Source organism: Haliaeetus leucocephalus, unplaced genomic scaffold (genome assembly GCF_000737465.1).
Source record: "Haliaeetus leucocephalus isolate CR32 unplaced genomic scaffold, Haliaeetus_leucocephalus-4.0 Scaffold944, whole genome shotgun sequence".
In the NCBI taxonomy this organism is placed as follows: domain Eukaryota; kingdom Metazoa; phylum Chordata; class Aves; order Accipitriformes; family Accipitridae; genus Haliaeetus; species Haliaeetus leucocephalus.
Window position 1 is genome coordinate 2098708 of NW_010973380.1, and position 72089 is coordinate 2170796.

Consider the following 72089-nt stretch of genomic DNA (forward strand, 5'->3'; position numbering starts at 1 on the left):
CCCTTGAACAGCTGCGTGCCTGAACTGCTTCTTTGCCTCACTGCAGGAGGTGGACTAGCAACCTCTTGAACCATCTCTCTCAATCACGTCTATGATCTCATGCTAAACTAAAAGGAGGCTAATCTTAGCATAAATTTACACTTATCCCATCTTTCATAAGCATAAAATGAAGGTGGAACGCAGAGCGCTTGCAGGAAAGCAGTGTAGCAGGGAAGATTAAATGTAGGAACTGACAGCAGACTTGGCAGCATCAGCTCTGGCAACCTGCTTCAAGGGAAGGCTTGGCCGAGGTGCCGCAGGTGCAGAGGCACTGTCAGCCCGGCACGGGGTCTGGGGCAGCGGCTGGGGAACACCCCTTCGGACCTCCTGCAAGTGGCCTGTGTGTGCTCTGGCAAACCTGGCTGCCAATAATGCCTCAGCTGAATACCATCGAAAAGAAAATTTTAGGAGGCTGTGAATGCATCTCAAATGCTCTTACGATGGTTTAAGCTGTTCCGTCTGCTTCTGTGACAACCGGGTAATTTTTATATAATTATTCTCCCCTCCTGAATAACTTGAGAGATATAGATCTCTCTCTCTACACACCCCCCCCGCCATATATATACACAGTATCTGTGTACTACAGATGAGCCCTTACATTGGTGCACACCTACATCCCGATTCTCCCAGTTCTCACCAAAATTGGAATGTTTTTAGATTCAGTTCTGATGCAAGCAGATGGGCCTTGCAAGTCTTAGTTCAGATCTTTTGCAGTCAACTGCAAGTATCTCTCACTCATGGAATAATTCAGGTAGTTTATTTTCTATAGATGACACACATCATCTAGGAAAGAAAACAAGATTAAACGCGCACACACACAGTGGTGCATTGCAGGCAACTTATTACTGCAATAATCACTCCTACTTGTCAATACAAGGACTGCTGCTGTGTACAGTTAATCACAGAAATAAGTTCTACTTCAGTAATCTCAGTGCATACATTAAAATCCAAAAAGCACTTAAGTATTTACCAGTTTTACTTGTATTAGTTAAAAAATTGGCAGCAACAATACTTCTATGTTACAAAGTGATTTTTAGCCTGCTGACAAAACCTGCTACAAGTGACTTCATCACTACTCGCGTTGTCTCTGTTCACCAGTTAGCTACCTTAGGAAACGAGGCTCGTCAACAGTGTAACTGTACTTATTGTTGAGCATAAAACAGTTCAAAAGACACATTTGGTAGAAGCCACAGATATGGGCCAAAGATCCAGTCCCTACAGATCTGATATCCAGAAGTTCAGTTTCCATGAACAGTAGAGTACGGTAGTCACAGCTAGGCTTTCTAAAAGGGAAATTTGACGTGGCTCAGGTGCCTGCAGGAAAAATTCACAGCAGAAGCCAGGGTAAGCACTTCTGGAGAGAGATGAGAAGCAAAGGAGTTTCCTCCTTGCTCCCTCTTTTAAATTACATTGATGCAGTTTCAGAGCACAGCGGTTTCTCCCATAGTGCGAGAAGTGGAATACAGAATTCAGTATGGCAAATAGGAATAAGTAGTGTACAAGACTTTCAAAGATAATATATGCTACAAAAACCCTATGGTTAAGACAATTAAGTCCCAAGACTGTTTCAAACAGCTCCAGCTTTAGGATTTTTAATTATTAAAATCACATCACTGAATTAAAAGAGGTCACTAAACCCACTGCATTCTGCTTCAGCTACAGTTACGAAGTAGGAGGTTTGTAGAGGAAATATGCTTTAGACGCTTAGTGTCAACTAGCTTAGAACACAGCAGTTTAAAAATTATTACAGATTAAAAGTGGTTGATTCTTTAGCACTCCTTCTTCCAGTCACTTCTTGCACTATATTCTCAGTCATATCTTGTTTTGACTTAAAAAAAAACCAGGCCATAGTTCCGTTTACATGACTCATCAGGTGTTCTTCTGGGAGCTAAAAAGAAAAATAAATTTAATTACTATTATGTAGTACTGCAGGCAACTTTCAGGCTGAATTATAATCAAATGTCATTTGGAAACATATGGCATAATATGAGATTGGCTTAACTCCATTATCTCAAGATGAGAAAAAGCCCAAATACTGAAAGCCTTCAAGAAGGCACCTACCTTTGGTTAATAATTCCTTTCAAAAGAGCCCATTTACTTCTCCTGACACTGGGTCCAAGTCTATATCATAGAAACAGGGTCTTGTAGGAAGTCCTGGCATAGTGGTCATCTGGACAACAAAAGATAAAACGTTAAAGTGGAAGCAGCATAGTTTTGTGCAGAAGATAGAATACTAAATCACTGCTGAAGACTATGATGGCAACAGCCGATGCAGCTCCTTGCACACATACACACTAGTTGGATGACAGTCAGATACCGTTTTGAAGCATACTGTGAGAACCAGGAACTCCTGTCTCAGTAGACAGGTCTAGGTTTTTTGTTTTTCACAATGAGGATTTAGTTTGGCTTCTACCTCTGCCAGTGACTGAGCCCAAGATTTGGCAAAGTACTTAGATATCCAGCTGACCAGTTAACTGTTAGAGGAGTGTTCATGGACTTTGCTGTGGTGAGACAATAATTACTTGTGGCAGTTTCCTGGTTATTAAAATGAGGATACATGTTTTAATAGAACTTTGCCAACTCTAAAGTCTCAGCTGATTACAATTCTTTAAGAGTCTAGAACTAGAAGTGTTAAATAATTAGGAATAATTATTGTTGAGAAGAGAGTTCAATATTTTTTTTTTTTAACTGAGATAAAGCTTCAATAGAGATGAAGAGGTCAGTTCTCCTGACTGGAATATTTCTGAGGCATTCAAGTCAGAAGGGCTGTGCAGTGGCAGAACTGAAGCTAGCAAAACAGCTGCCAGCACTACACCTGCCTCAGGCCAGTCCTCTCCGGTCGTCCCACTGCCGAGTACCCAGCTTCAGAGCCGCAGAATGCAAGGCCAGCAGGGACTACAGTTGGCCTGATTTACTAATGCAGACAACAGGATTTCCCCTTTCCTAACTCAGCATTTAGCCCAGCAGCATGTGTAGGATAACATGGATGCTTTACAAAGGTGGGCAACTCGTGACCATGCTTGGTAGTTTGTGCCAGTGGTCATTCACCCCTTTAATAAAAAATTCAAGGTCTCATTTTCTATCTGCATCACTCAGCCTCAGCTTTCACGATCAGTATTGTTATGCCTGTCTCCATTAGACTAAAGATCTCTTTGGCAACCTGGTATTTTCTCCCTGAGCAAGTATTTTGCACACTAATCAAACTACCTCCCAATCTTCCTTTTGATAATAAGCTAAGCAGCAAGGAGGCAAAGCTGTATTGGTTAGGTGTTTTCTGCAGTTCTCAAAACTGTTTGGGAAGCTTTTGGAGTCCCACTCCATTTTCCTAAGCCGTTTGCAAGTGCTAACACCAGTCCCATATGTAACATATCACTGCAGGTCTTGCATGGCTTACGCAGAGGTAAAAATCACTTCCAAGTCTACTCTTTGTAGTGAATCTGGGACTGCACTAGCTTTTTGTCAGAGCTGCTGCTTTCCCAGACAGACAACAGGGGGGCTATGGAGAATACAGGGGCTAGAGAGAAGACCGTCATTCCTTGTCTTTGTGTTTAGTTGTATGAATATTTTGCTCTCAAAGAGCTAAGGTATCAAGAGATCCAAAGTGCCTGGAGGGGTTTTCCTGTTCTCACCATAGTCACTGCCAGTCTCTGGTCAAGCAGAGCAAGAAACTTCCTATTTATTTCTGTATCACTGAAGAATCATAGAGCTTTGCAGATCTCCACCTACAGATTCAGAGGGCCACAGCAGGAGCTGAGACAGTGACATTCAATAGAGTAGGAGGTGTCATATTGCTGAAGATGGGCCTGACTTCACTGTTTCTTGCACTTTCTGTTTTGAAAGGAATGGTCAATTTTCCTCCTTTCCTATCCATAGGGCAACCCACAGTGCCTACTCGGCTATCTGTTACTTAAAGGCAGTATGCTTAAACTCTGAATTTCTATGCAGTACAGGATAATTTCCAACCAGACTACTAATTTTCTGTACAAATGTCCACAATGCTTAATGCCCTCAGTTATTTTCAGAGCTGAAGAAATGAATTTTTCCTCCATTATCCTCCACCCCTTCAATACCACATGTGCTGAAAAAGAACACAGGGCAATTCCCACTATTTATGTGAAGAATTAGACCACATGGATATCATCACTCCCCTTGCAAGATTTCAAATAAAACCAATACCAACTAAGAATGTATTATTTATTGCACTTGTGGAACTTCCAAAAAAATGCCATTTAGGAACTAAAAAAAGAGCTGAATAAGCAATTTGTTTTCAATTCATCAGCAGCACCAGAAAAGAAACCCAACCAATTTGAGCCCAACGATTTATTTCGCTTTCATTACCTTTCATGCTCAAAGTTAAATCTAGATAATATTTGAAATTATATTTCCTTTAAAACCTCAAAGTATTTCATTAAAGTACAACTGCTTCAACTTTGAGCCAGAAAGGGAAAAACCCAGAACTCAGAAGCTGAGAAAAAATAAAATGTGACATACCTTTGTGATTAACTTCAGATAACAAGAATACGCATGCACCGGTGATTAATTTCACCTCAAATCTCTCATAAAAGCTTCTGCATAGAGCTACATATTTGCTGTATTTTCAGCTCACAGTTCAATGGTGGCTGCCAAAAATTTATTCTGAGGCTAAGACACCTCCTGCTGAATGGGTTTAAAATAGCGATCTGATTCAAAATGCCCTGGATTGCTTCTCAGAAGGACATCCCTTCCCTGGCTTTGTAGACACCACAGAAGAGTGATCTTCATGTCCCTAACCAGAAGACTTACTGTTAATTCTGGCAGAATTAACACCATGATTTACTACATGTCCAAGAAAACATTAGGAATCTGGGAAGGGAGCAGAAGGGAAAGAGTCCAACTTCATAGAAGCTGAAGACATCAGAAAAAGAGCCAAAATGTTAGTTTTAGATGTCTGAAAATATCTTTCTCTTGTGTAGCTCATTAATGCTGTGTACCTTTTCCTTCTCCAGTGCTTATAAAAAAATATAAAATAAATCGTTGTTTGGATTAAATCTTGGCCCGCAGAAACTGCCGTTAATAACAGGAACAAGCATGCTATCTTTCATTTTATCCCAAAACACACATTACTCTTTAAAAAGATGGATGAGCCAGACTTTAATCAGGATGTGGTTATTTTATTTGTGTTGGGTGATCTGGAAACCCTTTCCTTCCTTTTTTTTTTTTTTTTTTTTTAAGAATTAAAAGATATCCAATATTTGGCTTTATCTAGCATTTGAAGGAAGAAGGGATCCAACTCTTAAATCAGCAAATTTCATCATCTGAGCAATGCACCCCTAATGCTTTTGAAAGCTTATTAAAACAAACATGTTGCCATGAAGACTTCAGAAAAAGGTTCAGGCCCAAAAACCAAGAGAGAGACAGAGCTGCTCACTCCAACTGCTCCATCCCCTAAAATAACCTAACGTAACTTAACATTTGCTCAGAAGAGACTCCTCAGGTAAGATTTCCAGTGGATCCTTTCACCCCAACATTCTTTCTTTGGATGCAAACCTGAACGTTAGCTCATTTTGCAGGTAGCCTCTCTTTCTGCCAAGCAATTAATATCAAAGCTATTCCAGGATCCTGTTTCCATTGTAGCTACTCTCTCTCCTCTCAGCTGATGTTATGCCAATCTTGTCAAAGAACAGAAACTAAAAACTCAAGGGCATAGTGAAATGAATTGTTGGAACTGATGCAGGCTGAATAGCAAACAGATGGTCAGCAAAACCATGAGAACCAAATGGGAGGGGAGACTGATAAATGATTAATAATACAGGTCAGCTTCACTTTGGAGGTGTCTCATCAAAAGTTGTTTGCCTTGTAAGCTTTGGAGGAATTGTCTTGTTCTACCCTGGCCTGCAGGTGTACACAGACTTCACCTGCAATACTGCAAAGTGCTTTCATCAGGAACGCAAAGTCACAATGGCAATTAGGTGGGCCAAGGATTTCTCCCATACTCTCTACCAGACTGCCACTCCCAGAACTGACTAGCTACAGAGCTCACCCTTTCCTCAAAATCCAGGAAGACAGAGATGTGGGGACCTGAGGAGTACACGGGGGGCTTGCTAAGTATTCAAATGGTCAGATGGTCTATTTTAGCTTTCCTGTACCCTGGAGAAAAAACTTTTAAGGGCATCTAATATACTGGACTGTTAAAACACCAACTGTCAATGACAAAGACTCTCCTAATTTAAGATACCTTTTGTAACTGCTTACTGGAATGCACATGAAGTTTTTTTACCTCACCCCACAGCTGAGGGTTTCACTCAATCACATACCGTTCCTACTAGTGGATACAGGAATCCAGCACCAACACTGGCCCGAATGTCTCGGATTGGCAGAATAAAACCCATAGGTGCTCCTTTTTTTTCAGGGTCATGAGACAAGGATAAGTGAGTTTTAGCCATGCAGATTGGCAGGTTTCCAAATCCCTGGGAAAGGCCGTGAAAAGCAAGAGAAAGGGGAGAGAAATAAGTGAAAAATCAGTAACTCTTCCTGTACACAAATGTAATGGCTCTATTCTGCCATTCTCTGCAGATCAGACATTTTATTAGGACATTTCATTCCTCATCAACTGCTTCATACACAGCCTGTCAGATCTGTCGACCATTCTGCATTCCCATTCCTCGTCTCTCAAACTCTCTCCCTGCCCCCCTCTAAGTATTAAAGAAAGAACCACCATGGCCCCCAGCACATCCAACTGAGTAAAAAATTAAAGGTATGGAAGTGTTATATACACAACCTTGATAGCTAACTTACTGTCTACTCTCTTCCCAAAGCATTTATTTAAATAGCTCAGAGCTAAAGTTCTTGTTCAGCTGAGGTCAGCTAATTAGAAATGTTTGATCAATATAATTGCAGGTCGTAAGGAAGTGGCAATTACGTGCCTATGGTATTTTGATGGACTTGTAAAGGAATATACAAGAAACATTAAAAGCTAGAAACTATATATGCCAGTAGTAAATAGACTGCAAAAGCAAAATTATTCAAGCACACTGCAAACAAAGAATGGCTAATTCTCACATTGCTCTTCCCTTCAAAGCTCTTTACAGACCTTCATTAATGCAGAAGCAGGTAAATTCACAAGAATGTCATGCTTGAGAAGAGTAAAAGCAACACAACCAGAAAGCATCTAATTCAACAACCAGGTGTCAGGTTCAAAACTTATAAAAGTACATGTGTTTTCCACAAGAAGTATTGTATCACCTGTGGAACTCTTTCCCCAACATAATTGTGACTGGCAAAAATCCATATGGGTTCAAAAACTGATTATACAACTCAGTGGAACAAGATAAAAAAAAAACAAAACAAAACAACAAAAACAGAGACTATTTAGCACCAATGTGACCACTTGTAGTTCCCCAATTCCCAAACTGCTGAAGGATTGGAGAGTACCGTAGAGAAAGATCACTGAATCCTCCTGGCCTTCTCTCCCCACACACTATCACATGTGCTACTGGGCCAGATGAGTTCTGTCTTCTCCACTAGAAGCCAGGGCCAGTTTCTCCCCCCCCATACCACCTCCTCTTCCTCCTCTGCCATAGCAGCATCTAACAAGTCCTGGACAAGGACATGATTTGAGTGACGATTCCCTTCACACACAGTTTGAAGACCACTGTTCAATATGAACGTTTTAAATGAAAAGCACCACTGGTATCAGGTGACGTGGAACACTCACTTGCTTAGTGTACAAGGCGACTTTCTTCTGTGCTTCTGGAAGTAGCTCAATGTCACTTGCCCCATAGATCTGCTGTGCAATAAGCCTGATCTTATCTATAACAGGGAGCTAGGGGGGAAAAAAAAAAAAAAAAAAAAGACAGGCAAGTCAGTGTGGCCAAACTACAAAGAGCCATAACATCACAGCAGCTTCACAGTCCTTCATACGTGTCGTGCAATGCCCATCTGCAGATACAAGAGCTTTTCCCATTCGCTGTACAACAAAGCTATACAGTAATTTGGGGGTTTTCAAAACACATTTATCTTGTTGCAGTTGTTTCTCGTGGTAAGAGGGCAAAACTAGTTTACTACAGTCAGAAACAAAAAGGTACACAACAGTATTTCTTATAAGCTGTGCTTATATATTAATTACCCCCACTGCAAAATATGCATCTTTATTCTCTCTCAAGTTTAAGTCAAAAAGCAGACAAAAATAATTTGAGGGTATACAAGTTAATGGTTAAATAAAAGCACAAATAAAACAGGTTAAAGAAGAAAAATTGAAGGCATCTGTTAAGGAGCTAAAACAGGTATGACGACATAGCTCTGCACCTCATTAGGTTCTTGAATAGGTGCTTGCTATTAAAGGAGGATTCAGGCCATAACCTGGGAACTAACAGTGACTTCACTACCTCCAAATCAATTGTCAAATATGCTTAATGTACAAAGTCATTAGAAACACACACACATGCTCTCTTCCACCCCAACCTGTAGTATGACTCTATAAGCCTCACTTGTAGAGGAAAAAAAAGTTAAAAATGGACAAATTCCGTTCCATAGCCTGGTGTATAGATTCCCATCCTGAGCAACCAGTGCACCCAGAAGCTCTGCAGTAAGGTAACAGGTTTGGTCAAGCTTGTTCCAGTCCATGCTCTGACAGGAATGCATGTCTCAAGTTCAAGAACTAAACTTCCCCTTAGCCTGGAACATGGCTGCCACGGAAGAAACCTGTTTGTCATCTCTAGCAGAGGCACAGCAGCAGCTTTCAGTGTCAAAAGTAAGCAATGTTTCACTGGGTAGTCAAAACGACAAGAACTGACTAACTAGGTCTTTGAGACTGGTGGAATAAATGTTATGCTCTAAAATAAAATGTCTTCTCAGTTTCTCAGAGCAGCCTGTCAGTCAGCCTTCAAGTCAACTTAAGTCAACTTAAGCTAGTGAAACCAGCTAATCTCCACCTTATAAACAAAGCACCTCTGTAATACTGTGAGTTCTTACCTCCACATTATAGAGGAATGTGAAGTTGCTGGGTGTCTGCGATGCTCTCTGAACAGCTTGGGCCAGTGCAACCGCTCCTTTACCTCCCTCTGCCCAGTGAGTGCACTCCACAGCATCAAACGCTCCTGCCTCCTTTGCCAGCTGTACTACAAGGGCCAGTTCAGCCTTTGTATCTGTTCTGTAAGGAGAAAAGTTCACACATTTGTACCAGAGCGTGCACACAGTAAATTATCTGTTGGTTCTAACCATTCCTCTCTTGACAAGATCCAAAAGCTGTCCAAAGAAATCAGTATCCAGCCATCAGGAAGCTGCTGAGGGGCTATCCACCACAGCCTTCTCCACCTTGGTGAAGGAAGCTACTCCACAGAGGAACAGACAGCAACAGATAGCTCTGGAACTACATGCAGAAACCCATGACTACTGACAGAGCAGCGTTCCAGACTTTCTGCCGTTTCTGTCCTGTATTGGCAATGCAAATCCTCTTTCCATGAGCAAACTCAAAAAGGCGTTAGTATTGCTGATTTAGAGATGCTAAGGTGTGCTATATCATGTGCACACAACAAGCTAAAAACCATAATTTCTCTACATCAGCCAATATGCATTTACTTCAGATGAGGAATCCTTAGCTGGCTACTCTGCTTCAACTAGCATCAGCTTTAACACACCAGTTCAAAGCACTTCTGCTTGCATAAAAAGACGACACACAGATTCTATTTCCTGTGCAGTACAACGTGCAGAGCCCGAAATGCTTCTTAGCGGGGCATAATTATTCCACACAGCAGACTACTGAACACAGTGTCGTCGACAGCACAGGCACCTCACCATCTATTGTGAGCTTAGATTTCACATCATCACAGGCACCTTTTGTCCTCAGTAATCTGGCCAGTCACGGTGTAAGTGATGGAAGATAATAGTCATAAAATCCTAAGCTAATTTAAACTCAGGAATACATTTGAAATGACTATGCAGAGCTCCCCTATTTATTCAGCATCTTCCAACAATGCAAAATGCTGCAAACAATACATTGACAGTACTGAAAACCAGAGGTTCTGTTAAACATAGCAGATAAAGCGACACAATTTTATACCCATGCATCACTTCCATGTCCCAGCTCACTCACCTGAAAGCATTGACAGCCACTACTACTGGGACACCAAACATCCGTGCATTTTGGATTTGCTTGTTTAGGTTGCTACAGCCTTTTGCCAACAGTTGAAGATTCTGTAAAGAAGACAGCAAGCAGAAAACACGTTTTATCAGGGGCAGTGAAACTTTTGTTCCAAATCCCCTACGTCCACAGCTAATGATAAAAATGTCAAAATGGGAATGAAACCACAAAGGCAAATCCCCAGTGCTACTTTCTGAGCAGTCCAGACCAAGTGCATGCTCTTTGATGGAAGAAAAGGAATGACTACTTCTAATGATCGCTGGTTTCAGCTGCCAAGCCAAGGCAAGAGAAATCACTTTTTATCATTTTTTTTCTGTTATTCTTAGTAAGTTAATGCCCATGCTCATTAACTCCCCACAGTAAAGCCTCATTTTACTCTGACACATTCCTCTTTATGTATTAAATATCATTAGCAGTGAATTTCCAGACAGTTGTTTGAAGTCTGTGGCAACAGCTTTCGGTTTACACATATTTACATTTTGCAGCATCAGAGACTATTCATGGAAATCCAGACATTTCATTCCTTCCTATGCAAAGAATAATCCACACAGAAGCTCCACAAGTGAAAAAGCTGCAGCAATGTAAAGACAGCCAGACCAATTATCCAAGTGTACACAACCATTCAAGGCACAAGGACAGAAGCTGAGACTTTGGTTCACCTTCCTCTCTGCTTGCAAATGGTGGGGGGAAATAAAACCAGAAACTGCTGCTGCTAAGAAGAGAGTAATTAGAGAGGCACTGTGAATATTTTCAGAAACAATATTTCAGCCAAGCAATTACTCTATACTGAGAGGGTCAGGGGACAAGGAGTAGATATTACTATGAAAAATTGAGTGCACAGGCAATTGCATGAGCTCAGGAGAAACGAAAAGACTAGGTCAAGTACAATAAATGCTTCAGAGAGCAAAGCCAAAGTAACATCGTAAAAAAAACCAAACCCCAAACCACCCCCACCCCCCAAAATTACAGCTTGTGTGAGGAAGCATTTCCCTGGCAGCTGAAGAAATGACACACTAGCTATCCAGGCGTGTACTGCATGACAACATCGTGTCATGACTGTAGTTAGTTGGTCAATTGTCACAAAAGGTAAAGGAGGTTACCTCTTCCATGTACTCCTTTGGTAAAGGTACCCCAGCAGTGACCTGGGAAAAAAAGGAAAAGAAGAAAAACATGGAACCCCATAAGATTTTTATCCATGACAGCAATTCTTGCTTCATTCTTATTAAATGGCATCAAGATACAACATTCTACTCCAGGCTGATTGTTTTTTCTAAGAAAAAACATAAAAGGAAGAATAAAAGACTGCACATGCACTCACAGTACAACAAATGACTGACTGTGGCAGTATCACAAGTGCCCCAGCATACAAGCACTTCATTAGAACAATAAAACAAGCAGGTATGTACCTGTAACATACTACAATGAAGCAGGTTACTAGCAACAGGGACATATGGATTCCTTTTACTACTGCAAACCTCAAGACAATTACAAGTAGATCAAACCCTACAGGGCTTTAAGTGACTGGATCAGAACAGCAACAGCCCCTCACGCCTAAAGAAAACCTTTCCTAGTACTTACTGCAGGCCCTCCTCCATGCATTTTCAGAGCTCGGACAGTAGCAACCAACACCACCACATGAGGCCGGAGACCAGAATAGCGGCACTTAATATTAAAGAATTTCTCCATGCCTATGTCTGCACCAAATCCTGCTTCTGTAACTAGAGTAGGAATTAAAAGAAAAGAAGCTTGTGAGAGGTTGCTGGGTAGAGAAATCATGCTCTGATTATATATATCAGAAGCTTCTTCCAAGACAAAAAAACTCCAAAGACAGTCACAGTAAAAAAAAAACAAACAAACAACCAGGCAGATCCCTCCCTGCAAACAAAAAACCAAAAAGCAAACAAAAAACACGCTCCACACACTTACCAACAAAACCCTCTTCACCCACAAGCTTCAGTGCTATTTTGTCTGCCAACACTGAAGAATTCCCATGTGCAATATTGGCAAAAGGTCCAGCATGAACAAACACCGGTGTTCCCTAGAAAAGGGGGGTTGTGGGAGAGAGACAGAAAGAAAATCAGAGGGTACAATTCAGCAAACCTGCAGCATTTCAGGAACTAAGTACTATGGTACCTGAAGGTGAAGAAAAATGCTTTTAGAAGACAGATCTTAAAGCCTTCTCATCAAACATTTGTTATCAGTCATAAGGACTACAGGGCAAACAGGATTATAATAATCTGCACAAGTGGAGATATTAATCCGCTTAGGAAAAGGATGGCTAAATTCCAGCAACTCTTTGCTGTTCTCCTGCATCCACAACATTTAGATTCCCAAAACACCTCCTGGCATTAAAGACAACAGAACAGAGACACAGCAAAGTTTCATGCATTTCCTCCGGGTCATCCCACATGTCAATGGCAGACCTAGAAAGAAGCTAGCCTTCTCCCGTAGCTGAACCTTAGGTAGGAAACCACAATAAACCTCTAACTCTAAGCTGAGTAAGCCCACGCTGATTTTGATGAATGAACTAAACTGGTTGCTTCTTGGCTCTGAAAATGCACATATAGCAAATCATCTGTGCTCACCTCTAGTGTCTGCATGAGGTTTGGTTTAACAGCATCTTTCATCAAGACAGCCAGAGCACCAGTCACACCCTAAAGGAAAAAAAGGGCAATCAGTTTCCAGGTGTACTGAGACTTTGAGACAGTTCCTATGCAGTGTCAAGGCTCTGCTTTTATCCTGGTGAGCTTTAAGGACCAGAACCAGCAGTTGCTCTAGATATAACCAATTCTACTCAGGGCAAGGCAGAATAATGACCTCTACATTCTTGTAAGAGGATCTGTGATTTCTGCTGGGGGCAACCTCTTGGTCATGACCACGCTTGGCCATCACTTTGTAGTGAAAGCATAAAGAACAATTGCTGCTTCAATGCTATAGCAAGGTTAGTAAACAATAGCAGCGAGAGGCAACCCTTAGGTACGTATGGCTTACTGTAGCCCATTCAGTGGCACAAAGCAATGTGCTTAGGTTTTGCAGATAGATTTGTCTTAGACTTTTTTCCTTCCTCATTTCAGCAACTAGGCTCTACATACTGGCCTTTAAATGTCCTAAAATGCTGCTACATCCTGCCTGAGTCTCTTGTGCAGAAATAACTTTTAAAGTGAACCTCTGTGCTCATGAGAAAGACCAGGCTGACATCATGAAAGGCAAACACTGGAGCCCATGTTTCCTCTGAGGTGCAGCAGTACATCCTGCTGCAATTCAGCTTCCTGCAAAGTAAAAGCTTGTGATTTCATCCACATCTGCTTTGGGAGAGAAAATGAGGGTTTGGTCATCCTTGTGACTAATACAGTTCAGAAGAAACTGAACCGACTGTCACCCAGCACTTGCAAAAGTAACTAGAATTGCCATCATGGGTATTGAGCCAAATGTTCACAGTTATGAAGTTATGAAAACCTTGAACCATGATTTCTTTTTCTTCCCCTTTAATTTTAATTGGATTGCAGCACTTAATTATATGAAAGATTTTTTTTTAAAAGACATTCACTGCCTTGTTTCAATCTTGCCACATGAAAGCTTATTTAACATTTAATGGATAAGCTTTAAACTTCAGTCATCTCCAGAATAATGAAAACTACAGAGCGAGATTTCCATGGCGACATTTCAGACCTGTGTCACTCAGTGGCACTTCAATACATCCCATCTCTAAAAACCTGTAGTCAGTTTTTGATTCTGCATTTATTCCCAGTTTCTTTGCACTTCCTGGTAGCACACTCGCAACATTGGTTGTATCACAGCAGAAGGACTCAGACATCCTATCGTGCCAGTCTGGTCTCTGCAATCACTGTTTCTGCCAGCATAAGGAGTACGTTAACAGTCCTAACATGCAAGCCAATGGCTGCCATCAGTGCAAACATATAACATTCAAGAGAACCTGTTGGACAGGTCTGATAACCATCCTCCATTCCACAGCTACAATGGACAAAGTTAAATATAATTAGATTTAAAAGTAAAAAAAAAAATTAAAAAAAAATCTTGAGACAAAAGACTTCTATCATCTGGACTCTACATAAAACTCAAAGCAATTCCCTATCCAAACACCATCTGCCTCCACTGCTGATGGGCAGCAGGAGAGACTCCTGTTTTCCAGAACAGGGTTTAACCCAGGTACTTAAGGTTAAACTGGCAGCATGCTAGCAGTAGGAACTAAGATCTCAAAGCTGCCTACAGAACTTTGGCACATGCCCTCCCTCATTTCCAACAAATGTCTCTCATAAGGACATTTACAGTTAAACAGTTCCCAGCCTAGCCCTTTTCCTACAAGGCCAGAGTCAGGCCATGTTGCTAATCTACTGTTTCTTAGGCTTATCCTGGAAGGAAGCAAAACAAACAAACAAACCCCCCAAACACAAGAAAACAAAAAAACCCACAGCAAGATAGCAAGAGCTGGGTAAGCCTTAGTCCTGTGTCCCACCTTATTGGAAACAGAGGTCAGGATACCCACCCTGTGGATTCTTCTGTCCCATTGGAAATGTTCATTCAGAAAATGCAAGACAAACCTCATTAACACCACATCATGCAAATTTGTAATACTCTTGTCTTTTGCAAAGCAGGCTGTGAAATACCTACTATACAGGACAGCAGTAAGCACCAGTATCATGTCTCTATTGACTAGTACAAAAGCCCTGAGCCTGTTCTCTGTCTTGAGGCCAAGTGGCAGGGCACAGTTCACATACAGGGCTCAATTCCCCTTCCCTTATCCAAACAGGGTTGCCATCTTCAAAACATTTATTGGAAGAAGTGTCTGGGACACAGGCTATTCCCCTGAAACCACGCTGAAGCACCACTGGGGAGAGTGCTAGTTGACACACTCCACAAACATGCCAAGAACTGTACTAATAATTATTGTATGACAGCTGCAAGACAGTGTTGCAGCTTGCAACTGCTGGTTAGGACTGCTTTATGTACTGGTAATAAGACAGCACCAGTGCTACTACATACAGTATTTCACACAGTGGAAATAAAGGATTTGTGTCCCTCATCAAAGGCTGCCTTACGGAGACCTTGCAAAATTTGCAAAGGGTTTGGCTTTTATAGCATTCACAGTCTCCCAGAATAAGGTATTTCATCATCTGTAATTAAATTTGCATGAGCCTTTTCTCCTGCTCAATGTCTTCCTCACTCCAGGGAACCTGAGAAACAAGATGGCCAGCAGGATGCATTTTGAGTTCTTCCGATTCATAAATATGCTTTTTATCTAGAAGCCACCATGTATTTCCCCATTAATTCCTATGCTGCTAGCTTCAACTTGACACATAGCACATTGCAGAGGACCGTTTGTCCCTGCCCAGATCACATGCACACACACACTCTCTAGGTAAGGTGCTAGCCACACTGAAGTAAAAAAACCTTTGTTAACTCCCAGGGCTAAGATTTTTGTCTTTGATCTTGCATATGCTAAGGGATTTTCTGTACAGAAATGTCTCTATGCTTTTCAATCCATGGACTTCTGGAAGTACTAGGAAAAAGCATTTGAGAACTGAATGACTCTCTTACAAGGTCATCTGTTGTAACTGGTTCTCCTCTCCTGCTGGAAGCTACCACCATTCTGCCCAGTCGCTTTTTCATATCATCCAACCCATCCGACAGTGCTAAAACTGCCATGATTTCACTGCTGACTGTGATGTCAAACTGAGCCTGCAAGAGATGAATAAAGAATGTGAACTCATCAAGATTCCCTAGCAGCAATCCTTACCTCTGCTAAATTCTTGAAACAAAGCCAATCATCACCATCATAAAAAAAACAAACCCAAACCCAAAAAAACCCAGACGTACAAATATAAAAGAAATTCAAAGCATTACTCTCAGAACATACTTCATTTAATTTGACCATTTTAAACTGGATTTTTTTCTGCAAAAATAAGTAAAACCTACTTATTCCATTGCTATTACATGACTCTCTCCTGGCACATACATTAGTGATTCATGTAAGAACGCTTAATGCTAACAAATTATATTTTTGAAGACTGAGCTTACTAACTCATCTGACTATCACTAAACAGTACAGTAAATGAAAAAAAAAAAATCAGATTCTATAGGAAATGAAGGGTAGAATTCATCAAACATAACACTGACACCTCCATTGAAGCTAAGCACCCTAGGGACATTTCCAGTTAACAGAAAGAGGCTTTTCTGAGCACAATTCATTTGAACAATTAATTTGACAGTTACTTAAGGGATGCGAGGAGTCACAGCCCAGATTGCCTATTTTACTCTATTGATTATATAATGAATCCAGACAACAAGCTCAGATACCATGTCTAATTTTGGCCAGATACATTCCACCCAAAGCATGTCCAGTGGTGAACATTAGCCATTGCCATGCATTGTATTTACAGAGGGCAGTTGTGTACAACTGTTATTATGCCACAGTCATCCCAGTTTGGGAACCCAACATTCAGGAGAGAACAGGAAAGGAGGGAACAGACAACAAAACTAAGCACTGCACTGGTAGCATATTTAACTGCTTGGTTGAAGGGACTTTTTGCTTTCTCTTTAACAAGGTACTGGTAAAAGATGGAAACATCTGGCATTACAGGAACTTGCTTTAGGACCACGTGCTTCAAAGCACTTTTTAAAACATGCAAGAAAAGGGAACAATTACCGTTCGTGAGAAGCCTTTTTCTGTTGGAGACTGTCCAATAGTGATTTTCCTAAGGAACCTGTCATTTGTATCCAGTACTGCAAGGAACGCAGAAAGAAAGATGAAAAATCACATTGCAAGTCATAAGTCACATCTATGCCCTATTACAAACACTCAACTAGATCACCTATGAAGGGAGGATGGCAGTTTGAGATACCATCCTCTCCTAAAGAATGGCAAGTGCTACTCAACATGATTCTTCCCCAAAACTGAACTGCAACAAAGTTAAGATAACCAGAGTCACATGCAGACCCTGTACTGCATCCAGAGGAAGTCTACCTCCCTTTGTGTGCATTAACCACAAGTCCAAAGCCTCTCTAAAAAGCAGAGCTGCTAGTATTATTCCATTTGCTTTTTCACGATCATTAGTCAATGTGAAATCAGGAAATTATGACAGCCAAAAAAGAAATAACATGATCATTTTATAAGCTAAGTGATAAAATGGTCAGATTCTACTATTTCGTGAGAATAGTTTCACACAGCCCCATTAACTCAAATTACCTTGGAAACACAAACTATCAAATACTGCCTTAAATTTGCTGTTTCTTACTATCCACTTGAAAAATCCCAAGTATTTAATAAAATACTTCCCATGTGGCAGACTACTTTAGCCCCTTACAGGTTATCAAGCAAATTTTGGAGAATACATTTCACAGTGTATTTTAATAAAAAGAAGAAAAAGCAATATTCTTGGGGTCTAAATCAGAAAAAAAAAGTCCGTATTTTAAATTTCTTTTGCTAGTGAAATATTAAATCTGCCAGACCAGAGATTGATCTTACCTTCAGGTATCTTTAAAAATATTTTTAAAATCTGGCCTTTATTTGCTGTCAGTCCCCAAGAGAGCAAGTGGGCAGATTAAAATGGAGTTTAATCCCAGAGCAGAACCCTCTCGCTGCTCGTGGAGCTTTCTCAGTCAGGTAAAAAGGCTGTTGGCTACAGTTCCCACTCAACTCTCTCAGTGACTGACAAATCCAGAAACACAAACCTCCACCAATTAGTGAAGTCTTAATCTTTGTGAATTCAGAGCAGATTCAAGCCCCTGTGTCAGACCCTTTAGGAAAAGGATCCCAGCTGCAGGCATCTATCCCACCAAACACTCAGGAGAGGCCAGTCCTGCCCTCTTTCCCATTTTCCCAGGAAACAGTTCCTGCTGCGCTTGCAAACCTCTCTTTTGACACACATTTTGTTTCTTAATAATTCTTTCATTTAATAGCTCTTGTACCTCTTTGCCATGTTATGGTGCCTGGGTCAATGTCCAATCTCACAAATAAGCTTACTTCTTCCTTTGTCAAAGCCATAGGATCAGTTTTGTTAATGCCCAATTTCTATGGGAGGAAAGGACAATAAAAGAAAAAAAAGGTATAACGAGCAGATTCACAGAAATGAACCTTTCACTAGAGAGCAATGAGCCTTCAGCAGCAGCATCTGCACATTCAAAAATAAGCAGGGGATGCCTTTTTGGTGCCCCTTCTCCTAGACCCCACAACAATGTAAGATGATCGATATCAGTGCATATCTGGAAGCAGAGCTTGCTGCTGACCAGCTAGTAGAGGGCAAGGCAGACAATAGGGCTCATTAGAGCAGGTTGTCACCAAGCTTTGTGCAAGGCATCTACAGAAAGAGTAAGAGAGAGCGCTCTGCAGTTCCTTACGCACCTTGTTCTAATCATTAGCCTCACATGCTTACATCCATTTCTCATTAGTTTGCCTAGGGTCACTGCACACAGGCATGCGTACTTAAAGACACTGCTTTCAGCATGCTGGTTAAGCAGCACAAAGGAGGAATTAAACATTTCAGTCACAAGGCTGTCAGCATCCCAGAAAGCTGATCTTGAACATACTGAGAGGATGGGCAGTTTGCCAAGTTGCTTAATTGAGAGAAGAATTATCTCAAGAAGCCTGATACAACTGCAAGCTTAGGAATGAGCAAAACGATTGAGTTGATTTATGAACGAGCAAGCTTTTTTTAATTAACTAGACAGCTAAGTTGTATTTTTCTCCTGAAGAACAGCAAGGAAGAAGAAAGTCTGTTCTCTTCCTCTTCAAGCACATCGTTTAGAAAGAGAAATAAACAACAACAAAAAAAGATATCATCTTTCTGGAATATTAGCATCCCATTCACATCTCAACATTTAATAACCAGAAGAGTGGTTAGGGTAGAGTTCCCTCAGCAGTCCATCAGGAACACCAAGCAGTATGACATACCTTCTTTGCTCAGCAGTGGAAGCAAACCACACAGTCTCTAATGGTTGAGAAATTATAGCCAATTAATAAATCAGAGTTTTAGCTTCCTAAGTAGTCTGACTACTGCTCCTGACTTCCAAATGGGCAACTGATCCAGCGTGAACACTGTACAAACAGGACTGTACTTTGAATGAACTTAGCAGGCCCCAGACTGTCCTTCTAGCCAGAAGGTTCAAGCCCAGTGCAAAACTATTCCGCTGTTAATCCTCATTTTTGCAGAAGTCAGGGACACATGCTGGCCCACATTAATTTCTGAGGATCAGAGGAGCCTGTAGTCTGCCCAGGGATTGCCACTCAATGACAGGGCTACTCATCTAAGTGGGAATTCTTTTTTGGGGAGAGGAGGAGTGGGCAATGTAGGGGACAGGTATTTTTTTCTGTTTTTCCCTGCTTTCTTAATCTGGATAGGACAAAAAATTCTCTATGTTCTCTTTTTGCTGAACTTTATAAATTGCCTTTCTTTGTGCTGCATTATCTATATAGCTGTCACAAACGAACTATTCAACTCTAGCTGTAACCGGGTGTAAGGTACAGGGGCTGATTCTGGTCCTTTCTTAAAGTGCCTTGCAGACACTAAATTGACACTATTAATAAAGGGCACTAACCCCTTTGCCTCTTCCCACTGCATTACTCATACAGCATATGATAAAGAGTTACATCAATGACTCTTCCCCTTGGGGCTGCATCTCACTGTTTTCTGTGCTGTAGGAAGGGCTACCATACTTCTGCACACCTTATGTAAAAATTAAATGCCAGCAGAATGACCTAGAGGACAACAGGAGGGTTTCTGTAACTTAGCTCTGCCTACGTAAAGGATGAGTAAATGCAACAGAACCAGAAACCAATGCAAAACCAGTGAACTTACCTGTAATCTTCGGATCTGAATGCCCGAGAACTTCCTAACACCATTGACAGAAGGCACCAAACGGTCGTAGAGAGCCTTGCAGAATGAAACAGGTAGTTAATTAGCACTGCTGGCACACCTAAAACAACTTGGCCAAATACATCATAAGAAAGGATCGTACCTGGTCAGTCTGAGTTAGCTCATGGAATATACGTGTGTCGATAGCAGCAGCGACCAGGTTGTTGGCTGCAGTGATAGCATGGATGTCACCAGTGAGGTGAAGGTTAAACTAGAGGAGATAAAACATATCAGTTACCTCATCCTGCTGCAATTTTCATTTATTTCAATTCATCGTAGACAGATGGAAAGAAAAGTATTAATAGCAATGTTAAAGTGGGTGAGGGTGGAGGGGGAGAGATTGCTCAGTGCAGTATGTGGAAGAGAGGAAAGAATTTCTCTAAAACAGAAAAATGCCTCCCCCACATTTATGTCATTTTACAAACTTCCAGAACGAAGCTTCCAAATAAAAAGGTTTTTTTTTCCCCATGAGAAGAGTTCTCACAGGCTCCTTGACACCTGAGAAGACCATGGTATAGCACACCTGCATTGCTCCTCCTTCACCCTCCTTCTGACCCACTCTCATTATTTGCACAATAGGTTTCACACATCCATTAGCTAAAGCTGCTGCTGCTCCCACAAAGGTATCCGAGCTAAATTGAAACTAGCAACCTTGTGCAGTGCTAGCAGTAGAGCTGTGGTTGCACAGAGCTCTGCATAAGCTAACCACTCAAACACACGTTATCGTAGGCAGAACTTGTAGACCATGTACTACACAGTGACACTGCTAGTAGTTTTCTTGGTTCTATCTCATTAAAAGATAGTTTGAGTGGGTTTGTCTGCATGAGTTATCTGGCTGCATTGTAGCTATACTGACAAATGGCTTGGGATACATAGCTTACGTGAAAAACTTGCATTATGGCAGGGGAGTAAGAGGTGTGGTTTAAACAATCCTTTTCCTCTGCACCAGAGCCACAAAGGAGGAAGATGAAAAGGGGACATTAGAAAAGGTGATATGACAGAAGACCTTACAGTACCATTTCATTGAAGCCTTGCTACTGTGATCTTAAAAAAGACAGCTAAAGGCAGAATGCAGCTAGTCACACACTGATTATAAATCCTCATTAGTAAATGCTAATTGTTGTCTTATTCTACACACATGTGACAAGAAGCAATTATTACTACCTTGGTCCTGCAGTATGAGCTCAAAAGTTTTTCACTTGCTATCTTTTCCTAGGATGAAAGCTACATGCAGAAATATCAAATGATGTATCAAGGTCATTACTGTAACTAGTGACTCCACATACTTCAATTTTACAAGACACGCATCAATTAAAACACCCCCACAAAACTATGCGTATTTATACCATATGGGTCATACTTAAAGAATGTCCTTTCAGCCAGTTTGGTTCCAAGAGTGGGGCTGTTTCCCACTGCTGCACACAGTCAAGTATTTGGCTCCTCTTATTAATGCTCCCAAAGAGGAGGAGATTATTTTTCCTGTCACATCTGTCATTCACACGTGTTCTTGGCACCTGACTAAATCAATATTCTGCCTCCCTAACATTTTTATTTTTTACGGACTTGCTGCATCAATTGGAACAAACAGCCCTTTTGATCATTTCTGCTTTTCTTCCTAAAATTGCCCTGTGTCAATCTATAGTGCACAAGACAAAGGTAGAATTCTACAGGCAATTACTTTGAGAGTTGAGAGAAGCACGAGAGCACGTGCTACACGTGCATTTCAATTCCCTGCCCCCAGACACGGGATTTTACTTGTTGCCAAGTCACGTCAGAAATATGCTGCAGTGCCAGTCCCCCACAGGCTGAGGTCTTGGCATTACTGATTCCCAACTTCCCTTTTCCCGCTTCATGGTAGTGATCTAAAACACAAGTATACCAAAATAGCTCACAGAAAGAGCTGGTGACCACTGCTGCTGACAGAGCTACTTAATATGCTTCCAAAATATATTAAGTCATTATCATCTTTATTTCAGTGCTGGGAAAAAGAGGCACAGGATGTACTTTGCTCAAAGGTATACAGCAATTCAAGGCAGAGAAGGAGAGGGAACAGAGGAACTGGGAATTCCCAGTTCTATGAAGTTCCCTGACCATGCAGGCACCCTTCTGAAACAACCAAAGACTTAAACAAAAAAAACCCAACCAACCAACCAAAAAAAAGCTTTGCTGAAATCAAGCATCCAGTTCTTAGGAATGCTACATTGGGCTATAAATAAAAAAGATTTTCTAAGTTATCTGACTGCAGTATCTCTTCCAAGGTCTGTGAACCACATGTGCAATGAGGCTTTGTATAAAGAATTACCTCTTCCATGGGGATAACTTGACAATAGCCACCACCTGCAGCTCCACCTACAGAGAGACAATAATCAAATCATGCAAATAAAGGTCTCTCTAGCCCAGAGTAGTATTACATGTGTTTGCTTAATGGCTTTAAGAAGGCAGCTACTGTTGAGCAGCTTAGTTTAAATCCCAGCACAGCACTTGAAGACAACACTGAAAAACTTACCCAAGGTTTTTCTTTCTTAAAAGAAATGCAATTGTAACTGGGAATTATGTAAAACTACAATGCAGCAGAATAAAACCTCTGAATGCCATCTTTCCCCATTTAGTCCAACTGCAACCAACAGAACAGCTCATACCTTTTATACCAAAGGTTGGCCCCTGAGAAGGCTGCCGAACACAGGCAAAGACATTCTGGTGAAGGTGGGCTCCTAAGGCTTGAACAAGACCAACAGTGGTGGTGCTCTTCCCCTCTCCCAGGGGAGTAGGAGTTATCCTTCAGTGAAAAAGCAGAATAGACACAAATTAAACCCTTCTAGTGGGTGAGATTCAAAATACAGGGATAAAACAGTCACCCAGTGATTGCAGTTAGTATCAATTCAAATTCTGGATTGGGTCAGACTTCACCTAATCTTCATCAGTTTGAAACTGGAATGAGATCGGCAAATCAGCACATAATTGCCAAAAAACTTCATCTGAAACAACTTGCTAGTTACTGTGGAAGGCAAGCTACTAGACTAGAACTTTGACTACAGTCCAGTCTGCCCTTCATAACCCTGACCTGCAGACTGCAGCAATTCATCTCCTAGAGAGAAATGTTAAACTACATTCCCACTATTTGCCACAAGAGATAAATCTATTTCCCAAACCACTAGATCTTCAGTGTAATTTACTAAAACCCAGAGCACCCCATGCAGCCACCTTACCAAAAGACAAGACAACGACAAGCCATGCTAATAAAATTTTTTTTCACCTTGACATCATGTAAGTGATACCTCAGTTAAAGAAGTACCTACCCAGTAACAACAATGTATTTGCCATCTGGCTGGTTCTTCAGCCGTTTCAGAGCTGACAGATGAACCTTGGCTTTAGTTTGGCCGTAGAGCTCCACCTCATCAGGGAGCAGGCCAACTTCTTTTGCAACTTGATCAATGGGCTTGAGTATGCAAGACTGCGATATTTCAATATCACTTAAAGAAAGAGAGCAAGATCAATTTATAAGCCAAAGACTTCTCACAAATTCCCCACTTCTGGATGGCATAAACTACAAACATCTAATCTATATTTTAAAAAGGGAAGCTTTAACCCCTCCTAGTTAACTGAATCAATCCCACCAATATTGGCTACATTAGAATAGACACATCCTCAGAGCTGCTGTTTTTTTTTAAAAAAAAAACCAACAAAAAAACCTGCACCAACTGTTCCCCTGCTCCTCCTACCCCAAGAATGCCTTTTTGTAGGCAATGTGTTATGCACCCTTATGATATTTTGTGTATTTTCAACTGCTCCTTGGGGACTTGACACCAACAACTCCTACTTCAATATGCTAGGTTTTTGCCACGTCACTTAAAATTTTCCAAAATACAAGTGTCTCACTATTTGCTGAATCAGCAACTATCTAGCTGGCCTAAAGAACCTGTGGAAGTCCATGTTTATGCCTTAATAGTATCAGGATGACTGAAGCCTACACTTCAACATATGTCACAGCACCACTGTAGGTTAGCTCTGCTCCCTTAGGAAGGCCTCACAGTGCTTTCTCTCTACTTCTCTCCAAACTTCAATGCCAGCTACAGTCTACGTACATGGATGCCCCGTATTACGCAAAGATTAGGAACAGAAGTGAATACTATACTGCATGAATGCTGCCAGAGGCTTCATTTGAAATCATTACCTTGGAACAGGCGTCTTTAGGATAAGCTGGTTATATTGGATGTTCCATTTTCCAGGCTGGAACTTCTCCAGAAAACGCTGTGCGCTCTCTACTGTGCTCTAAAATGAGAACGAGAAAGCATTATAGCAACCACCACTGTATGAACCATGCTGGTTAACAAAGAGACTCAGAAAGGTTTTCCCTTCCCATCTGTCTCAGTTGGGGATTAACACAAACTGCTTTGACTAAAGCATTTGCTAACAATCCAAAATGAGACTCTGCTCGTAGTTCTCTTAAAAGAAAAAAAAAAAACCACCCTATCCATCTACCTATCTATCTTCCAGCATGCTGTATTTTTGGAGGTATTCTGCGCCAGCAGGATTTCTTAAGCAAAGCAGGAAACAGAGGGAGCTGGCTTATACTGTTACTCTCCTCCTTTTTACCCAATCACCCTACAGATAGTTTTAGAATTACAGCAAAGCACTGTAAGACAAGCCCGTTTCTCACCGTTTTGAGAGAGCACACTCAAAAAAACCAAACAAACCAACACCCCCAAAACCCAACCAAAAAACCTCTGTCCTAACAGTTCCTTAAGGTCCATCATCTTCCTCAGTTAACTGAATCCAAATTGTTTAGACTAGAAGTTGGAAGTCCTAACTAGATCTCTGTAAGAGCAAGAAGGAAGCACCAGTTGCTTTGGTAGCATGCTGACGGTCAGCAGAACATACCCCAAAGGCAAATGTAGAGGAGATGACCAGCAGCCTCAGTCTGCCCACGTACCTGCATTAACATGGCCACAGTCATAGGCCCAACGCCACCAGGAACTGGGGTGATATAGGAAGCTCTTTCCTTTGCTGTACTGTATGCCACATCTCCTACAACTCTTTTTCCACTGGCCTTTGTGCTGTCTGGGGATTTACAGAAAAAGTAAGTTACACATCACATTTCACCAAAACAACAGAGGCAGCAGCAGCGATTGAAGCTGAAGTCTTTTCCCTCATTGGGGTAAACAAAACAGAAGCTGAATACCCAGGAAACTGTAAAGAAGGATAAAAAGTTAAAACAACATCACAAGATGAAGCTGTTATCATCATACTTCACTCAGAGAGTGCCAACAGCTCATGCAACATATCTTCCCATTAAGTGCCATTTGTCCTCAGCCAGATAGATCTCCCTTTTCTTGAGGGTGCAAGTATTTGCTCAGTGGGTGGCGCATGGCCTACAGGACAGTGTAAAGATGACTCCAAAACAAAGGCGGGGGGACCAAAGCACAGACTAAGTCTTACATCTTTGCAATAATAAAACACAAATGGGACATACAATAAAGAAGTCACCTGAACCATCCTGTCACCGCTCCCGCTGTAGTGCTCTGAAGGATTAGTACAGCTTCCAATTTGAAGGAGATACAGACCAATGGTCTAGAAGTAGTGAGAGAAGAAACATGGCTGACTTGTTCCAAAAACCCAGGTTTACACTTGCTCTGTTCCATTTTGGAGGACATCTAGGCCTTACTATTGAATAAAATCACCTGCCTTTACAGAAACTGAGGACAGATAATGCTGAGCTTTTCAATTACTCATTGCCATTCTAATGATGGGCCAGTAAATACTGCAGTTCACAGAGATCAGAGGCTTGACAAAACAAACCTCACAGGTGGCTTAAGAGAGCTCCAGTAGAATAAGCCCCTTTCTCTCTGGCAAAAAAAAAAAAAAGCTGTATGCTGCTGCACTACATGACCTGACAATTCAGAAGCAGATACAGCACTTTTTACCAGTGGTGACCTTTAAGTTCAGCCATAAGGAGAGAAAAAGACAAAAGGTATTAGTAAACTAGCACAGTCATCTAAGGACCTTGCTGATTACAGACACAGCATATCCAAAAAAAGAAAATTTAAGTTTCTACTGGAGTGGCAGATTCTCATTTCAGATATAAGGACTCTAGGGGAACTTTTAAGCAGTGTGAAAAACCTGAAGATAGCAAAAGCAGCTCCTGCCAACACTAATTTTTAGCTGCATTGTTACTGACAATTAGCAGCTTGGATGTTTTGCTGTGTTTGTGTTTTAAGCAACACTTTTGCTCCCTAAAGTTCAAAGCCTGAACAACATCACAGTTGTTTAACAGTGTTTCTACAGCCACTGTCAGCTTTGCTGCCTGAACTGTAGACCAATCTGACCTTCCAGCCTAAGGACCAGTTTAATTAAGGTTGCAAAAGGCAAATAACAATATTTTCTTCCAAGGATGCCAAGCAGGCTTACCAGCCACCCTGGCCAGGAAGACTCCAGGCCCAAGAATGAAGAAAACAAGTGATGAATTAGGCACTCCAAACACAAACAGCTAACCTGTTACACAGACACAGTGATGAGCACAAACCAAACAAACCCCCAGTCCCTGCATCTGCACCTCACACCAAGCACTGCTGAGCACAACTGAGGAGCTATTCAATTACCTTTAAAATATTCTTTTGAAGGAAAGCTCACATACAACACTTTCTACCTCTCCCCATAATTTCACCTTCTCAATATTCATCAACCCACTCTTAAAAAAAAAAAACAACCAAACCACAAACTAGTTACAGAGAGAATCAGTGACACTATAACCATTCCCAGTGCCTGTGTTTTCTTTGGTCCAGCAGGTACCCAGCTGGAACACGTGAGAGAGAGCACCCAAGGACTTTGAGATCAAAGAAGTGAAGGACATGCCTACACATATGGAATGAACAGGTATGATGATCTCCATCTATCTCCAGAGACAGCTGCATGAGGGATGGCCTCAGTGCAGATTCTGGACCGGAGCTAATTCACAGTCCTACTTGTGCCAGACAAGGCCTGGGAATATCCACATGACTTCCAAGCAAATTTGCGCCAATGTACATGCAACTGTAACATATTTCTGGTGGATATATGACTACAAACACACAAGACCATACATGACCCTCATCTGTAAAACATGAGGCCACCTGCCTGCAGTCTGCTTCTTTTTCTGGACACCACTGGGAAAGATGTTTCATGAGGGATCCAACACAATCCGATCTTATAGGCCTGTGATGCCAACTTGATTCCCAGTACATAAAGATACAAACAGAACATCAAGTCAAGGCTTTCTACATCTTTCTAGCTCCTCTGGTGTCTGAAGAGCATAGCACCAAGATCCACAGAGGCTGATCCTCCTTTGCTGCTCTCATATCCCACTGTTCAAGGTTCCCTATTGGATAGGGCTGCAAAATCCCATAGCAGAGGAGGACTTTGAACAGGGTTGCTTCCTCCATCAGGACTCAGAGAGGGACACTCCAGAGACTATGCCATCTCTGGGAGTATCCTCTGTCTGCACTGCTCTCCCTTCCTGTAGCAGAGCAATTTCTACAGGCCTGGAATAAGGCCTTCAGAATATCTGCTGAACTAGCCCTCCAGCTGCAGCAGTGGGGAGAGAAAGACAAATACAATCCAGTTTGGAAAGGGAATAAGACACACTTGTCTGCTCTCATAGAGGTTTCAGGAGATCCTCTCTTCCTCTCTACTTGGAGACCTGGAAGAAATTCTGTTCAGCTGTAGTACACATGAGGACAAAGCCATATGTGCATAAACTGCCTATTCTAGCCTCCAAACTGGCAGCCTTGGGAGTATACAGGCTGCCCTCCATTCAAAAGCCCAACAGCTGCATTTGCATGGCACTACATGGCTATAACTTTTTTTAACTCCAACTTGGCAAGCCTGCATGAAGTTAATGTCCTGATATGTCAAATCATATTGGGATTTGCCCATACAGGGCACCCTGACTTGCAAAGTGTAGGCATATCCAGAGATTGCCATGTCCCCCAGCTGCAACTCACATCTACACCTAGGAGGCACCTAGCTGGGTGCACTTACAGCTATGGTAGGATGTATGGCAACTGTGCTATTTCTCTCTCTGTCACATTCAAAGCACCATCACAGCAGCAATATTCTATCTGTACAGTGATGTAGCTGGAGAGGCTAGGAAACTAGCTGCCATTCTTTCTGTAGCATTGCAATTCCTACAATTCTGGCACTGATTTCCCAAAAGATTCATCTGAAAACTTTTTTGCAACCTATCAGAAGGGAAGAAAGAGGCAGGAAAACTCAGCAGCTTCAGAAAACCACAGAAAAAAAAAGGCTGTGGCATCCATCATTTTGAAATCTGACAACTGCCATGGTACTCTATCAAGCACTGATTAGCAAGTCTCACAACGCCATTAAGCGTATTGCCATGCAACATTGACTAGGCTGGGTGTACAAGAAGCTCAGATCTCAGGGCACTGCCCAAGGCAGACTAATTGCAGAGAAACAGGGATGTGTCCTCAGAGATGCTATTCACATCAACCCTGAAAAAAAGGTCATAACCATCATATGTCAGAAACACAATGGTAGTTTTATTTGCAACATGTTTGTGGGGGAGCCTCCAAACCATTCTGCTTCATGCAAATCAGCAGTGACCTTGTGGGTTTTGGCAAATTGCCCAAGTTTGGGTAGCTTGGCACAAATACATCAAGCAACAAACAGCAACAGCAGATGACTTTTTAATTTTAATTAGACAAAGGACTAATGTTTTTAAATGCAACTCAATGTCATCTTTGAGGAACAAGACTGCTGAACAGAAATTTCTTTACATTCCATTAAATAATGGCAACAAAATGACTGATTAATTATGAAAACTACCTTTTAAAAGCCTTGTGGGCGTAGCACAGAGATAGTTGGATGGTGACTAATTTTCCATATCATTCAATATCTGTAATTTGGATTTTAAATTAGATGAAAACAGAAGTTGCCAGACTGTCTGTTCCTCCTTTACAAGGAATGTGTAGCTAAGTGAAATGCTACCCTAAAATCCTTTTGTTAAAGCACTTCATTTTATGCCAGAGCCACTGTCACCAATACTCCTGCAGAAGCTGCTTTGTTTCAAGACAACAGCCATTCAAGCCTAAGAAGTTAATGTTGCAGTTCAACAAATCCACAACTACTTTAAGGGACTGCTTGCCATTTATGTATTTCAAACAGAACAGCTTAGTCAGATCTAACTGCAAAGCAATGACAGCAAAGCTGTGCGCTTATAAGTGACAACAGCAGCAAGACTTCACTATGTAGTTAGGGCAAATTACATGGATATTCTGTTGTAATATTTCCTAGGCCTCTTCTTTAATCTAGTAATCATCAGCCTCATTGAAGGCAGAAACAAAACTGCCACTGATCTGCTTTGGGACATTACTTCAGACCAACCGTTTTTTTTATTCTGGCATCTTCAGAGGTTGTCATCATTACCCAAGACAGACTTTAAAGAGGAAGAAGTCCACATCCACTAGAAGCACCAAGGAAACAGTATCCATGTTCTTACTTAGCAACTGCATTTATATACAAATAAACACATCCCCACTCTTTATACATTACCCACGCACCTGGCACATGGTTAATTCCACAGTCTATTACGACTGCACCAGGTTTGATCCATTCACCTTTTACCATTTCAGCTTTACCAGCTGCAACCACCAGGATATCAGCTTTACCAACCTACAAAAACAAAACCAAATAAACACCTCTGTATCACACCGGCAGTGGAAGAACGCAGGAGCTGCTTCAGCAGCAACTTAGATCAGCTTCAACTGCAGTGAAACTGTGTGCTCACCCATTGCCATCGGAGGGATGGAAGGGTGTCAGCAATTAAAGGTAGCTAGCAGTTCCTTGGCAGGGATAAATCCCTGCAGCCAGAAATTATAGCTTATTTTCACACTCCTACCCTGAACTATTGCTAGTCAACACTTCACAACCTCCTTTGAACTTCTCCATGATTCCCAAGTAGATCATACAGACTACTTTTAGATAAAATTAAAGCCTTTGCATATTCTTATCTTCCTCCCTTCAAATATCCCTGCATATTCAGCTGCTCTTTTCAATGCTAGAAATATACCCAGCACTCATCAGACAGCAGCCAAGAACAACCCCTGCACAGAAGTCTAAGCGGCACTTCACTTGTGGCAGCACTGTCTTGCGGTTTTTATGTCCAGGACTGTGTAACATGCAACTCCAGGGAAAGCTGATTGTAATTCAGCACTAATATTCATTCACACAGCACTCAGTAAATTTGACAGATCTGGTCACAAAGCTGGTGCTAGAGACTCTGACTAAAGCTTCTCATCAGTTCTTGCACTGCTTCATTCATGTCTGCTTAGGAAGCTGCTATCCCTTGGAATTTTTTCTTTTAATCTTCAAGGGAGATAAACTATTTTTAAGATTTCATTAAGAATTAGCACTTCAATTGTTAATAAACCTAATGACAGTCTTATTGAACAGTAACTCAATGCCATGAAGCATTGCCGTGTTTCTGATCTTCTCTGTGAGTTATATTCAAATACACCTACCCCCTTTTCAGCTTTAATACTTGCGTACAGAGCCTGGCAGTGTTGATTGCTCTACAAAATCGAAGTAGGTGGCAGCACAGCAACACGCTATTCCTGTCACTCTCACTGCTAAAGAGAAAATGGTACCAACTCCCAGTCACAGAAAATAGACTGAAAAAAACAACTGGAGAAAACATTTGGCCTAGCATTTCCCAGCCATTAAAGCAAAAGACCACCTGGCCTTTTTGGAAAAAAACAAAAACATATACTGTCTTGCAGGCCACTACATAAAGATTAGGAAGGGATGATTAAATTCTCAGCACTTGCCCAAAGAAAAAAAAAAATAATAATTTTGTCCTTACCTCCTCAGCCAGCGTCGAGGTCTTTGAATGGCAAACGGTTACCGTTGCATGATTCCAGAGCAGCAAGTCATGCATGGGAGCACCAACGATCTTACTGCGACCAATCACTACAGCTCTTTTCCCTGCAACCTGGATGCCTGCATCACAAAGTTAGGAGAAAGTAAAAATAGGTCATTGTGCATCCTAGTACGAATTAACTCAAATGGGTCTGGAGTCTTTTGGTCAGTTTAAGTCTAGTCTGGCTACTATTTTTCTTCTGGGCTGTGTGTGATAGGAAACTGGAGCTGGGAGGGAGGAAGGAAGGACCATTTTAAAACTAGTTCTTTTACTATCTGAAAAGGCAGAGATGAAATGTGGCATCTCAAAAAAAGTTTCAATGTGAAGCACAGCCTTGCAATGTGCATAATTTCTCCTCTTATTGAAGACTACTGCAGTAATGAATAATGGATGGCAACCTCCTTACCTGTCTGCCTGATAAGTTCCATGCATCCTTTTGGTGTACAGGGAATAAAGCAGTCTCCAAGGTCACCTCTAGAGAGTTTCCCAGCATTGATGCTACTTAGGCTGTATTTTGAAAGAATAAAGGCCAAGTAAGACTCTCAGCCTCATGATCACCATTCCAAAGAAAAAAAAAAAAGTTTCTTTCTGGAGTAGCTGTCATGCTCTCCAGGGGTGAAGTCAGTTTACCCATCTACATCCTTCTCAGGTGCAACAGCATTGGTTATTTTTTCTGTATTGATGGGTTTATCAGAGTCAAGTGGCAGCTGCACTATAAAGCCATGAACAGCAGGGTCTCCATTCAAAGAGGCAATGCACTTGAGGACCTACAACAAGTAAAGACCAAAAACCTAATGGCCGTTAAACTGAAATATGACTGATGCAAAGGAAAAAGCACAATCCTATCTGGATTAGCAGACACACAGAGTATGTTTAGTTTTTCCACCCAAGAGTATAAATGACTCACATTTTTTATTTTTAGAAAGATACCTGTTAAAGTCTCTAAATTTTACATTGTAGTGGTTTAGTTTTCTTTTAAAAAATAAAATAATCTCAGCAGGTTCCAGGTTTTTTTTCATGAGTTAAAATTTATGGACAAGCAGTCTTTTTTTATAAGATGAGAGGGCAAATATAAGTTCACCTCTTGAGCTCAAAACCAAAATTATGTATTTTTTTCATTATTGGCTGTATTACTTACATCAGCTTCTGTTGCTGTGTTTGGCAGTTTTATGTGATTGGCACTGATCCCAATCTGCAAATGAGAATACCAACAAATGATCTGATTTCTGAATTGATCTGGCTATTCTCTCAGTCCAGCCCAGCCACAGCTACATTCTGTCACATTTCCCAGGTCTATCTCCTGTTCCTGTGGCTACAGTCCTATTATTTGGAAATACCATCAATGAAAGAGAAGAAAAAAGCTGAGTGCTTCGCTTGCTTAGATTGGTCCGGTCCATACTTCAGCTGTCCTATTCACCTTCTGACATGAACAAGGTCATCTGGGCTTGACAGCATACTGCCTTGAAATGCCAGCAGAGAAGATGCCAGCTATCACCTAGGGAAACAGGGACTCATCTACGTTCTCGGCCCTGCTGTAGCATGCAGCGTACCACTCAGTGACAGATGCAAGGGAACTGCAGGTACAAGACATTCAGGGAAGGTAAGTGCATGGCCACAGAAAGGAAAGACAGAGCATCAGCACTTCAGACACACATAATCTAGGAGATGATCACACAAAAAGTGGCACCAACCCCCACTGTTGTTACAGGAGTACCCCACTTGGCTAAGTGTCAGGTTACACACCTATACCACTTCCTTATAACAAGGAATTCAGGCCAACATTGGTTTCTCCAATAAGAGCAAAGCTTAGACAAAACTATTTGATTTGCATCTGTTTTTTCATACTCAGATTTGACCTACTGTAGGAGGATAAAAAGAAATATTAAGAGTTTGGGCATTACCTCAGCAGCAGCCTTCAGCTTCATATTAATGTAGAGGTTTGAATCATCCCGATTTCCAACCTAAGGTTGAAAAGACAGTTGAGTCACGCTGCAGTGTAGAAACCCAGTCACCAGCTGAGATGGGCTTAACCCTTAGCTTCCTTGGCTTCCTTTGAGCTACACCAAGGAGACAGGTATTCTTGAATAACTGTAAAACACACTGATAGAGGCTATAAGTAGCTGGAGTTAACAGGAAGTGTCCTTTCAAGTAAGAGGCAGCTAAAGACAAGTTGTCTGATCTCCTGCATAAACACTATTTACACCTGTTGAAAATAGAAACACAGTGGTCTCCAAAACAGAAAATACTGCCTGCTATCTCATCTGAGAAAGTCAAACCTCTAGCTAATTAACATGATCAGCAGGTGCCGATAACATCCAATTATCTGATTAAGGCTTTCAGAAAAGTTGGACCTCTTTGATACCCAGGAATCTTAATTTTATGCACATATGTATGCCCTGATGGAGAGATTTCTTCCACTGCTGTTTTGTACCTTGAGAATTTTCCTGCCAAAAAAACCCCCAGCAAAACAAGAACAAAGCAGTGCACAGAGAAAGCAGCAAGTGGAACAAACGCCTGTAGTTTTTGGCAGTACTGGGTGACTACGGTACAATTGTATTTCAGAAGATTACCTGCAACATCCAGTATGTTCTGTTAAAGGTAATACTCCTTGTAACCTTAAGAAAATAAGGGACAAGTAAGGAAAAGCTGATAAGCACCCTGTTCCCTGGTACTTGGGAGCTATCCCTGGTTCTCACCAGAATACAGGCTGCAGGGGTGACTGCATTACCTGATCACCCAGCACACATTAGTTCTTCTTTCCAAGGGTTAGACAAAGGGGCTGTCTCCCCTTTAAAGTCTGCTGGGTTTAGGAAAAGGTATACCTCATACAGGGCAGAAAAGAAGAAAGAGAGCAGGCATCAGATGTCAGCAAACAGACAACATATATTCTGCAAAAGAGGACATTACTGACTACAAGACAAAAAATAAAGATTAACTAATTACTCTTTGAGCTCAGAGGACACCAGATACCTCCCAAGAAAAGAGCACATGTTGTGTGGGGTGCTACATATCAGAAACAGCTAATTGTCCTAACTTAACTGAAAAATAGACAGCTGAGCATATCAGTATTAGGAGAATTCCAAGCCCAGACCATTTGCTGGTTTACAAAAGTGTCAGAGAGCCAAAGAGCAAACAGGTTGTAAAGGACTCTGAGACAACCCAGGATTGAAGAGAACACAGGCCAACCAAGAAAAAATTCCAATAACACTAGAAGACAGCAGTTTTTGAAGACAGTTTACAAGGTCAGCAGTTCAGCAGCTTCCATCAAAGTATTCCTTACTAGATTTTAAATAAAACACCTTCCTCCTTCCTTCTAAACACCTGAAGACAAGTCTTCTGTAGAGATAATCTTCTTAAAGCTAATGGAAAAGAAAACCAGAAAAAACCAAACCACAAACAAATTTGTTCCTGGCATTGAAGAGGAGCATGGTCTTTGTATACTATAGTGGTCTCAGCACTGGAATCCAGAGATGAGAATTGCTCTTCAGGAGCCCAAAATACTGAATAAGAACAGAAGCCACTTCTGTAAGCAGCCACGTTCAGTCCATCAATCCTTTGTGGCCACACAGTTCCTTCCTGCTACACGACACTTGCTACTGCTAGTCACCTTCTGATCCAAGCACAAAGAGTTTCCATTTTTTACAGCTGCAAGGAAAGAAACCCCACCACTTTAATTCTGCCAAATACAGGCCAAAACCCTGTACTTATGAGTCCTTTTCTCCTCCCCAAGAGTTTCTGTGTAGACTCTAGCACTTACTCACACTTCTGACAGACATCAAATTTAGCAATGGGATTTTCTTCCATTCCCTGCACTCAAAGTGTTCTTGGTCAAAGGTGTTTTCGGTTGCTTTTTTTGTTTTTTTACCCTTGCCTCTCCACATTCTGACATAACAGCAGACCAAATCCCTTAATAAACACCCCATTTCAAAGATTTCTGGTACAAATACATATCTGAAAGCTGACAGGCTTTGGGCTCACACAAATGCAGAGACTTGGAATACAGTCTACAAGCACTGCTTCCTCTTAAAAGGCAAGAAGCCTGTTCACCATTTCACAATCATAACGCTCAGAGAACTGCAAGGGTCTGATGAAAGAAAAAAAAAAAAAAGAATCAACCCCAAAATGTTTCTGTGCCTAGGTACTTGGGGAAAAGACATCACAGAACTGTGTTACCATCTCACAGGGAACTCTGCTATTCTGTGCCTTATAACATGTTACCATTTGCACATCGATCAGCTGTGTACTTACCACTGCAAAGCAATACAGATTTTCTATAGTTGTCATTAAAGAAAACAATACCTGCAAAATTGCAAGTCCTGGTCTGAATCCCGGAAATTTCTCTTTCATCTCAACAACTTGCTGCTTCAGTCTCTCTCTCACTTCTCTGAAGATGGAAAAAAAACCAACAAAGTAGAAGTTAACCAAGGGCCTGAATTCTCATACAGTGATAAGTCAGGAGTTGAAAAGATGACAGATGGGCAGACTGGCAAGCACATACTTATGCCTGGAGTACACAGGTCCCAGCAATCTCCAGATAAGATTAATGTCCATAAATCACTAAGACACTTTGGAAGTTTCATTCAAACTTTTTCTTTTTTTAAAGTCCACTTTGTGCTTCTTTACCCTCCTCCTCACAGTCTCATAAGATACAAGGGTAAAAAAAAAAGTACAAAATATGGCATGGAAACTCCTCGGATTTCAAATTCCCTACTCAAAAGCAAAGCCTCTTTCCACATATGCCATACCAAATCTACCTGTCTTCCACAGGCACCAGTCAATACGGTCACACATGCTGTCTTGGTAAAGGATAATGTACCTACAATGGTAAAACCCTGGAAAATTGCTAAACAAACAGGAGGTACCCAAAGATATACCCCTTCTACAGTTGGTCATTACTACATGCTTCTATTTCCTGCCTGCTTGGCCTAACCCAGGCTGGGTAGGCTGCAGTCCTAACTCACCTTCCTGCCTCCAGTCTGCTTCTGTGCTTGCCAACACGCATGCAAGAAAATGCCCCCAGTCCCAGATTCCAAACAAGGCAAAGATTTCTCCACGGGAGCAGGAAGGAGAATGGGAGGTGGACAGAGGTGAAGCAGTGAGGAAAATTAGCTAAACCCTGGTACACAGCTCAGATCAACTAACTCTTCAGTGAAGACAACTTTAAGGATACAATTATTAAAACAAATCTTTGAAACAGAGGCATGACAGGATTCACTTATTAGTTAATCTAGCCCAGTTGTGAACTCATATTGAGTTTACTATGCAATGTTTTAGAGATAACGAGTAGCCATCACTGATAAATTAGCCACAGACAGCTCAAAAGCCAGTCACCGCCCTCCCCAGCCTTGCAACCCTCTCTAATTTCTCCATCACTGTCTGGCCTCACATGCATGATCCTTCACCAGGGAAGGTGGTGAGGAAGAGGTCCTGGTGGCAGGCCCAACATACTCTTTCAAATTTGAAATTCTGCCAAAAGCCTGGGTGCAGCCCCAGCACCACTGCTCTGTCTCCTCACCAGAGGCATTTGGGATTCAGAGAGAAGAACTGGCCATTCATGCCCATCTGATGGGCATCTTCCCTCCACGGAAGGAGGCTGTGGCACTTCACTGCACATGTAGGAGATACTCAAGAGGCAAAAGCCAGGTAAGCAAACCTCACAGGACACTAGAGGCTTGACAGGTCTGTCCTCCTCCATGTGATCTCCAGCCTGTGTCCCACCCACTATTCTCAAAGAGATGAGAAGATGCTACTATCACGTTTAGCAAATCTGCCCTGCTCCAAATGCCTTACCGTTTAAAACACAGATGGTCTCCTTGTGGTCTCCTTGTGCTCCTCTACCCTCAAATCAGTATCACAAGGTCTGCTACTTCCCGAGTGGAACCAGACTTCCCAAGACTGGAGGAGATGCTGTTGGTGCCAGTTCATTAAAAATTCAAACAGCAAGTGTATGAGGACAGAGTAAGTAGCTGATGCCAGCTGGGAGGCTGCAATTCCTGCCATATAGGGAAATTGCAGGATGACAGATAGCCGGTGAAGCCAACTCTACCCTGCAAATATGAGCTCCAAATCAGAAATGCCAGAGGCAAGAAGAAAGGGAAATGGAAGCAGCACATGGCTCTGCTGCAACTCAGCAGCTCTGATCCCAGAGGACAGTTGTAGCTGGCCCAGCCAGAAGCAGCCCTGAGGCTGTTCTAAGTCCCATCTTGGGGAATCACACAGCCTGCTGCTCCATCCCGAATCATGCATCTCTCCTGGTGCCCCCTGAATCACATGGTCAGAGCTCTGCTGCACCTGAAGAGCAGGTTCAGAGTATTTATAGGTGTTTGCATCTGGCCAAGCTGTTCAAAGTCTCTTAACAAGCTTCGGTTAAATAACTTGTTTGCAATTTTACTTAAGAAATAGTAGTTCCTAGGCTTCCTTTAGCTATTACCTCTGTAAAAGACTTGACACAAAGTCTGGCCTGCTATGACACTGTTTTCTGGACTCATCAGCCTTGTCCTAGCAATTCTTCATGCTGAAGTGACAGAAGTTCATCTGCTGCATAGCAAAATCACCAACTGCCTCTCCTTTCGCTCCAGCTGTAAGCCCCTAGAGAAGGCACCAAACCTACTGCTGCAGACACAACAGGCCCTGAGCTCACGAGCAGCCCGTAACAACACAGTGATCTCAAGAAGCGTCACCACTGTGCACGACCTCTGAGCGGGTGCTGCAGGCCAGCTCTTTGAGGGAGCTATTTCTGAGAACAGCCTCCAGTGTTCCGGTAAGAAAAGCACAGCACTGGTTTGTGGCTAGCAAAAAAAAGAAATGCAAACAAACGTATCATAATTTATGATGCGGTAAAGCCCTCCGAAGGGACAGTGAACTGGAAAGGGTCTCAGCTCTGGGTTCTAATTTTAATCCAGTCTTCTCAGTGGAGGAGAAACAGGCCCACCCAAGGGTCTAGTTTTCCTCTGTGAGGCAGGGCTGTGGCGTGCTTTCACCCCCAGCAGCCATGACTGTTCACATATTACGATGCTGTCATTTTCTGTAATTAGGCGCTAGCTCACTTCCCCTTCAGTTACTGAAGAAAGGTAGCATGCACAAACACATAAAGTGGTGCTGCCAGAGCTGATTTGCTTTAGGAGCCTTGAATCAAGAAATCACTTCTTAGACAGCCACCTAGTGTTATGTACCACTGCTCTCTAGTTACCACAAAAGCCACAGGTGCAAAGGTCTGAGAGAAAAGTAAGGAAAAAAAATATTCCTTGTTTTATCTCTGCAGACTTAAAAATACAAAATAATCTTTGAAGCTAGCAGCTATTTAGTGATACAGTTTGCAAAATTCTATTGTGGACTTCAGGTCTTCACAAAGATAAAAGTTCATGTTGATAAATTAACAACATTTTTATTTGCCGTATGAAAACACTTTGAAGTCTTCAAACATAAATTTGCAATTGTCCATGGCTGTTCCTCCAAAAGCCTCCCCTCTGACGCTAAGATCCCTCCTGTGCCCACATGCTCTTCCACAAACAAACTCATACTGCAAACAAGGGTCCAGGGTCCACACAGGTTAAGGACAGCACATGGCTCTAAGCACACAGTGCAAAAGCCACCTCCAAACATTAAAAAAAAACAACTGCTAGCCTTTCTTTCTCTAGACTGCAACAGTGGCTGAATTTAAATTAAGTGAATTTCCCAGAACAGCAGAGGACAAACCACACTCCTCCAGCTCTGTTGTAAATGGAGAGAGATGCACAGCTCCCATGCTAGTGCCTCCTCAGGCAGACCCCACCACTACCCCTATGTGATTATATACACGCAACGGCTGGGGTGGCTGTGGTGCGAGCATACACGTCACCATACTGAAGATGACTTCAGGCTGTGTTTCTGTCCCTTCTCTGGGTAATAGGGCCCTGGGCCTATGTGACTATTGCCAAATGTATGAACTGGCAAACACCTCCTTCAGAGACAATGATGCTCTAGAAGAGGTCTGCCCCCAAAGAGGAGGGTTTGGCCTCACTGCCTGGATCACAGATTTCCCAAAAGTTTCAGAAACCTGCAACAGAAGTGCTCTTGCTGCAGCCCTCCAGAAATGGCTCATGGTCCTCCCCAGGTCCTGCACCATCTTGGTCAGGGCTGTGGTCCCTGTAGCCATTCCTCCTTAGAGCATGCAGCACTGCCACTGCTCACTTTCTGTTGCCCGCATGAGAAGAAAAGAAACGAAACTGGAGAAGGGGAAGCTTGTCTCTCCACACTGCAAACCTCCCCGGCACCATGTCCTAGCTAGCAGGACAACTGCTTTATCTTCAAATACTGTGAAGAGGCTACAAGCAAGCATGCCACAGAACATCCTACTGGCACCCCAAAGAAGAGACAGAAAGGAGTCTCTCCTGGGGAGAGTCACAGGTTGGCTGTCCCAATGGAGTGGCACTGGAATGGGAACTGCCTTGGTAAAGTCTATCTGAATGCTGCTGGTAATTTGACTGATGGTTCCAGTTGATGGAAGACACTGTTTAGAGAACAGAGCTGGAATCTGTTCGTAAGTCTCCTGCCATACCACTGCACGATCCTGGCACACTGTCATTATCTCATAGGGGAATTACTTGCTTCTTTCTACCACTTCCACACTTCCATAGTTTTTAACCACTCTTTCAGTTGTGTCAGCTCAAATGCTTGTCCGAGGACTCTTGAGGCCAGATAAATACATGAAGATACTTTTGCTTTTTTATAGGCTTTTTTGTCATGTCCAGAATGCTAGTCCAATGAGGGCCACAAAATGGCTGAGCTGAAGAAGCAATCATTGTAGGGGATGGGATAGGCAGCATTTGAGGAACATCTCAAATGTGGCTGGCTGCCAACAGAATAAGAGAGTTTAAGTTTCACATAAAGCTGAGTCTTTAAAATTTACACAGAAGAGTTTCCCCCAAACATTAATTAAAATACCACGAACTGTCATGACCAGCTTCCCATGCTGCAACATCAGTCACACCAATCAGGTCTGCATCCCAAAACCGATAACACATACAACACCCAACTATCAGGTGATTTAATCAGAGGAAAATGTAAGAGAAACAGATAAGGACTCAATCCACCTCTGTGGGGCTGCAAGCACTCCAGACAATACTCTAGGCTACATCTACAATGGTCTGTATTCACAAATACAGATATTGAGATTTTCTTCCTTCCACAAAGGGGACATGGCAACCCCCTACAGGTTCTTTCCCTTAGGACTCCCCCTTTCCATGTAACCTGGTGCTGATGCACACAGATGACAGCACTGTGGCCCTGCTGTCCACCAGACAATGTTTTCTCCTAGCCTGTAACCTCTTTGGAGCAGAGTCCCATTTTTTTAATTCTGTGTCTGTACAGCACCTAACACAAGGGGTTCTTGCTCATATTTGGGCCTGCTTGGTGGTGCTGAGCAGTACTGGACCACTGAGTTCACTTTCTAGGTGTGAGCTAGCTTTATCTCCTCATCAAGTTTTCCTTATTTGTAGAGACAAGGAAGTTCTCTCTCAAAGTATTTATTCTCTGTACATGTTTCACAAAAATAAGAATGCCACTATCTACCTGATTTTTGTTTAAATAACTGACATGACTCTGAATTAGGTATTTTTTTCACCTCCCTTTGGCAAAGGGGTGCTTGGTGGCAGGAGAAGTTCACAAAACTTAGGAGTTTTGATTTAAAACACTCACAGAAACTCAGAATCATGTAGCTGTAATACTACTTGATTGATTCACCTCACCTGTTAATATTTGACTTACAAACAGTTTTCTCAATTAAAGGATAAAATAAGAAAAAAAGCCCCCTGAAAGACAGTAACTGAAATACTGCAATTGAGTCAAGTCAGAAACTCTCCCTTTCTGCAACAGGCAATTCAGTTGAAAATTCCTAGAAAAAAACACATGCCTATCACTGCTTCTGCTGCCAGACTCTTGGCCTGGGGGCAGACTCTAGACAAGGAGAATCCTCTGGACCAGCACTTCTCTAGAGGATCTGGAAGAAAGGGACAGGTATCTGCAGGGCAGAGAGCCCATTTCCTTCTACCTCCTTCAAGTACTCTGCTAGGAAAAATCAGAACTATGTAAGGCCCATTCCTGGAGAGCACACGATGGGTTTGCTATACTGGACATAAATACAGCAGAAATAAACCAACTGAAGGAGGGCAGCTGTACAGCTGCAATTACGTTTCCATTTCATGTTGTCTTCGGGTCAAGATTTGAGGCCTTTGAAAAATGGGTTTCAGCCAAACATCTTGGAGATGTGCTGGAAACCAAGTAATCCTTTCTCCTGTATGTGTCTATTAAAAGCTTATGCGTCTTCCCAGGTATTTGCACAACATCACAAAGGTCCTCATCTCTGAAAACAGCTGCCGATGTAATACAGAAAACAGAAACAAAAAAAAAAGCCACCACTGTATCTATAAACTGAAAGAAAGAAACAAAATATGCACTGCAAAGGAACCTCGAATTTTTAAGGTGAATGCTCAGAATTCCTCCTAAACACATTCACTGTACTCAAGCTAGCATCCTTTGAGATTTCTAGTCACTCTAAAATTGCAATAAACATATAGCTTGAAAGGATCTACTACGCCTTAGGGGCACTTTCTATGCCAGAAAAAGGAAGCCTTGCAGTAGGCAGATGACCACGTACCACCAGCACTACATATATGGCATGCAGAGTGCGCTGGCTTCAAGACTGCCAAAAGCATAAGGTGTAGTGAAGCACACGAGACTGCAATACCTAAGTGGTACCGGCCCAAAAATTACCAGGTAAAAAATATGCGAGGAGCCTTTCGTCATGGATATTGAAATTCAAGACACATTAGGCCTACTTCTCAGACAGAAATGCTCCACTGTCGTTGGCTGTAGATGCGTCATATGCAGCAATACATAACATCGGGTCTAACAACTTTTCAGAGATTTCTTAGGACCATTTCAAATTTACACTTTCTGTCCAAATCCCCTGGTTATAGAGAGAAGGTACAGAACGAACCTACCTAACCAAACCCCATTTGCACGGAGTATCACAACAAAGCATTACCCTTTGCTAAACACTGCATTTTCCTAGGGTTAGTGACATTTGTTTAGCTTTCTTGCCAGATGTGTATGTACAGTAGAAGTAGGAAAAATAAGCAAACTAAAAAGATACAATGCAGGGTCACCTATACTCAGGGCTTGCCAGCTGAGTAAAAGCTGAAAAGCAGAAGGAAGCCTTTTCTTTTAGGGTCTGACAAACCTTTCAAAGAGCTGGACTCCTGTGAGCATTCATCATGACATTATCCAATACATGGATTAATTTATTTTGCTTTAAAAAGGGATGACCAATGCCTGTACAGTATGAACACAGAGACCGTACCCAAAGCACAGACAGGTTCCCGACTCCTGCTCATAAAGCATCCCAAGAGCACCGCATAAATACACAAAAACTGTAAGTCAGCTGGCCACTTCACACCTGCCTGGGCGCTCATCTCAGCGCAAAGATGCTGAGCGAGCAATCGCAAGCCGCTCTGCAGGGCTGATGCTGGACGCGGCCACCGAGACCCAAAGCAGATGCACCGCTGGGTTTCTGGGGGGCAATGCAGCCACGACAGCACTTTAGGTTCTCCTGAAGAGCTTTAATACCACCTTCATTTAACAACTCTTCCCAGTCAGGAAGACGTAAGGTTTGAATGCAACGTAGCGGAAAAGCTTTAGGGTGTCTTCAAACCTGCTTCGTCCCGGCAGACCCAGAGCAAAGGCCACCACAGCCCCATTCTCCCGGCCAGCAGGGCTCGGTCCCCCGGGGCACCCCCCAGCCCGCCAGCCGCACCGGTTTCGTTCCCGACCGCGGCTCCCCACAGACTTTCCCCGCCCGAGGGAAACCCCCGCGCTGCGCTCCACAGCGCCGGGCGCTCGGCGGGAAGGAAGAGCGGGCGGGCGAGCAGCCCGCCCCGGGTTACGTACGCGGAGACTATCTTGCCGCTGAGGATCTCGGCGGGCGCCATGGCGAGGGCGGGGAGGCAGCGGCCGAGCGCGGCAGCGACTCCCAAAGCGTCTGCGGGACGGGTTGCCCCCACAGCTGCCCCACTCCGCGCCTCACGTGCCCCCAAACTTTCGGCGGCCGCCGGCCCCACCGCGCAAGCGCTGCTCCCCGCCCCGCCCCGGAGGAGGAAGGAGAAGGGGCACCGATGGGCGGCCGTCGGCTCCCCTGACGGTGGCGGCCTGGGGGCGGCGGGCGCGGTGACCCCTGCCCTGCCCCTCCCGCCGCCGTGAGGCGCCCGGAGTCCGCCCGGCGCTGAGGGGAGCGGGACTGAGCGGCGCTGCGAAATGGCCGCCGAAAGGTCGCTGGCAGGGGCGCGGCTGCCGGCCCCGGCCCTTCCCGGCGCCCCGCTCTGCGGAGAAGGGGCCTGGGCGGCAGGGTGGGCTGCAGGCACCGGGAGGGAAGGGCGAAAGCTGCCCTCGGAGCTGGGGGCTGAGGGGGTGCGCGGCGGTGGGACGCTGCCCGCGCTCCTGGTGGTGGGCTCTGCACAGCGAATTACTAGCTGTGTCTCTAAGAAAATTGCAAATCAGTATAAGAATAATCTCTGTGTTGCATGTCCTGGGGTCGTGCTGTGATACTCCTCAGTCGTTACGCAAAGAGTGGTTTTTGTTCTTTAGGATTTCAATGCATTTGTCCAGCTTAAAGCCACCAAACCAGTGGCTCGCCAGTGTATAAAGAGGGCAATGAAGAAGAGGGTGGGACTGTGGCCTAATGTTCATAGGAGTTGGCAGGAGTGAGGAACAGGTTCCTAACAGTCGCCTTCAAGGGGTATACTTGAAGCAGGTAATCCAGTTAGGACTGTTGAAGGTGTAGATTCCTGTCAGGCAGCTGCTCAGATCCATGCAGTCCTCTGTGTGTGCTGTTACTTATGTGAACAAGAGCTTTCCTTACTCCACAGGCCAGCGCAGATGTTTCAGGACCTTGCAGAGAAAGTCAGCTTTCAGTGGTTTTCTTACATACAGCAAGTAAGTGATGTGTCCGGCCAGCGCTGGAGATGGGAAAAGCAGTTAAATGTCGCCGAGGCAGACGTGCTCAGGGAAGATAATGCCATGACCCAGAGAAGTTAAGGAACTCATCAGTTTTTCCTGCTGATATCTAGCACGTGGTTAGAGAACAGGTCCACAATTCAATAAAGCGATGATAAAAAGATCAGGGACAGGGAACTTGCAAATAGGGGTTGATGATGGGGTGGACCCCCAGCGTTAGGTTGCTGTTGGGGAGTAGTAGCACATTCCTGTGCCTGTGGTAAAGCAGACCTCGTACTGTTTTGGGATCTAGCCACGTCTGCCACGTGTGGTAGCAGTGCAGCAAAGAAACAGGATAACACCACTGCAAATTAACAATCTATGGAGAATAGGGGTTGGATGCTACAACAGCAGTGTTCCCACTGAGAATCTGAGACTTAAAAGGCCTGTGTGAAGTGCTTTCACGTAGATTTTTGCTTTACATAGAATGCAGAAGTTTGGAAAAAGAAAGTGCCTGTTCTAAAGAGTTTGCTAAGAAAGCATTCAATCCTGCTAGTCCGTAATGTAATCAGCTCACAAAGGGATTTGGGGAACTGTCAGATTTTGAGAAGGGAGAAGTCTAGGCCTTGCAGCTTCTGCCTAGGGCACAAAACTATGAGGAAGGAAATACGTGGGCCCTTCTGTTTCAGAAGCCTTAAGGTTGCTTCTCTGGTGTGCTAGGAGGGCAGTATAAACAATACATAGTTTGAAACTTCCCTGAGGATAACGCTTTTCTTTGTGTTTCCTTTCATAGCCTAACAAGCATCGCCTTTTCTGCTTTTTCTACTCAGAGGAGAGCTTCCTACCTCAAATGGTTAAACCACCTTAAGTTAACAACATGTTGTAATTGTAGGATTAAAGGTCAGAAATTTCTCTTTAAAAGTGACTTGGAAAAGAGGGAAAACTCTGCATTTTGGGGCTTTTATATGCTAAATAAAAAAAAAAAGCTAGAAAGAACTTCTTTTTCTCTTCTTTCATTATGTGTTCCTTGTATTTCCTGGAATGTTCCAACAGGCAGTTGCAGTATTATACAATCAAAACTAAGATTATTCAATTAACTGAGAGAAGGGATTTTTCCAGGCTGCTTAAAATTCTGTGTCTTGTTTGTTACTTCTGTTGCCTTTATCTGAGGCCTGAATGAACTCTTGGGGGAAAAAAACCCAAACTGCGTTTTAAAAAAAATGCAAAAGATGGACTCCTTCAGTTAAAGACAGGGTAAACTCTTCAGAAACAGCTTTTGTCAAAAAAAGATTTGACATGAGATGATAATGTAAAAATACCAGGCAGTAAAAGAAAAAGAAGAATGTCACCTTCTTTAAAAATATTCAGATGACCTTATTTGCAGAGTGAGCAGAAGAAGCTAGTGCCATCAGGAGCTGTGGATTCCTACCCACAGTTGCTAACTTCCACGATTTGTATGTGTATGTGAGCATTAACGTCACTTGCTGCTTCTCGTAATGCCCCAGCTCCTGAAAAAAAGATGTCTCATGATGACAGATAAAACATTGAAAATGACCTGAATTTATTGTAGAGTCTAAAAAATAGGAAAGGAAATAAAAATAATTCCAAACAACTTCTTCTATTATCTCATTATTTTTGAGCCAGATTCTCTTTTTTTGGGAGGGACAGACTCATGAATTTTAAATGTTTATGCCAGAAAATCAGACTAGCTAACCTTGTTTTATCATAGCAGGAAGTTCTTTTGTATTTCTAACTTGTCTCGTGGCAGTCAAGTCCTAAAGCTGAGATTGTTCCTCAGAAGTTGTGTGTGTCATGCCTTTATGTAAGAACATGTTCTTTAACACTTACTGTTAATTGTCACCCTGAGGTCAAAATACTGGAAATGGGGTGGAAAAGGAACAGAAAAGGGATTATGTGATGAGAAATGGCTGAACAGACCCTTTTGCTTGGTTCATATCAGAGCCAAATCCAGCCCCGAAACGCAGTAAAAAAGTTAAAGCTTCTATTCACATACAGAAAATCTCGGAGAAACACAGTGGCAAAGGAGACAAACATTGTGAAAATGTTTACAAAGTTGACAGCAATGATCAATGTTTTATGCTTTCAGTACAATTCTTTTCTCCATATTAATGCAAAAGAATGAGAGAAAAACTAATGCCATGGTAATAGACAGTTCTGAGCATAGTCCGTTTTGTACCAAAGCAGACTTATTTTCTAATGGCTGTTAGGATGAAGGATAAAAACAGTTCCTTCCAGATAGGCTGAAGCCTCAGAGTAAGAGAGACCTCTCTGCTCTGAGTGTTGCCCCAGAACAGTTGTTCTGCCTCACTCACCTCCCTGCCAGGCATCCCTGGGTTTGATTTGGCAACTCCCACAGTTTGATTGTTTACCTTTGCATCCACCCCCTCTTACCCAACATGTCAAAAGTCATGGAGGTTGCTCTTCAAAAAAAGCCATGAAGGCTGTAAAATGCATGCCAGAAAGACTTTCAGTGTTACTGATGAACTAACAGCTATGCTTCTGATGGCACAGGGCCCCAGAAGCTGTGATTTGTTTTGAGAAACTGACCCTGAATCAGCAAACTAAGGAAGAACATTAGGCTTTGCTTCACCTATTAAGTGGGACAGTTAGGATAGCACATTGTCTCCAGTAAAGGAGGAGGAACAGAAAAGTTAGATTAGCTTCATAAACCTTGGTCAGAAAAGAGATTTTGAGAAATCCCATTTGCAGGAGCACACCAGAAAAACAGTATTAGACTTTGATTCTTCAAATGCTTACAGGGAACCTTTCCTGCTTAGAGATGCACCACTGAACAAAGTACGATTGGTTAAATGAGTGATGTTACTCTAGAATGTACCTTATCAACCATGATGGAGAACACAACTTTGTAATGGGACAACAGTAACACATTTAAATACCTGCTGTTGGTCAACTCTCCCTTTGATCAGAAGATGACTGAACTTTGACATAAGGCTTGAGATTGACCTCAATGTACATGCTTTGAAATAGCCTTTATAGCTAAGCTGTGTTAATGTGATAGATAGCACAAGCTAACATTTGTTCCATCATAAAGTGTTTCCTGAGTGTAGTTATCCCCTAATCTGTTTAGCTATCTCATGAGCCCCATTCATTTTAGACATGTCACGGATATAATAAGTTGGTGATGCAGCCAGCTGTTGGACAGGCACTACAAAAGTAGCTGTCCTGGGTTAAGATGGTATTTGCTCTCTGGCCTTCTCCTCAGGGTTCCTGGCCCAATGTCTGAACTAGCAGAACAGGGACTTGGAGTGCTCCTCATCCATTTCAGGCAAAGGCAGACAGATTAATCAAATCACTTCCAAGAGCAGTTTTAACTACAATGAACTGATTTTCTATAAAGCCAGTGAAGAGTACTTTCTTTGTAGGTTTTTCTGGCAGGGGGGTAAAGCTGGTTGTGTCCAACAGAGGCCTCCAAAGTGCTTTTCTGACCTCCGTCTCAGGCTTGCCATTCACTTGCCTACCATGCAGGGGTTTTGCATTGACCGTAGTTTATCTGTCACTCTAAAGACAGCAACAACCAGCTCAGACTACCTCCAAACTTCCATTTGCATTACTATGCCAGTGACACAAATTTGTACATACTTGAGTGCATTTTCCATCGGCTGCTTTTCTTGTTGCTCTTTTAGCTAACTTCCTTCAGATACGTCACATTACCCTTGCACAGAAATCTTCCAACGCTTCTCATTGACCTCTTAGGGATCCTGCAGAAGAAAGATGTCTTGTTAACAGTTTGAAGGATTTTGTGTCACACTTGATTCCACTGAGAACAGTGCCAGAGTGCTTGATAAATATGGGCCCTAGGTTGTCCTGACTCTTTCATGCTAAGAGATAATTCAGAGCAAAGAAACCATTTTCTGAGTAGTCCTCTCTTTCACATAATAACCATTCCTAATACTTCTACAGCACGTTGTGGCACTCCCTGCAATAAACAACAGCCTAATTCACTATCCCAGCCTGCTTGTGAGTAATGTATTACCACATTTTCCAGATAAGGTAACTGAGAAAGAAGGATTAAATGATTGCCTAAAGCAAAACATAAACACAAGCAATGAAGCTGTGATTAACTAGCTTGTAATTTCCAACTCCTCCTTATTAGAGAATAATTAAATATTTGGCTAATAATTTGTAGTTAATGGCTTGTGGCTACATAGGACTTTCCTCCTTTTTTTCCAACTGCTGAATTTCACTAGAAGACTATGAAAAATATAGTTCCAATATTTTCTGTAGAAATACTTGTTACACCAATTCCACCTTTCTAACTGTGTAGGGAGTTGCATGTACTGACAGAGGCAGAGGTAGGCAGGGAGAAAGGTGAGTTTCGGGGCAGCAGGTAGGAGGATGTCCAGAAGACAATCTCTCCATTGCAGTTTAATCTGTACAGCCTCTCATAATTCTCCCAGCCCAAGCAAGAACACCCCTGGCAGAGCAAGACTGCATAGCTAGTTCTATGCCATCTCTGCAAGAACATTCACAGGGTGCTCTCTCAACCAAGCAAATCCTGTTCTTGCAGTGTCCTGCAGAGACAGGAGGAGGGTGAACAGATCCTGTGAAGTCTATGGTAGGGGAGGTCCAAGGCTGATGTAAAACCAGCTTTCCTGCAGACCATAATTCCAGCAATTTCGGTATTTGGAGACGAAAACAGGTAAACGGAGTTTTGCACTTCAGACTTGGGTGATACAGTCTTTATGCGTGTCTTAATATCCAGTTTGAAATACTGAGCGGTGTTTGATGATGTATGCACACAGTTCATAATATGAAGCAGGCTTAAGAAGTTGTACCTTCAATGTGCTTTTACTTATAGCATTCCTGATTCCAATATGTGTCCTTCCTTCTATGTAATTGCCTCTAGATCATAGGACTGTCTATACCAAATCAGACAAAAGGTTGTCTCAGCTCAGGGTTATGGCTCTAATGGTGGCCAGCTGCAGATGTGTAAGGAAGACTATTAGGAACAGGGCAAACAGATGATATTCCTGGTCTCCAACCATTTACAGCTGAAAAAATTTCTAAGACAAACAGGATAATGGAAGTGGGAGAGAAATAGGGTAAAGTTAGGGACAAACAGAACAGTTTGAAGCCCCATGCCTGCTGTTCTCAGAGGTTCGTGAGACACAGATAATTTCCTTATGATATAAAATATATAGGATGTCTCAATTTTTCTCAACACACAGGATCTTTTGTGTGCTTACCCTTTTGCAAAACAGCTCTTGGCCATGGGAGTCTTGGTTAGTTTCAATGGAAACAGTATTGATAAGGTACCTTCACATGCTGTAGTGAATGATTTTTTCCCTTATTTGGTATGTGCGTATTTTTTTCTGTCTCTGGAATATGGATATATTTGCCCACTGTGCTTCATTATCTCCCTATTGGGGTTGTTCATAATTAGACTTTAATTTCTTAGCATTAAAAATAAAGATCCATATTTATTTCCCATTGCCCATATTCGATGACTGCTGTTTGTAATTAGAAAGGAACACTAAATTGAAGGAGGAAGAGCCCTAACTTAACTGCTCTGGAAAAGCAGACCTTTGTGTGATGTGCTGTTCATACAAACAAAAAGATTTTCCTTTCCTTAAAGGTCTCCTAATTTAAGTATTTGGAGCTGAGTTTCAGCTTCTTGTGAGCACACCTTGAAAGGAATTAAAAAGTGGTGAGGCACAGACTATTCAAGTATCTCATTCTTTTTCACTCTGAACAGTATGAACATAAGTGAGCTCACTGTAAGCTTTTTCCAGATTCATTTATATATGTGCCTATATATTTGTGCATGTATTTCCCAGTTTATATGCCTTATATTACAAACCTTTGTATCCCAAAAGTTTGTCAGCTTCTAGTTAGAGCAATCGCATTTCTCTCCTTTCCTTTTTAGCCTAAGACCTGTGTGATTTGTCTGGTATTTAAAACAAGAACCACTACATTTATAAATGAGACAGAGCCTAGCAGAGGCACCAGATTCAGAGACGTATTGCTAACGTTTGCTCTGAAGCTGTGGAGTGTGTCCATTCCCGCATGCTCAGCTGCATCTGAGAAGAACAGCAGTAAATTAACCTTGCAAGTCTGCAGAGCTGTAGTGTCTGTCCTGCACATCTCTGGGTGAAAGATTTCTCAAAAGAACAGCAAGGCTTGCTCATGTCTACTACTGCAAACGCTCTCTGAGCTTTCTGATTCATAAACCAGCTTGAGATCTGATTAGAAAGTCTGTGCCATGAAATGGGCTGTCCTTTGCTGCTATCTCCAAGAGCTTTAAATAATCCTAGCAGGGCAGTGTAATGTTTTGTCCTATGGCCTGTGTAAGCTGTAGCTGGCAAAAAGCACATTAAGGGCTCTTCTGGTCCCCTCCAGCCATCACTTTGAAGCTAAGCATTTTGACATCTCTAGCCTGTGCACCCTCATGCAGTTGCTGTGCTTGCACATGGAGTAGTTTTGCTCTGGAGACCCACTGCAGAGCAAACCATGATGAGCCTGTGCTTAGAAACTGGGCCTAGGGAAGAGAGAGTGACTGATGCTTGCCCGGGCCACAAGAAGATTGAGAGCCTATAGACTTAGTGTGGAACAAGAATATGGTGAGCTCGGTAGGGGGAAGTCTGCTTGGCCTGTGATTCCTCTTTGTGGCCTAGAAGCCTGGAGAAGAAAGTGAATAATCCTTCCAAGAGGAGCTGTGCCAAGCTGTGATGTTATTGGTGTCCCTTGTGCCCACCATAGCAGTGTAGGACTGGCAGGCAGATTCCAAAGGAGACCGAGTCCCCATACTAGGCATACAGGATCAGCCAAGAAGATAGTGTAGCAATGAGTCAACAAGCCAGACAACAGATTTGGCCCTAAGACCTTTCCTGCAGTATAACATTGACACTAGCGTAGGCATTGACCCTGTGGACGTACGTGGTGAGATGTCAGTATAGGACAACATAAGCAATATGGTCTGAGCTGCTGCCGCAGGAACACATTTGGAGCCTGAGTCTTCCTTCCCTTTTCCTTTGAGGATTCAGCAGCATTCCTGGAGCTTTGTGAAAGGATCTGGTGAATGGGGCAAATCATCTTCCCCCTTTATGGACAGTTTTTTATTCCCAGAACTTCTTACTTTCTGTAATTTTTACCAGTTACAGGATGATGAAGGTTTTGTGCTACAGGCAGTCCATGTGGCTTTCAGAGGAATGCTGAGGAGCTGCTTTCCCAGCTGTCCTGGGATCCGAAGAGGGGTGTCTTGACATTTTAAGCAGGAACATTTTCACACAGGACTCCATGGCAATTTGGATTTTTTCTTTAAAAAATCTGATTTCGAGAGAGCATACATGGTGTCCTTCACTCAGGAAGGTGCCCTTCACTCAGGCATTGCAAGCACGAGTGCTCATGACAGAGAAGCGTTATGGCTTCACAGGAGGGGTGATTTCTAAAGCCTGAACAGTTGTCTTGTATTCACTGATTGGGAAATAGAGTGACACATAAGAAAATAAATAAGCGAATTTCTTTTTCAAAGAGAAGAGTGCAACAGTTTTGTAGTATTTATATTGATCAGTATTCAACTGTCTTCACCTATTCCAGGGAGCAGAGAAGTTCAGCTATCACCAGCTTACACACAGGCAGAGAGGAGGAACAATGTTTTGCTTGGGTTCACCACCTCACTTTATGCTTTCAATCTGTTACCTGATGTTGGTGATTGAGAGTCTGAACTCCATGTACCGCAAATATATGTACCAATGACAGCATGTATACACACAGACTTGTTCCTGGAACTAGGAGAACCCTGAGTATAAAGGAAATAGTTTATGGAAAATCAGTAAGTGTCGATTCCTGGTGTACTTTCAGGTGACACTGTGCCTTTTAAAGCAGGTGTGAAACAAAGTGCTTGATGACATATAAATATAAGCCTGTTCCCAAATTTGCTTATTAACACTTTCTTATAAGAGGACATTTCCTGGTTGAAATATTCAGATTAATGGCAAGTTTATGGCAGTTTAACTTGAAATGTGCTTACTAGGTAGTGTTTCTGTGCAGAGGAGATGCATGAAGCATGCTGAGACTTAGGGCTCTGAAGAAAATTTCTTTTTCTTTAGCTCAGCTTTGGAAAAAATTAATCTACCAGAGAGCTGCACACAGCCTGCACCCACAGTGCTGCTGAGTGCCCCAAAGTGGCTTTGAATTCAAAGGATCAGGCCTTGAGGATGGAGAGAAAGAAAAGCTTTTGTTGTTCCACCCATCTGTTGCCTGTGGCCCTACTGTGGGGTAGTTTGTGCCCCCATTTCACCTTCCCAGGTGTGGCTGCCATATTGTTCCATGTCCTGCTTTCCGTGGAGGTACACAGCTCTGCAGGAAGAAGAGGAGTATCCCAGAATGTGTTGGATGGGATGGAGGTGGTTGTGGTTTTGTTGTTTGTGTAGGAATACTTTTCTTGTTTGGGAAAGCACTTCTTAATATGTTTCTGGCCAAAATCCCTCTCAAGTAATTCTTGCTCAGCTGGATACCAGTGCTATTGAAATCAGTGAGGTTGTTTCTAGGCCTGTTGGTTCAGGAAATTTGTCAGCTACATCTACATCCCTTTACCAGTGGATTTCTCTTCAGGTGTGACATTGTTATTCATCATCACTGACATTAGCAACATTAATGGCATTTTTAAGAATGAAAAGGATAAAAAATAATAATTGGTTATCCTATAAAGAGAAACCACTGTCCTCATCCAGGCTGATGCCTTAGATTTTGTTGGAAAGAGGATGCTGTCAGTGGCCTTATTAACATAAATATTTTAACTCATTTTATAGAGAGAATTTTTATTTGCACCAGGAACAGAGTTAAGGCTTTTAAACTCAGAATATGCAACTGTGCTACTGCTGTACATCAGGGCTGGATTACTGGGTGTAGGTGAAAGCTGTCTGCACACCTGGGAGCAGCCTCTCCTCTCCTCTGGCATTGGTGTCTCCCACTGCTGCAGCTAGAGAACCATAAATACAAACAAAAAATTACTCTATGCTGGAATTGAATTGACCAATCTGTCAATAATCTAAGGTGCTAGTAACATGGGAAAGGATATATTTTGAGTGCTTTCAAATTCTACATTTGCTGTGTCCTTTTCAGTTGATGTGGGCTAGATGCTAGCGCCACCTTGCTGAAGCTTTCCCCTTCACTTCGAGGCACCATTTTGTAGTGGGCTTGTCTTTGCCTGAAAGAGAATACCCAGACAGAGGCACTCATGATCCAATTGTACAAACCAGATCTTTCTTTAGTTTAACACCACCAATGTCTCTCCCAGATAGACCTTGTTGGAAAACTGAAGTAAGATACACGGTTTCTGAAGATGAAACAGTGGGGCCTGGCATGGTGGACAGGCAGGTGTCATGGCCGCCACTGAGAGGAAAGGAGGAGTGGTGGGGGGGGGGAAGGCTGTTGGTGTGGCTGCTGAAATGAAAACCACAATGTGGTAGGTAGTATAGATTCTCTTGCTGCACATGGGGAAGCTCTGGGGTGGAACAGGGGTGTGAATCCTGAAAGGTCCCGGGTCTGCGTGGTTGCATGCATGAGTCTGGGCATGGGGAGCTGCATGTACATCTGCATTGCCCTTGGCTCATATCTCAGCCCCTCCTTCCCCACCTTACTGCAACCTGCGTGAAGTATTTCACAATTACCTTTTAAATGTAACAACTGATGCTGGTAGCTCTTAGTGTAATGTTTATTATATCTTATTTAAGTGGGATTGTTACAAGGGGAAGAACATCCATGTTATTAGCTAAATTAGCTAAAATTGCTTACAAACACAAACATACACTCACACTTTCCTTTAGTCTCTGTGAAGTACCATTTTCAATTGCCCCAGCACTGCTCAGTGAGCAGGAAAAGCAGTTGGGATATGGAGCTTGGCTTTTGTCCTGGCTGTTTCCTGCCAGTACCTTTCTTACAGATTATGCAGGCTTAGACTCGGAAGATTTACATCATGTTATAACAGAGGGCTTCTATGAAGGAGCTTGGCCAATTTGTCTGCTTGCCATTGGCTATACAACATCCCTTGAAGATCCTGGGAAGTAGGGGATGGAGGAGTCTGGTGGGCGGCTGGTGCCCTGCCAAACCACACTGCAGGGTAGATGTGGCAGAGCCTGTGCTGAGCATCTGGATGAGCTCAGGCTTTCCTTCTAACTGTCCCAGATCTCACTATGACATAAATATGTGCTTCTGAGCTTCTGAGCTTGGACTTGAGGCCAGGCAGCTTGACTGCAAGATGAATTTGGGCTTAAAACTTGAACAAGCTGACTTGCTTAGAGTGAGTCAACAGCAGTACACAGGTCCATACCAAACCTCCCAGCTCATGGTCTCTTGTACTAATCACTGCAGACATTGCACACCCAGTCAGAGAAAAGGTACCCTGTGTGACTCTGTCCGTTATTGTACTCATGGCAGCAAGATTTCCTGCAGACACACCAGCTTTCTATGTTTGTGCAATGGGATGCAGTCAAATGTATGTATGCAATCTCTAACTGCTGACATCTGGTGGATCAGTGTTCTCAATGGGCAGAGCCCATGGGTTCAAGGCATTAGGATGAGGGCCCCTCCTTCCTATCCATGTACATAATTGCTTGCACTTCTGTCTAGCTTATTTCAGACCTCCACAGCTTGAGCTCCAGGTAATTGTGTAAAACTGGCATAACAAATACGTTTAAAATTTCTTTATAGTAATTTTTGGATTGGAAGAACAAAAAGGCTGGGGGCAAATGGCCACTCTTGATGTCCAACTTTGTTGCATCTTTGGACCCAAGGAGGTTGTGATGGGGGAAGAAAGAAGAAAATTCATACAAGGTGGGAGACATTTGGAGAAAGTACTTTCTGCAGTGACACTTTAAAATGGAACCAAGGGAAAAAAAGGTATTTTTCCTCAGCTTTTGGGCTGCATTATGCTAGTTCTTGCAAAAGGTGACACTAATGAGGACATGCTTTTCTGTTGACTCAGTGATGAGTGTACTCTGGGTTAATGGAAGATGTGAGGACAATTTGCTCTAATAACTGCCACCTTTGGCATTGGGCTTTCTTTAATCTAAAGTTTAAGGTGTTCAGAGCCTTGTTAGCTGGAGTACTTTTCAGGTTTTCATGGGAACAGATCTCCCAGCTACCTACTGCATGCCCCTTCATTAGTCAGAATGCTCCAGGGTGGAAGGACAAACATATGAACATGAACCAGTATCCTGTTTCTACAGTGCTCCCTATAACTATGCAATTGGTAAAGTCTGAAGGGGAGTGCCTTCATGTGTGAAGAAATTAGAAAATGTGGGCATAGTTCAAGTGTCCATGCCTCCCTGATACTTTCTAAGGAAGACAGGGTGAGCTCTGGTGCTCTTACTTCTTATGCAGATTTGGCTGTTACACATTAGGAATTTGATCGCATTGGTGGTCCCTTCAGAAACAGTCTACTCCCAGAAGCATTGATTGAGAATATCTGACGCATTTCTGTTGTAATCTCTTTGCAACAGTGGTTCCTGACCTTATTTTAGCAGGCTTTGCTAATGCCTTCTTCTCAGCCCTGGCCGCGGGGTCCAGTTGTTCTCTCTGCTGTTGTGCCAATAGTTGAGGCTGGAAGGGAGTTCTTGAGAACATTTGGTCAAACCACTCTACTCAAGCACATTCAGCTAGATCGACTTGCCCAGGCCTGTGTTCAGTTGGGTTTTGAAGGTCTCCAAGGATGCAGAGTCCATACCCTCCCTGAGCAACCTATTCCAGTGTTCAGCCACCCTCACATCTCCCTTATGATTGCTGATTTTTCCCCCTTGTCTTAGCTATTGCCTCCTTGAACCACTTCCTTATGCTTCACTGTGCACTCTGTGCCCTATCCATCTTTAACACTTGGACATCTCCCTGCTGAGGCCCACCTTATATTTAGGAAGCAGTGAGCCAAACCAGAACAGCTGGTAATACCACCACAGGACAATATTCCTAGAAAGCTTTTCTTCTTGGCACTACTTGAATGTGTGCTTGGACCAGTCAAGAAACCATAACTTGTTTTATAAACCAAGAGCTTTGCCTACCAACTGAGAATAACTTCTGTGCTTTTTCAGCCACAGGCAATCTTCTCAAATTCTTAAATACTTAAATTCAGTAGATGCCCTGAATGTCATCAAGGCAAAAAGACACCTGAAGCTTGCAAGTCCTTAAACAGCAGAAAGCCTGAGTCAGCCTTACAAAGATGAATGAGCAGGTTTTTAGTACATAAAAAGGACAATATAACTTTTTATCAGCTGCTTCTTGTAAAACTTCATACTCTTTCAGCACTGTATTTTAAGAAGTCCAGAGCATTCTTTTGTTTTCTTTTGTGGGCTTTGTTACAGCAAGGTAACATTCAGCAAGGAAAGAGGCTAAAATCTACCCAGCCTGATTACTTTTTAATCTAGAATTTACTGAAGACTTTATGCACTCACGTTAAGTGTCCAGTGAGAGCTAACATTTCCAGTGGGAGCAAGAGGGACTTTCCTGAAGCTACAGTCATAAAACACTACTCATTAAAGTGCTGCAGTCACAAAATTATGTTCCATACCCCAGAATTAGTAAATCTCAGATAGTTCTTTACGGCAGGATTAAGAAGCGAACAAATAGAGAGTTGAGTGATATGAAGACTACGCATACTGAAATCCATACTTGGGCAGACCCATTCAACCTGGACCTGCCCAAGATAACAGGCCAAAAAGTCCCTTGTTTGGTTTAGGGTGCCACGGTGCTATGGCACCCCATATAGGGTCCTGGCGTAGTGCTGTTCCTGTTGTGCTGTTGCAATGGTATAAACTGTGTGACATCCCAGCCCACTGAAGTCAATGGGTATCTTGCCATTTGTTCTATGTCAGTGACTTCTGTATCACAGGTGATGCAATATCCATGGTACAGTGATACAAATGTCACAATGTAGGTGCTTGACCCTGTGGCAAAAAAAAGCAAACAAACAGTAACTGTAGCAGCCAGCCAAGGCAAATAAAGAACTGGAGGAGGACAAGTTGCTCAGGATTTTTTTTTTTACTTTTACAAAGTGTTCTGGATACACACAGAATTTCTATTCTTGTTGTTAATTAGCTCTGAAGAAGAATTAGTCAATGTTTCTTAAACGGTGAAAAATATTTTGGCTATAGCAGAAGTCCAAAGTAAATGCTCCTCACACAGCAAGAGTAGAAATCAGTGCTTCTTTCCTCAGTGCTGTGGAAATAGGAATTTCACAAAGAACTTCTTTATTATTACTCTGTGAGGTCTAGATTGGGTTATCTGTCAGCTGTGTCCATAGGCATGCTGTTGCCTATGGGCTGAGCCTTCTGAAAGCCAAGGCCAGCCAAAAGCAATCCCTTCAGATGTGTTTTTAGAGTTTCTGAATATGGTCCTGACTCTGAACCAGGTCTGGCAGATACCGCATCCGGTAATGGTGGGGGTGAGCCCAAAATGAAAATCTGCACAGAGCAGAAGGGACATTTTAAGCTGCATGTAATAAAAGTCAGAAGCTCCCTCTCTTCAGTGCTTTTCCACAAAACCCCCAACGGCTGTATTTAAATAATCCAGAAGGACTCTCTTGGTAAAAAAGCAGTGCTGTCTCTTCCAGTTCTGAGGGAGCAATGGATATGAACTGAACCTTTTCCCCCACCCTCTCATGACAAGCAGCAGTGACAGCACATGCTGAACCCATTCAGACAGTGGCAATGTTCCCAGTGAAGCACATGCTCCCCTGAGCTTCAGGAGTGGAGCTGGCTAGGCCAGGCAGCACATTGCCCAAGGCCTTTCCATGCTCCCAATTCTAGTTGGAGGGAGCCAGTTATTTACGGAAAAGCAATGTGAGTTTGCCTATATCAGTCACTTCCCTGCAAACCACTGGCTTTTCAAGAAATTTTTTGGCAGTGCCATGTCCTGCAAGTGGTAATGTAGTCAGAAGTCTCTCTTGGAAGAGCCTAGATATCCTGCAGCTTTGTTGGAGAGTCCTCTGTACTATTAAAAAAAAAAAAGGGAAACATATTAGGCTGAATTCAAAAGCCTATGAATTAAGCACAGACTCACGACTCAAGGCTGTTTTATGAATATTTACAGTTTTCATTAATTTGAACGAGAATTTTGCGGATCTAACTGTGTATTCTGCCATTTGTCCTAGTACCAAAACCATTCCTGGAATAAATCTGGTAAAATCGAAAATGTTAAAAGACAAAGCAGTTTCCCAGTGCCTGGTGTGAGATCAGTAGACTGAGAACAGATAGTAAAGTGTTTTTTCTTGCTGTGACCTGCCTTTGGTTTTCTCCCCAGATCTCCTCCTACACTTGTAAAACTGGAATAGATTACACACATCTCCATCTGAGTATTTCGGTACTGCATTTTCACTCCAGCATGTAGTGAATACGCTCCACTGTACACTGAGTTTAGTGACCATATGGCTATTGGGTGCCAGAATCTGGAAGACTGGACCCAACGTAGACAGCAAAAAAATTGGGCAGCTAAAGCTGTTATTCACACATTTGACACTAAGGGGAGCTCTTGTAACAGAGAAGAGAAACATGCCCTACCCTTTTTATGGACACTGAACAGGAAAAGATGGTGTAAGGCTGCTTGTAGCGTTAGGCTATTCTTACGGCTTTATTTTGGAAAAGCTAAGTGTATTTAGCATCTCATTTGTTAAAAAAGAGCTCTTTTTATGCAGGCAGCTAAAGGTCATACAGCTAGTGAAATAATTGCACGTGCCTGTGTGCTACTGAGTTCCTGCTTGTCTGCTTGAAGAAAAAGCTTTCTTTTTGTCTTTCTAATCTTTTAGGTTTCAGCCACAGTTCTACTGGCTACAGATTAGTTCATTCCCTATGACCCCTTGGTTTGTGCCTTGTCTAAAAAACAGGGTACATACTTTATCTGAAGGCAAGATCCTCTGTTGTAAGATGATCTCATATGTATTGCCCCCGTTATTGTTAACAAAGGAAGGAAAATACTATACTTTTATTCATCTTTTTCTCTTTTCTAATGGGCAGGATAAAGGGAGAAGGAAAGTTAAGACTAGCTTAAATTTTGTGGGGGTTGCAAAATAATTGTAAGGGAGCAGCAAGGGCTGGTTGCTCCCTAAGGGAAGGCAAGCCAGGAGCCAAGGGTGACCCCAGCCTGGGCAGTGCACTCACTGATGGGTGGCCATGTCCTGCCTGAACATGGCGGGCAGAGCTGGATGGTGGTAACAGCGTCGATCGACAGTCCCAGACGAGGCAAGCGATTAACCAGAACCAGGGTCCAAACAGGGAGTCAGGAGCAAATGGAGACAGAGCCATAGACAGGGCTACTACATGGGTCCAAAGTCCGTCCAGGAGACAGGGACAAAGATAGGCTGGAGACAAGCTATAATGTACATTCATGGGGTCCATCCACCTAGGGCACAGCTCCAAGGCCCATCCAGGAGGCAGGGCCTGAGACAGAACCAGAGACAGATTTGCATACAACATAGCTTGGACAGGGACTGAAGTCCCTGATGGGTCTGGTTAGGGCCATTAATGCTTGATGCACTGAGCTCAGGGGGAGCCATGGGGCAGGGTCCTGCGTGCACCTTACAACAGCCACCAGTACAGCACGGGATGAATAGTCAGCCCTGCAGGTGAAAACATACTGCCTTCTTACTGAGATATATAAAATAAATATTGTTATACTGCATTGTGGGTTATAGATTCTTCAGAGACATGGTGAAGTAGGGGAAAAAAATCATAGGTTGGGACTTCTGTAAGCTTGGGCCTAGTCACGATAGTGAGAACTTTGATTATTAATCATGGCTCATCTGGATTTTTGTCATGGCCTAACAAGGGGTTTTAAAGCCCTACAACCAGCATTGCAGCCTTTCCCTGGCTGCAGCATGGATGGCAGGAATTGTTTCCTCATTTACGCCCAAAAGATAACTTGCTTAGTACTTCCCATTTGCTTTTAACCTGAACAGCACAATTAATGAGAAACAAACTCATATGCTTTTTGAAAGAGAAGCACTTAGTTCTTTTACAGAAGGCAGTTTATTTTAATTGCACCCTTTCTCCAGCATCTGGAGAAGTTTGTCTGAGCAGGATATTAAATGGTTTACCTCCTGCTATGACAGATCATTTGTTGGTTGCTCACTTACTGTATGTTTGCATGATGGACTGGCTCAAGCTTGAGGAAAAAAAATAAACTTTTCTTGTTCTGGTTGCATTTTCTGTCCAAACCTGATAAACAGCCTGGTTTGAATTTTGGCTGCAAACTTACATAACTTCTGTTATCTTTTATATTATGGTACCCCAGTGAGCTCAGTAGTACTTCTCTCTTCTGACCGTCCAGGTTGTTTAGGAAGATGCTGCTCAGTGTAAGGGTATCACCAAAGATTTTTATCTGTGAAAGGCAAGTCTAGAGCCTGTAATTAACAAGATGTGATGGTTCCTTGTTAAGTTAGTACTGTCTTCATCACAGCTAGGTCTCTGACATTTTCCTGTGGGCCTTACAATCCTCGCATTTTGTCAGGTGGAACTGTGTGATCGGACAGGTATTGTGGTAGCAGGTAGGGAGATAATGGTGTCTGCACTGAAACCTGGTTAGTTCTTCTGGCAAATAAGAATTTTACCTTTGAATAAAGTTGCTTGTGTCCTCCCTGTTTTAGATGTCCTGCATTTCCAGTAACACACCTCTTATTTCTGATGCTAAGCCATGATTGCTTGCTCCCTGTTACATGTATTGCACCTGCCTACTTAGACAGTCAGATGCTTCATTTCACCTTATGATTTTGGCTCTTCTGCAATCTAGTCGTGCTCTTGATAGGTACATACCTACATTAAGAACAGATGGACAACTTCAAATCCCCAGTCTCCCAGATGAAATTTGTATATAATTGCTTACATCAGAATTTCACTGGTTTTCTTTCTGGCTAGTTGATTGGCTCCTCTGTTAGATCAGCTTATTTTAAAAAGTATTTGAAACTGAGAGCTTTTGTAAGCTGAGAGACCAGTATTGCTTTTTGGGCCAAAAAGATCATGCATCATCTGCAGCTGCTCACCTTTCCACTGGCAAGCGCTTCCTGAAAGATGTTACCAGACTGGCTAAGGCTGGTGTGACTCAGCCAGACCTGATACAAAAATAGTAATGTCTTTCAGATACTTAGTAAATGATGAAAGCCACTCTGTCGTGGTATGACACTGATCAACTTCATTCAAAAAAGCAGCCAGGAAATAGCTGGGAGCGAATGATTGGATTTTGGATTCAGTAATGTGCTAAAATAGATTAAAATTTCAAAATACTTGCAGTAGCGCTAGCAGCTTCATACTACATCAGTTATAAAATAGATATGATAAGAACTGGTACTTTGTTACCTGGAGACTGTACCACACACTGCAAACATGCACAGATTGGAACTCGTTAGCTTTCACTCCAATGATTGCACCAAGAGAATAGCAAATAATTGATGGTAGGGAAAACATCTACAAAAGATCATATTTAAAAAAAAGAAGAGGGGACACACTCATGAGTATACCTCATCATGGTTTCTCAAAGGACTTTTTAAAAATGAAACTGTGATCAGTTTAAAGTACCTACTTCTGACACCTGTTTCCATGAGAACAAGAGCACCAGCTAGAAATCATGTAATTGGAGTTCTTTTTGGTTGCACAGATGGAGGAAACTGCAGATATCACATATACAAGCATTAGGACCAGTCAGCATAGTGTTGTTAGGAGAAGAGGAAGGTTTCATGGTGTGTTAAAATCCCTTAATATACTTATAGGAACTCCTTATAGCTAATATTACTGTTATTTTTTAACAAAAAAAAAAAATTAAAGGTAACTTTCAATTTAAAGCTAATATTATTAGTAAGAAGTAAATTTCACTTTGGAAAACTGAACCTCTCGAGCTAATAACATGAGGCTTGAAAAAAGGGAAACTAAGTGTAACAACATTAATGTATTATTCTGCACCTGTAGAACTGTGTAATAAACACTTATTTGCCTTATATCACACCCTTTCCTTAATGGTATTCCATTGCATTTAATTTTAATATGTGCTAGCAAAACATCTTTTTATGTGTTGCTGGATCATATATTTACTTGGAGTGAGTTACAAAGAACAGTCTTAGTTTTCTATGTGATTTGCCTAAATATTTTCTTGGACCAGAATTGTTTTGCAAGGAAAATTCAGGCATGAATTCCTGCTTAGTTGGGCAATACTGTAAAATCTGGAAAGGAATATAATCAGCATGATGGAGTATTTTACATCTGGGGAAGTTGTCATTCAGATGTCTTTCATGTAAAATGGAGTTGTGGCGATTTGTGCAGTCATTTAAAAAACCCTATCATTTCAGCCATGGGCAGAGAAAAACATAACCCTAAAGTGCAGGCAGAACCTCAGTGACTGCAACTACATGTGCAGGTACTGCATCAAACCATCAAAACTCACCTGATTTCAACTTTGATTATGAACTGCAAAATCTCTGAATATTTGCAGAATTGCAGATCTGAGCAACCCTGAACTAAGTATGACAGCTTCCTACTTCCACAAATTGACTCTTTCTCTTAGGAAATGCAGACCATTCCTTCATCCAGAAAGTGTACTGAAAAAACATAATTTATGATTCATAACACCTATGAATTAATACATAGTTTAGAACAAAGTTCTACTTAGAGCAATATCTTGTTTCTAATACTGGTCAATAATTGATGTCCAGGGAAAAGTATAAGGAAAGGCTTATGTATGGAGTGATCCTTCTTTGATATGACTACTCCTGGCAACCAGTAATCTACATTTAGTTTTTGTGTGAAGGTATAAAACCCTTTTGCCTGTATCTGGATACAGGTACTTAATTGTGTAATCTGTTTTCTTAAGCTCTGTCTTCAATAAGCTGTTGCATGCCATGTTCAACAATATTTAGTTAATTGTGCTGAGCCTATCTAAAGGCAACTTTTTTTCCCAAAGGAAAAACCCGCAAGAAAACAAGGAACAAAGCCTGGAGGCTGCAGGTAACTTGTGTGCATGTTGCTTTTGCAGAAAGAGGTTGGACAGCTTGTAATTGATGCAATTTCTTGCAATAACAAAATGTTCCTGACCTTTTGTTGATCACAGAGCAAATCTACTTTTAGTATGTCAAGTAAAATAAAATATCGCTCCTATTCCTCTTCTGCTAGTTCTCAAGGATGGTGTTATATACTAGGCTGCTTAATAAGAAATTTGAACTAAGTAGATTATAACAGAATGTTATATTTGAAGACCTTAATGGCCACCAAACAGCTACCTCAATTTTCCTACTTCAATATTTTTCATATTTACAAGCAATTAGAACATGCATGTACGTGTGTGAGGGCAAGGGAGCTGTCAGCATGACATTGAAGAACGTAACATTTTAATGCAGGGAGATTTTTGCAAGATAAGGAAATAGCGGAGGGTTCACTGCCAATTCCTTATGTTGACTGCTAGGCAGATCCCACAACAAACACTAATGGCCCTGTCAAGAAACCATGCTGCCATTGCAAGAATTAAAAGTACTTTATTCTGCTTATTGGCACCTGGGGATTCTAGTTAAGCAAACCACAGCTTTGCAAGGACGAAGCCCTCAGTTTCAGTAGAAAAGAGCTTGGAAAGGAGCAGAGGTCAGAGGAGAGAGGAGCAAGAAGGACACAGTACCTTACGATGGAGGTCATTCCTACTCTGTTCTCCCTTTCCACCTGGGAGATCAACAGAACAATAAGTTTTATCAGAGGATCCTGCTTTTCTGCCTTGGCTGTGATATGTCTTCTGTGGAATCCTCATGCCAAAAGGAGGAGACAGTTGTGAGCAAGCTAAACCAGCTTTATTCCGAACATGAGGTGATCCTTCCCCTCTCCTCTGCACTGGTGAGGCAACATCTGGAGTGCCAGGCCAGTGCTGGGTACGGTACCCTAGCACAGGAGAGAGATGGACATATGGGAGTGAGCCCACTGAAGGGACTGGAGCATCTGCCATAAGAGGAAAGGCTGAGAGAGCCTGGATTGTTTAACATTGTCAAGAGAAGGCCCAGAGGGGATCTTATCAATGTATATAAATACCTGATGGGAGGGTGAGCCAGACTCTTCTCAGTGGTGCCCAGGGAAAAGACAAGAGGCAATGGGCACAGACTGAAATACAGGAAATTCCACTTAAACATAAGAAGAACCTTTTTAACTGTGAGAGTGGTCAAACAGTGGAAAAGGTTGCTCAGAGAAGTTGTGGAGTCACCATCCCTGGAGATACTCAAAACCCAACTGGCCATTGCTCTGAGCAACTTGCTCTAGCTGATCTTTGAGCAGGGGGGCTGGATTAGATGATCTCCAGAGGTCGCTTCCAGCCTCAACCATTCTGTGATTCTGTCTCTTGCAAGTACAGGTACTTCTCCTTTTCTATCATTTTGTTTCTGTGGTGTGGCTTCTCCAAAGGCAGCTGGTAACCGAAGAGTCACCTTTGCAAGGAATAAAGTCAGAATTAGGAATCTACAAAAAAAGATCATTCTTGGCAGTCATCTCACATTCAGTCCTTGAAAGCTCATGTCAAGTAGCTGAAAGAAATTGCTGCCTCTGTAACCACTGTAGAGTCATAGTCAAATATCAGTATTTATATACTCAGTAGGGAGAACTAAGTGAAAGAGTCTGAGAATTGAAAAAGTGTCTGAAGTAGAATTCGAAATCCTTTTCAACAGTGTCAGTTTTACAGCTATTACAGTTGTTAACAATTCAACTGTAACAGTGGTGACACGTGGTGCTCTAAATGAAAGGGAACCTTGATAGCCTGTCTGGATCCAGCACATCCATGATGTATCTCTGCCAGGAGTTAGAAGAGTTCAGGCATCACTCAGCCACAGTGCAAATGTTATGGGACTTCACAGAGTGGCTAAGGGATGTGCAGGGTGATGGGATTTGGAATATTGTTACCCCTGGAGTTACAAGATATGGATCATCCAGGCTTTTCCTGTGATAACTGGCTTGAATGCCATAAGTAATAATTATAGCAGTGACATTTTTATTCCTTCATGATAGACAGTGTCACAGTGCCACTGGGCAGGTTTCAGTGGGGTTTCAGAGCAGATGATGGTGGTTTGGAGAGTCTCTTTCAGTAGGAGTCTGGGACTCTTCCTGGGAACTTCATTCTGCGTTGGAGGTTGCACCATGAGGTAGGACTGGGGGCACTGGAACTCTCCCATTCTCCTTGTGGTACAGAATCCTTTACCTGATCACAACCTCTTTTGCCCCCTTCCCTACTCCTGGAGTGGTGGGTCAACACAAATAATGCTGGCATCCTCTGAACAGCAGGATATGGAAGAGACAGTATGACAGGGTAGTACTGATTAGAGTCAGGCTAAGCCATGTAAGGCAACACAGGTGGTATACAAGAATACTCTTTCAAATACCATCAGAGTATGAATACCTCATAATTTTTGGTATTGATTACTATCATGTGCATTTAAGAAGTATGATACTACCAAAATATCAATGGATTGCCTCTCACTAGTAGTAATGACTGTGAGAACAGTATGTGAACAATGTAATTTACTGCTTCCGCTAAGGAGATGCAATTTGAACAACAATGTTAACACTACACTGAAGCTATGTCTTAACATGCATTTTTAGGTATTTTAATTAAAAAAATAACTATTGCAGACTGTCATATATAGTCCTGTGTCCAATATATAACAGCATTCATTGTCTTTGTGAAAATCTAGCTGGAAAGATATTCTAGCCCTCACACATTCGCTATGCTGCAGCTTGCTATAAAAAGTTACAAAAGTAACTAATCCTTGAAAAGTTTTCCTAACTTAAACCACCTTTCTTACCCGAGAAGGCAAGAAATATCCAAGAGATATCTGCAGTCTTAACTTTCTTGATATTTGTTTATCCCTAGATACTATTTTCAGCCAATTTTGTTCCAAAGAGTGCTCATTAATATTTTATTCTGGATGTCTCTATAGAGGAAGAGAAAGAAGAGCAGAAACAGCCTAGAGAAGAATCTGAGAGGCCACAGACAGGTTATCCGCTTGTATGACATTAACGGCAAGAGGATCTGCTGGGATTTCTACTAAAGGTGAGGGCACTCAGCTCCCTCTATTTGCAGAAATATGAGGGGAATCATCGCAGTGACTTGCCATAATACAGTTTTCATGGCTACACTCCTCCATGCTGCCAAAGGAAAGAATCTTTTGTCTGTTATAAAACTCTTTCCAGAGGGGACACTTGCTTTTGTTGTTGTGTCTGGTGAGATCCACCAGGACTGATTTAACAGGACATGGTGTGGGAGCTCTTGTGCTGAGCTCAGAAACTCCAGCACATGTGGAACATATTTCTGTGTCATTGGATGCAACTGACGTTCAGCTGAAATAATAGTCCTTCAGGGTAGCAAAGACTGAGCACACACTCCCTGCTGTGTGGTTATGAAGTCTAGCGGCTTAGCTATTAAGGAGGTAAGTTGTGATACCCAACTGTGAGTGACATTCAGGTAAAGTCACAGGTGATGTCACAAGTCACATGCTCCAGCTTTGTCCAGACACTCAATAATCATATGGATAGTCAGTAACAACTAAATGGAAATGTAAAAAGATGCTCCTAATAATCTCTCAACTATTAGTACCAACTGCTACCTGAGCCCAGTACTTTCTAAAAGTGCACAAGTGGATTTAGCTGTGGGCTAGCATACCAAATCTTTTTGTACATGCAGTATATCAGCAGATGTGCTGTGTCTGGGACCAAGACCTCAGTGGATGTGATGGGAGTCAACAGCTCCTCTAAGAGAAACCAGTAGTATGTCCTCTATACATTTGGAGCAATTTGTCTCTCTCCATTCCTGCCTGAGGTGAACTCTAGCTAAAAAAGATGGTGGTAGAGCAGTGCTGGCAGAGCATCCACAGTACATATTTTTGTGCTGAAAGAGAAGGTTCTAGGGAGACCCGGTGCTCTCTTTAAAGTGTTATGTACTTGTATTCCTCACTGTAACTAACATGTTCTTATGCAGCAATTTCCAACTGGTGAAATGTCCCTAGAAGAAACTTCCTCGCCAGCTGCTCCAGGTCACAGTAATCACTGACATCTCAGAGGTGCTAAATAACTCCTTCATTGGCTTGCCATTTACTTGGTATATCCACAAGTACATTAAAGTTTTGTGTAAATAATGAAAGGTGTTTGCTGTTGAATGACACTGGTGTTCCCATATTGCGTTATATACTGTTCAATATTACTTTCATTCCCTGACTTGAGCCGTAAGTAGGACAGCAAAATGTAGCACTTTCTTTGGGCATCTGCCTTTTTTAACTATATGATTCACAATACCTTGGAAGAACATTGGCTGGGGAAGACCAGCGCTGCACTCTTGAAAAGGCATTGACTGCTCAGGAAATTAAATTTAAAATTAGTAGGGAAGCTAAAGTGACTTTACTTTGAGAAATACAGTAAAGGGAACAAGCAGCAGCAGCTGGCTTCATTGAACAACAAGCGATACCAAGAAAAGGTAGGAAATTCTTCATATTTACCTCTCCTGATAACTATCAGTTGCCTAGCATCATTGTGAAGAGCCATGTTATTTAGCAAAAAGGAAAGCAAGATGCCCTTTTTACCTTGTGAGAAAAATAGCAATAATTTATGGCACCTTGAACTGCTACCTGTTGATGCTCAAGGAATTACTTATCTAGGGCATAGTACTTGCTGTTCTCAGGTTCAACAGTAGGTCATTTTCCCTTGTTGCTGGGCTTTAGTGCCCAGATACTTCCTGCTTAAAAAGTTATGGGCGTACTGGATGATGCAGGAGGGTCCTGAAACTAATTCCGCAGTAAAGACCACAAAGTACAGGTGCCATCCTGCAAAACATTCTGGTTTTGTCCTATAAAACAAAAAATCAAAAGCTAGTGAAATATAAAAAGGTTTTTATCCTTTTCGGAGATGTACAACTTGCAAGGAAAGGGAGTGCCTTCCTATGAAAATTGCATTATGGGAATACTGGTGTATTTAGGAGTCATAAAAATTAGCAAAAAATGCAAAAAAAGTCACAATCTTTCTCTCAGAAAACAGAAGTAACATACACTATTTAATAGGCAGGAGAAAATGGTTGCCATTTTTCTGAGTGAATTTGGTGTTAGTTGCTTGTGATCATCTTCATAGCCTGAGAAGTAATGCCTTGATGTAATTTGGTACTGTTGACAGAGATGAGGCTGCACTGACCATGCAAAATACTGAAAGGAACAATAATATTTTCCTAGAGACAGGCAAAATATTTGCCAAGGTCTAATTCCACAAACTTCCGCATAAAGAGGAAAAAAAAAAGCACTAAGTTAAAACTCTGTTTGCCTCCAAGGACAAGACTAAAACTACCCAGAGCCTACCTCAGTTGGCTGCGCTCCTGAGCAACAGCTGCATGACCGATTGAGACAAAAACAGCCAAAAAATGATATAATAAATCTGTGGCAATGAAGATTCCAGAAATGTGCAAGATGGATCTAATTTAAATTGCCATTTCCTTTAGGATTTATAGTAAGTCCTCAAACATAGGACTTTGTATCTTCCATTTTAACACTGGGTATATCACTTTTCTGCAATTCTGCAGTATAAATTATTTCCAATAGAAGGATTTGAAGTGCTGCAGTTACATCAGTTGGCAAAATATGGCATCTAGAACCACATGTGTTTTTCTAAAAAAGTCTTTGTTTCTGTTTTCTGCTTCACTTCAGCATCATGAAAATCCACAAGCATTTGAGCAGATTTAGACTGCTTTTAGCCCTGTGCTTTTGAGAAAAAACTAAAGGGAGGGTTTGAGTAGAGTATGTGAGGTTTACTTCAGTGAAGCTTTCTTCCTTTTCAGGCTTCCCTTATACCTGCTACAGCAGTTCTGTTATTTGCTTTTTCTCCATGTGTGATATTTGGATTGAATATAATGATTTTGCATAGATGTGGCAGACATCCGTGCTGCTTTTCAGCCTTTCTGATAAATCTGAAAGCAATATATCCTGCATGATATATGATTATGTTGAAAAATGCTTAGTCTCCAAATGTTTGCCCTGTTAGTTTTTGGAATAACCCAGAGTGACAATGGGCTAAATTCATATATAATGAAACTTCACAGATTATGAAGAAAAGGTAAGATGGATGAATTTTCCCTGAAAACTCTTGCTAAAATTATTACAATAATCAGTGTTATTTGGACATATACTTCCACTACCTTTATTTTAGAAATAGCACAAAAACCCAAACCAATGCAATTTATAGCAAAGCGTTAACATTATTGTTCATCACTCTTCCGTTTCTCTTGCCTATTACTTTCTCTGACATTTCATCCAATTACATACAACCATTTTTTCTAGGGTGTTACACATGGGTCTGTGAGAAGATAAGGAGTAAATACACGTGGTACTTCTACTGATTTCAGGGTCCTTTTGCCTGCATCCATCTTCTTTGTTCCCTTTGCTGCTGTGCAGGGGATAAAGGAACATCTGATTATATTCTTTATGCCTAGGTACACCTCTTAACTCGATTTAACTGAATAATCAAATAGAATCGAGGTATTTCCATTTCTAGTGTGATGCTTTGGGGTTAAAACTTTGATGAATTACTTATAGATACAGCAGACATCATCAGTGTCTTTGCATAAAATCTGAGATAATATGCCTTAAAGACAAGGGGATTCAAAAAGGAAGGAAAATGCTAAGCAGATTTCTAAAAGACAGAGACTATTAGCTGATTTCTTAGTAATCTTGGCTAGAACAATGGTAAAATTAATTTAACACCATTTACTGTCATGTTTTCTGTACAACACACATGGAAGAATGGTGGTGGATGCTGAAGATAAGGGAGTTTAACAGAGCTCTGGATTCTTATTGCATTCTTGGAAAAAGTGGAGCAGCTCAATGGACGAGACCAGACTATATCAGTACAAATTGCACATCTAACCTACAGGGAAAGTCAGTGTAAATTTTCAACTTCACATGCAAAATCCAGTCTGATTGATTCCTTCTATCTTAGGGTGGCAAATCAGTATTACCAAGCTGCGGTAGTCTTGTGTCAGTTGCTGTGATTCCACGGGAAACCATGTAGGAACTGGATGAGCAGAAGCGTAATACACTGAGAACTGGATTATGAATCTAATGAATACTCAATAGTTAAAAATTAAAACACATATTCCCGTTTCAACTAGAAACCCTTCCTACAGGGTACAGAAATCTGTAACTTCAATCTGCAGGTGTTTCAGATACAATATTGGGTCGCAAAGTACTTCTAAAAAGGCAACAGTATGTTCCATATATTAAGGCAAGTTTTCCTGAAGCAAACTTCAGATGAAAAATCTGATGAGTTGAAAAAAGAATCTGTCTTTGGTAATCTTATCTGAGAGTAGAGAAGGAGGACATCACACATGAATCTCACACAGGTCTTTGGCAATAGTTTCCTGGTGAGCCTCATCATGGAGGAAAGTTGGGTCTTCTTACCGTTTTACAAGAGGAACAGACTGCTTTTCTTCCTCAAAGATTGCTAGAGCACTAGGACATTTTCAGTGCTTAGAAACAATTCTAGTTTACTTCCCAAACATCATATAAGCCATTAACTGTTACTAAAACAGTAAATTCATAAATGCATGAAAACACTTTGGAATAATTATATATGTATGTTGAGAAGCAACTGTGTCATCCTGTCCTTTCATTCAAACCTGTTCATCAAGTTGTCTTTGTTTTAGGGAAGAGATGTCAGATGTTAACAGGAGGAATTCAAGTTTTTCATAGCACATGCTGTATAAAATTAATTCTCGTAATATGGATAAGGTTTCCAAAGGGGGGAAATAAATGTGCAGAACAGCAGATAAACAAATACAAGAGGAGATTTAAGCAGCCTGAGAAAGACGAAGGGCAACAAGTTTGTTTGGATGCTAAAAGTTTCTCAGAACCTCAAAGCTCATGACGATGCTGAGAAACTTCAGGAATAGCTCAGTGAAAGGAAGATGCCAAATCAACAGCTACAGGCTCAATTTACGATCTGAACATTAAGTACAGCAATCCTATTTTACTGACCAGATAGAGGACATTGCTGCAGATTGCTAACACAGTAGCACCAAGGCAGACAATTTTAGACAGCTCTTTTCAAGTCAGATGACTGAGCACAATGTTACCCAAGTTACAGCAGTGAGCAAATGCGATCAGCCGATGCAGTTTTAACATTTTAACCCAACTCTATCAGCTGGAACAAGATGTCTCCGTTTGACCATAAGTGCTTCAAGCAAATCATTAGGTACGTCTGTTTCTTCTAGCACCTACATATTACTCAGAATTTAAATAATCATTTGAAGATTTGCCCATCTTATTCTTTCCACTTTAAACTGCTTATTGAATTAATTACACCAAAGATTTGTCTGACAAAGCCACTAGTTTGGGGAATTTAGCTCCTTGTTCACAATTTGAATGTTTGAATGCAATTTCTGATTTGTTTCCTGTCTTTATGAAATATATTTTGCTGAAAAAAATCAGAGCAGAACCCTAATTTTTTTGGAAGGATTTTAGACAACTAGAGAAAAAGATGTATCTGGAAAGGTGGTCAGTTTGAAAACAGAACAAGTTTCCACAGGCTATGAAATAGAAAAGATGACGACAGCATATGCTGGAAGCAGTCACTAATGAGCTGCACTCAGCCAAAAGAGCACTTGAAGAAATAGCAAGATGAGGAAAAAAAAGAGCCAGGTACTTTTTTTCCTCCATATTGCTATTAAAGCAAATCATTAAGGTCTCTTAAGAGACTCTTTAAAAGCTTGTTAAACAGTTTTTGGGTGCTCTAACTAATACAAGTTGATTCTCTGTTCATATGATGGTAGCTTAAGGAGTTTTTAAGAGACCTTTTCAGCAACCTGAAAGAATGATTTTTGTCACAAAGAGAGATACAATACTTTGCAGAAGAAAAGTACTGTTTGTAAGAGAGGAGTCACAAGAACGGTATCGTTCCTTTAAAAGGCAACCAGGAGTTGGTTTATCCAGAGTTTTTAAAAATTAACGAAGAGCAGTTTTGAGCTTTAATTAATAACAATCTTGTTCTTTTATTAAAAATCATTCTAGTAACAGTCTCATTGCTTTCACACCTCTACTATTATTAGCACATTGCTGTGAAAGTATCCACATTCACTGGCTCACTACAGCTTGCTGGCTTCACAAAATATGTTAAGAAGATAATGTGCTTTAATATAAATGCATTGGTTGTATCAGATGAAAACATTAGATAAGTAGTAACTGTTGGAG

General features: G+C 42.0%; 1 protein-coding gene across 1 annotated transcript; it reads right to left on the minus strand.

Moving 5' to 3' along the window:
• Positions 1–1553: 1553 nt before the first annotated feature.
• On the minus strand, positions 1554–42903 carry MTHFD1 (methylenetetrahydrofolate dehydrogenase (NADP+ dependent) 1, methenyltetrahydrofolate cyclohydrolase, formyltetrahydrofolate synthetase). The gene is made up of 28 exons (XM_010584143.1): positions 42863–42903; positions 35237–35321; positions 32839–32898; positions 32076–32129; positions 31568–31704; positions 31344–31444; positions 30881–31017; positions 29580–29691; positions 24956–25083; positions 24197–24294; positions 23322–23495; positions 22665–22801; positions 22328–22374; positions 20129–20236; positions 19969–20043; positions 18083–18185; positions 16821–16897; positions 15713–15853; positions 12742–12810; positions 12083–12194; positions 11735–11874; positions 11257–11298; positions 10109–10209; positions 8989–9166; positions 7733–7840; positions 6333–6485; positions 2101–2209; positions 1554–1927 (listed from the first exon to the last, which is right to left on the minus strand). Exons 1-27 carry the CDS (start codon positions 42901–42903, stop codon positions 2120–2122), a joined length of 2808 nt encoding a protein of 935 aa, XP_010582445.1. The 3' UTR covers positions 1554–1927; positions 2101–2119.
• Between the last annotated feature and the right edge of the window lie 29186 nt (positions 42904–72089).

Bases quoted from the DNA above. Each gene is read 5' to 3' on its own strand.
- MTHFD1 (XM_010584143.1), bottom strand. From the start codon at position 42,903: ATGGCGCCCGCCGAGATCCTCAGCGGCAAGATAGTCTCCGC. The intron at 23,496-24,196 runs GTAATGATTTCA...TCTTTCTTTAAG, and splicing joins CTAAAGACGCCTGTTCCAAG to TGATATTGAAATATCGCAGT. The intron at 11,299-11,734 runs GTAAGTACTAGG...TTTTTTTCCCAG, and splicing joins TGCATGGAGGAGGGCCTGCA to GTCACTGCTGGGGTACCTTT.